Source organism: Plecotus auritus (assembly GCF_963455305.1).
Source record: "Plecotus auritus genome assembly, chromosome: 4".
In the NCBI taxonomy this organism is placed as follows: domain Eukaryota; kingdom Metazoa; phylum Chordata; class Mammalia; order Chiroptera; family Vespertilionidae; genus Plecotus; species Plecotus auritus.
In genome coordinates, this window is record NC_137775.1 from 134427995 (window position 1) to 134490790 (window position 62796).

The 62796-nt window shown below is 42.9% G+C and overlaps 1 pseudogene across 1 annotated transcript; it reads right to left on the reverse strand.

Moving 5' to 3' along the window:
* Positions 1 to 42374: 42374 nt before the first annotated feature.
* On the reverse strand, positions 42375 to 42615 carry LOC308247044 (dolichyl-diphosphooligosaccharide--protein glycosyltransferase subunit TMEM258-like; annotated as a pseudogene). Its single transcript has one exon. The product of its transcript is annotated as a dolichyl-diphosphooligosaccharide--protein glycosyltransferase subunit TMEM258-like (transcript).
* Positions 42616 to 62796: the final 20181 nt, after the last annotated feature.

A 62796-nucleotide genomic window follows, 5' to 3' on the forward strand; every position in this document is an offset into this window, starting at 1 on the left:
CCTCAGCCCAGCCTGCACCCTCTTGCAGTCTAGGAGCCCTTGGGGGATGTCCAACTGATGGCTTAGGCCCGCTGCTTAGGGGGAGCAGGCTTAAGCCTGCAGTCGGACATCCTTAGTGTTGCTGTGAAGGCGGGAGAGGCTCCCGCCACCGCCGCTGTGCCTGCCAGCCATGAGCCCGGCTTCTGGCTGAGCGGCACTCCCCCTGTGGGAGCACACTGACCACCAGGAGGCAGCTCCTGCGTTGAGCAGGATTGGACTGAAACCGGCTCTCCAACATCCCCTGAGGGGTCCCGGGTTGTGAGAGGGTGCAGGCCAGGCCAAGGGACTCCACCGGTGCACAATTGAGGGACGTGGGAGGTTGGCCAGCCAGCAAGGGATCACGGGAGGGCTCCAGGGTGTGTCCGGCCCATCTCGCTCAGTCCCGATTGGCTGGACCCCAGCAGCAAGCTAACCTACCGATCAGAGCGTCTGCCCCTGGTGATCAGTGCATGTCATAGTGACTGATCAACCAGTCTACTGTCTGCCCCCTGGTAGTCAGTGCACATCATAGAGAGCGGTTGAGCGGCCTTAACATATCATTAGCATATTATGCTTTGATTGGTTGAATGGATGACCGGGCACTTAGCATATTAGGCTTTTATTATACAGGATGGAGTATTTCTGTATCAAGATGGAGAATTTCTATTCAACTTCCCCTATACACCAAAGGGAAAATTAATAGACAGAGGAGAATATGTGAATATATTGGGGATGTCTAAGGAAAGAAAGAGTTAAGCAGTAGGTCTGCAGTCTCTTCTCTCCTGTGACAGAGGAAAAGAGAGTAGGGCAGAAGTAAGGCAGATGACTAGGCCTAATCTCCTAGTTACAATGTTAATGAATACCTCCTAGGTCGCTGGAAAGGGACTGGAACCAAGGTGGGTCTGCCCTAGCACACTCAGACATGTGTGGGTTCTTGACTTCATGCAGGAAAGATTTCAAGACACAGTCCAGGTGATTTTGAGAATATGTTTATTAAAGCTGAGGAAGTGAAACAAAGGAAGGGCTTAGGATAGAAGAGGCAAGGTCATAGCAACAGGTGTGAGCCTGGGCTGAGCTGCTTTGGCCCTTTGGAAACATGAGGAAGGATCGAGCCTAGGTAAAGCTGCCTTGGCCCTCTACGTAGAAACAAAATCACCGAGGCAGGAGAAGTATGCCAGCTGGGCTGTGTGGACTCAGGAAACAAGTTACAGAAGCAAAAGGAGGGGCCCTTGGAGACAGGTTGAGAGGGTTAGCCTGGAATGAGCTGCCTCTGCCCACTTCTCCTTGGTTGCTTATCATGTTGGAACCCTTAGAGCTAAAGAGAAAGAAATAAAGATACATGCCTGAAGAACGAAGGGTGGAAAGATTCCTGCATGCTCAAGAGAGAGAGAGCACTTGGTCCTTTGTCTTAAAGGTTTTTATCTGTTTTCTGAAGGTGGTAATATTAGGGGAGGTCTCTATCAGAATATTCATCAGCTTTCCAGGTGTGTCCTTTGATATGCTAATGTATCAAGATGAGCATTGAGAGGGATCAGAGTTATTCTCTGGTCAATTTCACCTTCAAAGAATGTCACTAGGCAGGGACCAGATGGAGGATGGTCTGCCCCCAACACAGTCTGGAATGTGTAAACTATTTGCTCCTACGTGTATTTCCTTGGGGAAGATAAGATCTTGAGATTTACTAGCTTTTTGTAAATTGCTCCTGCTCTTGCCTAGTTGTCTGTTTCCCCATTCCACTTACCAAGGAATTCTCCTAGTTTCTTACTAACCTGCCTCATTGGCAAAGAGCTAAAGCTATTTGTTGCTCCAGGGAGTTCTTATCTATGGAATGCTTTTATCAGAATGAACCTGGTTGGTTAGGATTGCTTACAGTAAGCAAAGCAGGACTCTATGAGTTTATGGGAATGGCTCAAAGAATATATTATGTAATACAAGCACGTCAAACTCAAAGGCTAACATGGGCTAAATAAACAGGTTTAAGTTTATGTGGGCTGCACAAAAAACAAAAGCTTCAATTTTCATAGAAATGTAGGTTTATTTCGATAGAGACATACTGAATACAAAGGCCTGAAATAAATGAGTGATCGTTAACATAAAATAATAGAACATTTTAATAAAAATTAATATTTTTTCTTGAGCATTAACTTACCAGACACTGAATAACTGCACAAATTAATAAGCATAATGCAAAGAAACCTATTTTTCTTGTTCTCCGAAAGCAAAATATTTCCTGTTGCACACACCAAACAAGTCAGTCCAAGAATAATGACGTGGCAATTGGCTACAAAAATATTCGCTGCTAGTATTAGTGGAGAGAAATGGTGCGCCTGTGCATAAGGTGTGAAAGGGAAATGAATGCAACACTAATCAGTCATTAGTGAACATTGTAGTTAGTTATTAATAATTATGTATAACAGGATATTGTAAAAATTAAGTTATGAAATTTTTATTAAAATGTTTCTTACATACCGTTATATTGCTGGGCCGCAAAAATATTTGTTGTGGGCCGCATGCGGCCCGCAGGCAGCGAGTTTGACATGTTTGATGTAATGCATACAACCATGGAGATGTTTCATGAAAAAGCTTTCAAGAAAAATATATCTTTATTAATAAGTTTGCTTTCTATTTTATTTCATGACTAGCAAGAAAAAGATACTTTTTTTTTTTAAGTGATTTGATGTGAACCCCAAGAAGGAATTTATCTTTTGAGAAGGACTCCCCATGGTCAACAAAGGGCCCATATTTTATAAATATTACGAGTCTAGCAGTCATCTGCTGACAGGGGCTCCTCATGTACTCTGTATACCAGAAAGAAATTCAGACTGAACTCTTGACTGCGCATGCTATGCTATACTTGTTTAATATGTCAGTCAACTGTTAAAGATTGGGGTTACTGGCTGGGACCTCGGTTCTTTTGATCAACGCAAAAAGATTTTAAGGTCAACGAAAATAAAAGTAAAGCAAAATGGGGTTCATTGAAGATATATTTCAAACAAGGAGTGGGCCAGTTGAGAGAGAGAGACAATGGCCGGCTGCTTTAGCTCACTGGGAAGTCAGAGAAAAGGGGGCCTTGGAGACAGGTTCAGTGGCTTAGCTTGGGATGAGCTACAGCTGCCCATTTCTCCCCAGGTTGCAAGTCTCATGGGATCCATTAGAGGTTGAGGGAAACATGCCTGTGGGAGAAGGGAAGGGGAAAGGGAATGGCAAGGGTGTGTTCCTTGGAGGGAGGGAGGGACGGGGCGGGGAAGAGAGAGAGAGAGAGAGAATGGTACCATACTCTTGGGTTTGAAAGAAGGATTTTATGGGTGGAGTCTTTCATTTGCATTCAGGGATAATTGACAGAAACTGTCTTTCTTCTGGGCATACCTTTATCCATAATGTATACAGAAAAACCCACAGAAGGTGGGGACAAAACCAAAATGCAAATTTTATTTTAATTAAGGACCCTGGTAAGGTAGCATTGAGGTCATGTTTTCCTCTGAGCTGGTGCCAAGAGCCAGCTGCCTACTGATGGTCTGCTGGCGGTCTTCTGTGCTGCCCATAGAGAGGTAGTCTGAAGGCAATTTGGTCCAATCCTTGTTCAGGACCCCAGGGCAGGCTCCACCCCAGCTGCTCATGTCTAACTTCCTATATAACACAACCACTGCAGGGAAGTCCTGATTTCATCTTGTGATCAAAGGACAGAGACCTGCCTGGTCAAATCAGAACTGCCCCATAACAACCAACTAGAATGGGTAATACTGACTAACCAGAAATGTGCAATTTGGACTAATCAGAACCATACAAATTTGGATACCTCATTTACATAAAATGAACTTTCCTGGGAACCTGGATGGGAACTTTCTGCTTAAAATGGGGCCTCTCCCCTTGGTCTCCGTGTAATGTACTGTTGGTTTCCACTGAAGGCTGTATTTCCCTGCTTTCCAAACTATTTCACCTGAATAAAGTCTCTCATTTTTTGCACCTCTTTGGGAATTTTGATTTATATTAATATTGAAATAGCATTTTGTTTTGATTGTTACATGTTAATTATTTAAAAATTTAAACCAATTCTTACATAATATTTTGGATCAGTCCTCCCCCATGGAAACATTTAAAGCTCTAAAGTAGGAATCCATTCCAAAAAGAATGACAAAGCATCAGCCTTTGCAAATGTTAGTCTAATCTTGGAACCTTGAACCTGTTTACTGGTTTACAGGGTGGTAGGGAGAGAGAGAGCCCAAAATAATCCTACCATTCATTTGCTATGAGTAATGACCATCTGCAAGGGCCTGGGGAGGACCCAGCTCAGTCAGTTTGACTGCCTTGATTTGCATGATAAAGGAAGGCCACACAAAGTCAATACAATTCAGAGCAACTCTCCATGTGGCAAATAAAGATTTGCAAGCAACTGCCACAATGGTTTGTGTTTTAGGACTGCAACTCTTATAAAGAGCTAGAGCCCTGACTGGTTTGGCTCAGTGGATAGAACATCGGCCTGCGGACTGAAAGGTCCCAGGTTCGATTCCAGTCAAGGGCATGTACCTTGGTTGCAGGCTCATCCCCAGTAGCGGGTGTGCAGGAGGCAGCTGATCAATGTTTCTCTCTCATCAATGTTTCTCTCTCTCCCTCTCCCTTCCTCTCTGTAAACAATCAATAAAATATATTAAAAAAAAAGAACTAGAGGCTACGTGCATGAATTCATGCACAGGTGGGGTCCCTTGGGGTGGCCTGTAGAGATCAGGCTCCAGCTCACACCTCCAGCCTCTCAACCCTGCTGCCCCACCTGGCACCCTGCTTTGGCCTGGTGCTGCCCCCTCACCTGCTCCACCATCCAGCCGTGGTCCTGCTCTCATCGGGGCCCGTTGGGACCAGCAGCACTTCCACTGCCGCCTGCTGCCAGTGCCACGTCACAGATGCCTGCCATGTTCCATGCTGCTCCCTGGTGGTCAGCGCACATCATAGCAAGCGGTTGAACTCTTGGTCCAATGACCACCCTAGGAAACAATTTGCATATTAGGCTTTTATTATATGGGACTAGAGGCCCAGTGCATGAAATTCGTGCATGGGAGGGGGGGGTGTCCCTCAGCCCAGCCTGCACCCTCTCCAATCTGGGACCCCTCCAGGGATGTCCAACTGCCCGTTTAGGCCCGATCAGGCCTAAACAGGCAGTCAGACATCCCTCTCGCAATCCAGGACTGCTGGCTCCCAACTGCTTGCCTGTCTGCCTTCCTGATTGCCCCTAACCGCTTCTGCCTGCCAGCCTGATCACCCCCTAACCACTCCCCTGCCAGCCTGATTGATGCCTAACTGCTCCCCTGCCAGCCTGTTTGCCCCTAACTGCCCTCCCCTGCACCCTAGTCACCCCTAACTGCTCTCCCCTGCAGGCCTGGTCACCCCTAACTGCTCTCCCCTGCAGCCCTGAGTCCCCCCCAACTGCCCTCCCCTGCTGGCCTGATTGCCCACAAATGCCCTCCCTTGCAGGCCTGGTCCCTCCTAACTGACCGCCCCTGCTGGCCATCTTGTGGTGGCCATCTTGTGTCCACATGGGGGCAGGATCTTTGACCACATGGGGGCAGCCATCTTGTGTGTTGGAGTGATGGTCAATTTTCATATTACTCTTTTATTAGATAGGATAGAGGCCTGGTGCACGGGTGGGGGCCAGCTGGTTTGCCCTGAAGGGTGTCTCAGGTCAGGGTGGGGGTTCCCTTGGGGCATGGGGTGGCCTGGGCGAGGGGCCTGTGGTGGTTTGCAGGCCAGCCACGCCCCGCCCCCTCCCGGCAACCCAAGCGGAGGCCCTGGTATCTGAGGTTTATTTATCTTCGATAATTGAAACTTTGTAGCCTTAAGTGGAGGCCTGGACCCGCCAGGGTGTGTGGAAAGCTTGGCTTCCTCCCTTGCCAGGGAAACCCAAGCCTCCTGCTCGCTCCATGGCTGCAGCCATCTTGGTTGGGGTTAATTTGCATACTTGCTTCTGATTGGCTGGTGGGCGTGGCTTGTGGGTGTAGCAGAGTGATGGTTAATTTGCATATTACTCTTTTATTAGATAGGATTACCTCCATTTGGAGATTGCACTTCTCCAAAAGGATACTACTTACATAATAAACGTAAACTTCAAAAACTACATCTTTTGAGATGGGGTTAGAGGGTTTTTTTGTTTTTGTTTCATTTGTGTGTTTTTTTTATGGTTTTTTTTTTCCTCCATTATTGCATGGAGTAGAGGAGGGAAAAATATATAGAATGTTTTTTTCTTCTTTGGTTCTAATGTGCCAAAAGTTTATCATATTCTTCAGTTTATAGTTCATTATCACCATAGATCTATGGATGGCTTTCTTCTATTTAATTATAAAATTATTCTCTCCTTTAAGCTCAAACTCAACTCCCATATCCCTCCTATTTTCCATTCTAATGTGTTGAATTAATCTTCTAATTTTGTGAATGAATAATGATCAAAGCTCTCCACTTTTTGTGAATGACTAATAATCAAAACTCTCCACTTTTTTACATGTTATTTTCCTCTAAAAATTTCTGAGAATTTTAATAAATTAACGATCTTGTGCTATTTGGATAAGATAAACTATCTATAGAAAATTTGGTCAAAATAACAATAAGCATTTCTGAGATACCTGTAAGTAAGTAGGGGTCAGAAAGTTCTACTTATGCTAAGAAAAAGCTGGCTTTTTGTTGAGCCTGCCAACAGAATGACCAATCAGACAAGAGCAAACACAAGCATATTATTCACTCATTCATTCAACAACTATTTATTGAGTGTTTGTTTTGTCTAACTGAGATAAGACCCAAGGGCCTAGAGGCCTGGCAACCAATCATAAATAATGGTTGTAGTTTATGCTCTGCCACTTATTAGCCTGATGAATTTGTGCAGATGACCTGAATTTTGTATTTCTTAAGTCTCTTAATTTGTAAAGGTAGAAATAGACTGCATCCTGTAACCTTTTGTTGTAGAAGACCGAAGAAACCCAAGATAGAAAAGAAAAAAAAGGAAGGCCAAATATTAAAGGCATGTCATTTGGGCATCTTTGCCAGAAAGCTACAGCTTTACACTCCCCAGGGAGCCACTGATCCATTCCCCCAAATCACTGGGGCAAGGGACTGGACAAGAGAGAGACAGAGATGTAGGCCCAGTAAAGTTGTGGGGACAAGTAAAGTTGCTTTCTGTCAGTTACACCTGAGAACAGAAGTCATTGGCAAGAGTGGGTGTGGCCACTGCAAGAGTGGGAAGATTTTGGATTCTTAATTTACTGAACAAAAAAAGAATTTTCTCTCTTGGCCTCTCTTAGTTGTCTTGGGATTCTTGTTGCAGGGGGCACACTCTTTTGGCTCCCCTGCATTCACCTGCATAGCCATGTGGACCCCACACACAATGGACTAATAGACTGCCACTAGACTGATGTTGAACTGGACCCCGCTGCAACATGGAACAGAAATTCTGGACACTGGTTTTGATTTTAGCTCTACTGAAACCCCAATTACACTTCTGCTGTTGCAGAAGACCAAAGAAAACCAAGAACGCTTCTAAGAAAAAGAAGGGACACTGTTTAATACACCGGCAGACTCAGGGAACAGCTTTCCATATCTGAGTGAAGGAACACGCATGGGGCTTTCCTTTATATCTCCCTCCCTGTGGTCTTTGTCCCGCAAATATGGATTATGCTTCCGGTCCTTTTCATGGGCCTTGCAAGAAGGCCCCCAGGTGTTGGGGGTCTCCAGGCCATATCTGATGGTCTGGCCTGGCACCAGCGTTAATAACCCTCCCTCTGGGGCAGTGCACTGTTCACAGTAACAGGTTCTGCAAGACCAGTATCTGGGAAGGAGATAGGGACTTAATTATAGGTTATCAAGAATGTACACTGAGCTTGCTGGCATGGATTCAGATCACTATCCCCCAAATATCAGGGTTACATTGGAATTAGCCCTTTTTAGCCTTCTCACTTCCAGGACTGGATTAAGGGAAATGGGACTTTGGAAACCCAGAGATGTAATTCAACACAAATAAAAATCACTCATCCTCCCATGAGAGTCTCAGGAAATTCTTTTTCTCAAGATATCATAAGGACTCCACCTCAAGCATCCAGTGGGGAAGATAATACCCCAAAGTCCCCCATTATAGTAACTAGCTAGTTAGTTATTAATATTAATAATAGAAAGAACGTGAAGGGGAGGCCTGACATTATAAATATGGCCATCTGGGCAGCTTCCTTAGGAAGTTGCAACTTTACACTCCCCATAGAACCACTGGTCTATTCCCTGCAAATCACTGGAGGAAGGGGTCTATCAAAGGGAAGATAGGCGCATGTGTAGTGAAGTCAGGCGCATGTGTAGTGAAGTCAGGGTGATGTAGGGAAGGTGCTTGGCTGTCGGTCTAGCCTGGGGAACAAGGATCATTGGCTAAAAGGGTAGATCCACTATAAACTCCTGAAATCCAGAAGGATTCATTGGTTAAGCTCCCAGTTATAATCCCCAAGATGAAGAATTCACTCTCTTACTCTCTTGTGCTCCTGTTTCTTGATTGCTCCAAGACCAGCACTAGCTCACCATGTGGCCCTAGAAGCCACTTAGCCCATGGCCAAGCGGGCACCACAAGATTTCTGGACTGGAACATGCGGTGTTCCCCTGGGCAGGATGGCTTCTGGATTCTTTGTCCACTGGAGTCCAAGAATGAATCCATTGCAGAAGACCAGAGAAAAACCAAGCAATACTTTAGAGAAAAGGAGGTACACTGTTGCCCCGGCCCGCGGGGCAGCAACGAGGGCACACAGGAACCACCTAAGAGAATGAGACAAACAAGGAATGCGAAGAACGGAGGCAAGACAAGGTTCCTGATCAAGCCTCGTTTTTTTATTCGAGTGTTGCGGTATATAAGCACTCAAGAGGGGAGGGATAGGATAAGGAGTTGCCATGGGATGATTGGTTGGGGACTGGGTATCTGTCCTAGCTGATCGGTTATTCTGATATGGGGGGTTCTTCTGGCCCTTGGGCGCGCGGGCTTTCCTTGCTCAATCAGGAAGTAGGGCTGACCAGGGAGTAAGACCAAATTCTTCTTTTATGGCCCCCGGCACACTGTTATTACGCCGGTGGGCTCAGTGGGATAACTTCCCAAGTCTGAGCAAAGTAACATGCAGGGAACTTCTCTTTTATATCTTTCTGGTGTCTTTGTCCCTCAAATATGGATTATGCTTCTGGTCCTTTTCTCGGGCTTTGCAAAAAGGCCCCAGGTATTGGGGGTCTCCAGGCCATATCTAATGGTCTGGCCTGGTGCCAGCACAAATAACCCTACCTCTGAAGCTGTGCACTGTTCATAGTTTATGGCCTCTGTGAAATGTGAGCATTTAGGTAACAGGTTCTACAAGACCAGTTTCTGGGAAAGAGGCAGTGACTTAATTATAGGTTATCAAGAATGTACAGTGGGCTTGCTGGCACAGATTCAGATTGCTAGCCCCCCAAATATCAGGGTTACATTGGAATTAGCCTTTTTAGCCTTCTCGAATCCACACATGGAAGATGGTATAGCAGAGGTGGACATTTATTGAAGAACAAGTACAGACTCCCACATGGGGAAGGGGAAAGAATCTCACAGCACAGACTCCCACATGGGGAGGGGGAAAGAGTCCCTCTGAGTTCCTGTTTCCACAGTTTATAAAGGCTGCAGTTCTTGGTGCCTTGATATCCCCTCTGACTGGCCACTATCCCCCTTTTGATTTGGTCACTATAGCAACTCCTGAGCTCAAAGGTCAAACCTCACATGGGACTTGTGAGGCCCTTCTCCCTCATTGTTCTCCTATTCCCTCTGGGCTTTCTTCCTCCTTTATTTTGTAAATATAGACCTTTTGCTACTCCCAGTTCCCTTAGGGCAGTGGTCGGCAAACTGCAGCTCGGGAGCCACAAGGGCTCGAGAGCCTCAGTTTGCCGCTCTGTTAACTAATGAGTTTGCCAACCACTGCCTTAGGGAAATGTAACTGCTGCCTCTCCCAACTTCCCAGTCTTATGGAAATGTAACTGCTGCCTCCCCCAACTTTCTTGTCTTATGGAAATGTAACTTTTCCCAGCTCTGTAGCCCTGTGTGTTTTCCATGGGGCCCCTTCATTTCTAAAATTTTTCTAAATATGCCTATTTCCCCCTAAAAATTCCTCTTTCACAATCGACTGCAGCTGGGAGCACAAATAAGCTAGCTAGATGCTGGACTGGACTGTGTTTCAACAGGGAGCAGAAACTATGGGCAGTGGCTTTAATTCTGACTCCCCTGAAGACAAAATGGGCCTTTTCCCATGGCAAGCATAGGAAGATGAGACCTTGAAAAGGGACTCCCTTAATGTTACATCACTGATAAAGCATTCCATAATACCTCATCCTTCTGTGGGGGCCTCAGAAAACTCTTATTCCTGTGGCAACTCTCAAGAGCACCACTTCCACCAGTATCAGGTGGGGGTACCCCACCAATAACACCAAGATGGTGTCTAAAAGGCCATCTTATCAAACCAAAAGGCCATGATAACAAACCTCGATTTACTACCAGATCTAATTGCAGTTTCAACCTCTCCCAAAAACATCTTAAACAACCAGTCTGGAATTTACTGGTCAAGCACCAGTAAGGTGATCTGTCACATGGGCCCTCTCCCATAGAATGAAGAGGCAATATGCATAATAAAAACCTTTTCCTCCAGAAAAGTAGGTCCCATCCCAAAAATAATCCTCTCTTTTTCATGTGCTAATAGCTCCTTTTCCCCCACCATTCTTTCTATCAAAACCTCCCATTTTGTACAACCCCTCAGAGAACACTTCAAGTTGCTAAAGAGGGTGCTGCCAAATTCATGAATAACTTACTAAAGCCAATTAGGTACTCAAATATACTTAGTTGAATTTTGTTTTTTAACAGGTAGCAGAGTGTGCCACCCCAGCATACTTTGAGCTGATTATTTTGAAAAGAAGCTGACTCCAGAGTCATTCTAACAATAAGAGTAAAAGTTACCCTTTGTAAGGCAAATTTATGTTTATAAAGGAAATCTTCATTTCTAAGTGCCTCCTCTCAGTACCAGGAAGAGAAGGTTGACTCTAAATTACTGGAGACTCTTATCAATGGGAAAAAAAATCTGCATAACAAACTTGATCCTTCTTCACTGTGCTTTTCCTCCTAACCCCCCATAACTGTCCTCCTGCCCCTGCCCCCAACATCTTTCTTTTGTTTTAGCTGATTATGATATTTAAGGTGGTGAGTTGGGGCCATCTTGGACAACTCAATTAACCTGGATATCAAGCATGTATACCTGGGATTACGTGTTAATAAACTTTTTTTCCCTCTCTTTTTTTTTTTTTAAATTTAAAAAAAAATTTTTTTTAATATAGTTTATTGATATTTTTACAGAGAGGAAAGGAGAGGGATAGAAAGCTAGAAACATCGATGAGAGAGAAACATCGATCAGCTGCCTCCTGCACACCTCCCACTGGGGATGTGCCCGCAACCAAGGTACATGCCCTTGACGGGAATCGAACCCGGGACTCCTCAGTCCGCAGGCTGACGCTCTATCCACTGAGCCAAACCGGTTTCAGCTCCCTCTCTTTTAATCTGTCTTTTATTATGGAGGGGGGAAGATCTCAGACAAGAACAATGAATGGTAGAGAGGAAATTATTATTTTTATCTACACAAGTATCACTACTATTGTTTCATTGATGTTGCCAAAAGACATAAAGAGTTAGAGCAGGAGTCAGGTAAGCCAGCTGAGAAAGAGAAAGAGCCGGGAACAACTTTAGCCATTGCTATGCTGTAAGACCCCCAGAGGGAGACCCTTACTCTATCCCACGGATCGACGGCAACCCCAATCATCCACAGGAGGCGTCACTTGATGCAAACAGCAAGAGGCTTTATTCCAGCGCGCTGGGTCTCAACTCGTAACTCACGCCGGAGCAGAGGAGTCGAACCCCTAGCAGAAAGTCTTACAAGTATATATAGGCAAAAACCATACATCGGGGGTTACACATGTGAAGGGGGAAGAGAGGACAAAGCCGCCAGGAAATTCCAACAGGGCTCGTTAATAACATGTTTAATGACAGGGCCTAAGTTTTCAGTCAACAGTCCCATCCGGTAATCTCACGTCCTGCTTTTCTTATCTGTCAGAGCACTATTTGCTCTGTCTGCTCTTAGCTCGGGGCTGTTTCCTGGGACAGGTTTAAGGGTCTTGTTCCCATCACTGGCGGAGGGGGGAAGACCTTGGAGAGTTAAGATAAAACGGACAGCTGTAAAAAAAAAAAACTTTACTCTTTCAGTTAGGGTTTGCTTTCTTCCTGAAGCTCCATTTTCTATTGTTGCTTTTTAATCTCTGGAGTTAAGAAGTTCAGGGTTTGCCCAGATAAGATAAAGTAAACAAAATTCTTTACCTTTCAATGCTAGCCAGCTGTGGCCATGCTTAGGAAAACTGCTAATAAAACACTTATAAAGAACTAAAGAACTGGAAGGATGGTCACAATCTTGGCCTTGCCATTGATAGAAAAATTATGATTGAACAAGAGGGCAATGAACCACAGACAATCCAAAATCATCTCTCAGCCCCAACTTCAAGATATTCCTTTCCCAGATTTGGGGAAAGGAAACAATACCTGATGAGTAATATCTGTTCCCCCAGATCTAGGGTCATGAAGTCTTGTTACTCTGGTTAGTGTAAACAAACATCCACAGGACCAGGAGGAAGTTTTGGAGTGGGGGTGGGATATAGACCAAGTCCCCTGTAGAAAAAAACAATTAAAATTTCTCTAAAGTAAGGAGAAAAAACTTATTAGTTTCTTAAGCATTTACTCCCTGTTAGAAAAAACATTCCAAACAAAAATGAGAATAGAAAACATTATTGCACTGATTTTGTAAGACCCCCAAAGGGACCCTTACTCTATCTCACGGATCGGCGGCAACCCCAATCATCCACAGGAGGCGTCACTTGATGCAAACAGCAAGAGGCTTTATTCCAGCGCGCTGGGGCTCAACTCCTGACTCACGCGAGCGAGGAGTCGAACCTCGAGCAGACAGTCTTACAAGTATATTTAGGCAAAAACCATACATCGGGGGGTTACACATGTGAGGGGGAAGAGAGGACAAAGCCGCCAGGAAATTCCAACAGGGCTCGTTAATAACATGTTTAATGACAGGGCCTAAGTTTTCAGTCAACAGTCCCATCCTGTAATCTCCTGTCCTGCTTTTCTTATCTGTCAGAGCACTATTTGCTTTATCTGCTCTTAACTCAGTGCTGTTTTCCCGGGACAGGTCCAAGGGTCTTGTTCCCACCACCGGCGAAGGGGGAAGACCTTGGAGTTTTAAGATAAAACGGACAGCTGTAAGAAAACTTTACTCTTTCAGTTAGGGTTTGCTTTTTTTCCTGAAGCTCCATTTTCCATTGTTGCTTTTTAATCTCTGGAGTTAAGAAGTTCAGGATTTGCCCCGATAAGATAAAGTAAACAAAATTCTTTACCTTTCAATTTATTTCCAAATGGTCAGCAGACCAAACATTTTCTCCCACATTTTAAAAAAAGTAAAAATGTAAAAGAAAAAGGCCTATTGCAACTTTGAAAACATTAAACTGAGTGAAATAAGCCAGACAGCAAAGGAAACATATTATATGATTATACTTAAGTGCAATATATCTAGAATAGTTACATTTATAGAGATAGAAAGTAGATTAGAGGTTATCCAAGGCTGGGGGAATAGGGAATAGGGAGTTATTGGTTAATGGGTACAGAGTTCCTGTTTGGGGTGATGTAAAAGTTTTAGAAATAGAGAGTGGTGATTGTTGAACAACATTGTTAATGTAATTAATTGTACACTTAACCCCAGCTGGTGTTGCTCAATGGTTGAGTGTCAACTCATGAACTAGGAGGTCGCGGTTTGATACCTGGTCAGGGTTTTAACCTGAAAACATTGAAACCTGTAAAGAATTTTTGTGAGTTTATTTGAGCCAAACTGTTGACAAATGCCGGGAAGCAGAATCTCAACGGATTGAGATAATGCTCCAGAGAATGGCAGGTTTTCATCTACTTTTATACATTGCAATCAAAGGAAGGGACATAGGTGGGTTACATGAAATCCACTTGTGATTAGAGAGGTGGGACACATACTTAGGTGGGTACAGGATAGTCAACAGTCAACAATTAACATGATAATAACAATGAAGGACCCCAAGGGGGCCAGAAAAAGGGAAGTTACAAGTTACCCAGACTTTTCAAGTATATGCTATCATAGATGCAAAAAGACAGATAGGCTCAGTTAAGGTAAAGGTTGACTTTGTCAGTGAAGATACTGGCCTAGGACATAACTACTAACCATAACTGCTTTTAGTTAAAGTTTAATATCAGACCATCCTTTGTGGTTTCTTTAGGTCTCTGAGTCTGCAAGACTGCCATGCAGGCCCTCCCTGAGCTTGTCAGGTTAGCATGTGGCCCCTTTTGTCCACAAGGCATATATCAGGATTGTGGGCTCCATCCCCTGTGGGGAGCATGCAGGAAGCAATGTTCCTTCATTGATGTGTCTATCTCTATTCTTTCCCCTTCCTGTTTCTATAAAAACTCAATAAAAACATATTTTTAAGAAAATTATACACTTAAAATGGTTAAAGACAAATTGTGTTGATGGGGAATATAAGACATTTTTTGGGGGGACTAGCAATCTGAATCTGTGCCAGTAACCTTGATGCACATTCTTGATAACCTATAATTAAGTCACTGCCCCTTTCTTAACAATCTGATCTAGCAAGACCTGTTTTCCTAATTACTCCCAATTTACAAAGGGGCCATAAACAAAGAATGTAACAGCTTAGCTGGAGAGGAGGTCACTAGCACTGTTATGCCCAGATTTCGTGATCCCCAAAGTCCACCAGGGAGCCGAGTCAGATGCAAAAGCAAAGAGCCTTTAATTGAGCTAGCTCGAGCTCAGTCACACACACACACACACACACACACACACACACACACACACACAAACACACACAAACACACACACCCCGGCGCAGCGGCGAGGTGGAGAGAGAGAGCCCCAGACCCCAAATGTGCTGATTTATAGGGGGCCTGGGAGAGGTAGGAGGGGTGAGGTAGTGTGGCCTCCGCTGATTGGTCAGGGTCAGGTTGCACATGGTGGCAGGGCGCGGCTTACTTTCCTCTTGCATTTCTTTTTTTTTTTTTTTTTTTTTTTTTTTAAATATATTTTATTGATATTCTACAGAGAGGAAGGGAGAGGGATAGAGAACCAGAAACATCGATCAGCTGCCTCCTGCACACCCCCCACCGGGGATGTGCCCGCAACCAATGTACATGCCCCTGACCGGAATCGAACCCAGGACCCCCCAGTCCGCAGGCCGACGCTCTATCCACTGAGCCAAACCGGTTTTGGCTCCTCTTGCATTTCTATTGGCTAATTCAAAAGTGTGGGTTGGGCTCTTGGAGAGGTTCTAGGGCGGGAACCTAACTCCATGAGGTGGAGGACATGGAACAAAAGGAACATGGAGTTGGTCTCTCCCCGCCCTTTCAGCACCACCCAGACCAGGCATTTAGATACAATCTAATTCCCCCATTCTAACTGACTCAGGAGGGGCTGTGGAAGCCCACCACAAAAGCCTGGTAGTTAGGAAACAGATAGAAAACAAAGAAACCAAAGGGTATAAAGGGAAAAGCTTCCTCCATATCCACTCACTCAGGATCTGGCGAACTGATCCCCTGAGTTATTGTACTACTACATCTGAAATAAAATGGGTTTATCCTGGATCTCCAAATAATCCCTGTGTATTTTTCGGTCACCTGGTAAATTCTGTAACAGTGTTATATATACAGATATATGGCAAATATACAATATGTAATATTTTATGTATATTTGCCATATATCTGTAAATATAACACAATATATTTGTTATATATTATATATGTGTATATGTGTTGCAGAAGACCAAAGAAAACCAAGGACGCTTCTGAGAAAAAAAAAGGAGGGACACTGTTTAATACGCCAGCAGACTCAGGGAACAGCCTTCCAAATCTGAGTGAAGGAACACGCATGGGGCTTTCCTTTATATCTCCCTCCCAGTGATCTTTGTCCCACAAACATGGGTTATGCTTCCGGTCCTTTTCACGCCCCTTGCAAGAAGGCCCCCAGGTGTTGGGGATCTCCAGGCCATATCTGATGGTCTGGCCTGGCGCTAGCGTTAATAACCCTTCCTCTGGGGCAGTGCACTGTTCACAGTAACAGGTTCTGCAAGACCAGTATCTGGGAAGGAGAGAGGGACTTAATTATAGGTTATCATGAATGTACACTGAGCTTGCTGGCTTGGATTCAGATCACAAGCGCCGAATATCAGGGTTATATTGGAATTAGCCCTTTTTAGCCTTCTCATTTCCCCCTCCCTCCAACCCCCTTGTCCCACAAGCTTCTCTTAGCCTTGTGGTACAATGACTATGGGATGTTATGGTGAACATGGCCAATGACTGCTCTTAACTGCTTCCAGCTGGAAAGGGGCGATGACAAAGGGGTTAGCATCCAGTGAGGGGTTTGTAGGGAATTCTGAAGTTTAAAGGCATTCCTGTCCAGTTTGCAGGCAGGCAGAGGCAAGCAGCGATTCCACACACATAGAATGTTCCTGCAGGGGAGCACCAGGTGGTGTTTTCAGCCTTGAGAAGTTGCATAGTTCATCTGGGAGGCAACCTGTGTTGGATGTTGGCCCTGTGTACTGCTGAAATAAATAGGAGCAACATTAATTAGCTGCACATTGGCCGTGACAGGTCCTATCATTTTTTCCATCCAATACAATTTCCCCCACCACGTGCATTTGGTAGTGGAGTCATAACATGCTGCAGGCTGATAAGTATAGCTAACAAACATCTGGCTTGATGGGGCTTTCCCATAGGCTACCTGGTCTAGCATATTTGGGTAGCAAGCTTCTAAGCAAGGACACGTGGCAGTGGTCCCTATGGGAGGCAAGTATGTGCTAGCTAATATTATTAGTGGGAGCATGTTATTCCCTCTGTTTCTGTTCAGTGGGGTCCACAACAGTGAACCGCTAAGACAAAGAGCAGTATTATGGCTATTTCTGCAAGGCAGATGTAGCCAAGGATGGCATGATAAGCTGTAGTCCAGCAATCCATGATGAGGCCTTTGTTTCGTTGCTGTGTGGGAAGCAGTAATTTTATGGTGCTTCTGTGTTCCAGCAAGAACAGATGAGTTCTCCTCCTGGTGCTAGTCTCCGATTCTGGCGGCACTCTTTAGGAGGAGATAAGAGAGATTAGTGTTAGGGAGAATTCAGCAGGGCGTTTCTGAATTCCTTGGAGCAGGTTGATCGCCAGATCCGCTATCTTCTTGAGAGTGAACCTCGGGGTGTTTCAGGTCAGAGGACACCTTCCACTCAGGCTGGGCATCACTCAGCTGGTGGGCTGCCTTCACCCGGGAGTGGTGGATCCAGGTATTCAGTCCTGCAACCTTGACAGCTGTGGGGGTGGTTAATATGACTGGATAGGGTCCCTTCCAGATAGGCGTGAAGGGCTCCCTTTTCCAGTCCCTTACCCAAACCTGGTCTCCAGGTTTATAAGGATGTACGGCTATTCCTGGAGAGATGGGTAGTCAGTCAGTAACCCATTGTGGACCTCAAAGACAGTTTTTCCAAGTCCTTGTAGTTGTTTCTGGATTTCTAAGTTCCCTAATTCCCCCAAATCTCCACTTGGCCGAATTAAGGGAGAGGGTCTACCATATAGAATTTCAAAGGGAGAGAAACCTACCCTGGCCCTTGGGGCACAGCGTACCCGCAGGAGTACAAGAGGCAAGATATCTGTCCAGGGTAAGGTTGTCTCTTGGCATAGCTTAGCCATAGTCTGCGTTAGAGTCCAGTTCATGGGCTCCACTTTCCCTGAACTCTGAGGCCTGTAGGCTGTATGTAGGTTCCATTTAATTCCTAAAGCCTTAGCTACCTGTTCTACTATTTCTGCTACAAAGGCTGGGCCATTATTGGACCCTATGGTCAGAGGCATTCCATACCGTGGAATTATATCCTTCAGCAATGCCTTAGTGACTTCTCTCGCCTTTTCCATGCGAGTGGGATAGGCCTCGACCCAGCCTGAAAAGGTGCAAACAAAGACTAGCAGGTATTTATTCCCTCTGCTAGGCCCTATTTCTGTAAAATCTACTTCTAAGTCCTCAAAAGGAGCTTGCCCACAGCACTGAACTCCTATCAGTCCCACAGGACCCTGTTTGGCATTGTTCTGAGCACAGAGGAGGCAACGCTGAGAGACTGAGGCACACAAGGAGGGAAGATGGGCAATTAGGTAGTATCTGCCTAACAAAGCTTCTAGGGCAGTCTTCCCTAACTGAGTCAGTTCATGCTGCTGGAGGACTACCTTATGGGCTAACTGTTCTGGGACATAGACCCTATGATCTGGGAGTATCCACCAGCTTTCCTTTGTTCTCTTGCCCCCTTCTTGCTGGGCCCTTTCCTCTTCCTGAGGAGTGTACTTTGGAGGTTCAGGTTATTTGGGGGCCAACATGATCCATGAAGGTGTCACTTGTTCTTTAGCAGCCAGCTTGGCTGCGGCATCAGCATGCTGGTTTCCTTCTGACACTGAGTCTTTCCCTTTCTGGTGACCTTTGCAATGGATGACGGCTATTTCCTTGGGCTCCCAGACTGTTTCTAGTAACTTTAAAATCTCATTCTGATTTTTGATTCCTTTTCCTCCAGCCATCAAGAGCCCCCTTTCCTTATATATGGCCCCATGGATATGCAGGGTAGCAAAGGCATAGCACGAGTCAGTGTAGATGTTGGCACGCTTATCCTTACTGAGTTCTAAGGCTCTGGCGAGGGCCCAAAGTTCTGCCCTCTGTGCTGACCATCCTTCAGGCAGGGCCTGTGCCTCAATTGTCTCAAAGTTTGATACCACTGCATACCCGGCTCGTCTTTTTCCTTCATCTAAGAAGCTGCTGCCATCTGTGAACGATACCAAGTCCGGGTTTGGCAGGGGCCTATTCGTTAGATCTGGCCGGCTGGAATAAACCTCCTCTAGGACTTCCAGGCAATCATGCTCAGGGGCCCCCTCAGCAATGGGTAGAAAGGTGGCAGGATTAAGAGTTCTCACTGCTTCTAATCATACCCACGGGTTCTCACTTAATAGGCCTTGATATTGAGTCATTTGAGCATGAGTCAGCCAGTGCTGCCCCCTTGCTTCCATCAGGGTGACAACAGCATGAGGTACTTTTACATTTAAGTTTTGTCCTAAGGTAAGCTTATCAGCTTCCTTGACTAACAATGCAGTGGCTGCAAGGGCCCTGAGACATGGGGGCCACCCGGAGGCTACTGGGTCAATTTGCTTGGAGAGATAGGCTACTGGTCTTTGCTCGGGTCCAAACTCCTGGGTTAGAACTCCTAGGGCTACCCCACTGTTCTCCTGAACAAAAAGATTAAAGACTCGTGTCACATCTGGTAGCCCTAGTGCTGGGGCCTCAGTGAGCTTTGCCTTTATGCTGATGAAGGCTTTCTTCTGTTCAGGACCCCAGTTGATGGGTGCTTTCTCTTCTCCTTTTAAAGCTTCATAGAGAGGCTTAGCCAGGTCTGAAAACCCTGGGATCCAAATTCGACAGAACCCTGCTGCTCCCAGGAATTCCCGAATCTGCTGCCGGGTGCTAGGGACTGGGATGGCACATACTGCCTGCTTTCTTTCAGTCCCTAGCCTTCGTTTCCCTTGGGTGATCCAAAAGCCTAGATACTTGACTTCTTTCTGACAAATCTGTGCTTTTTTCTTAGACACCCAATAACCTGTTTCAGTTAACAGTCTCAGAAGGGTTCGTGTTCCCTCCCAGCACTGAGCTTGTGTGGAGCTAGCCAGTAGGAGGTCATCTACATATTGGAGTAGAACACACCCCAAGTCCTGTCCTGGGAACTTAGACAGATCAGATGCTAGTGCTCCACTAAAAAGAGTAGGGGAGTTCTTGAACCCTTGTGGCAGTCTGGTCCAGGTGAACTGCTCCTTGGCCCCTGTAGTTGGGTTTTCCTATTCAAAAGGGAAGAGAGGCTGGCTGGAAGGAGCTAATCTAAGGCAGAAAAAGGCATCTTTCAGATCTAGGCATATAAACCGTTATGCCTCTGATGGGATGAGACCCAGAAGAGTGTAGGGGTTTGGCAGTGCTGAATGCAGGGTTATAACAGCCTCGTTAATAGCCCATAGATCCTGGACAGGGCGGGAGTCATTAGTCCCAGGCTTTTTGACAGGCAAGAGTGGCGTGTTCCATGGAGACCTGCATCGTTTAACAAGTTCCCACTGAAGCAGCCGGTCTAACTGGACCTGGATTCCTAGGCGTGCTTCTCTCAGAATTGGATATTGACAGATTTTAATAGGCTGTGCCCCAGGCTTTAAGTCAATCAGCACCAGGGCATGGTCCTTATCCAGGTCTGGAGGATTTCCTTCATCCCAGACCAGTGGGAATTCTTCCTCTAATTCAGGTTCTAATGGTGAGGCCTTTGGGAGGTATAAACTCTCCATTCTTCCTCCCTTCGCACTGCAGCGACAGGATCATTGGGGAGGTCTCCTCACTTAGGTGAAGCTGTGCTGAGCCATTTGGAGCAAAAGTGATTTCTGCACCCATTTTGGCTAAAAGGTCTCTACCCATTAGAGGCACTGGACAGTCTGGCAAGTACAGGAATTCATGAATTACTTGATGACCACCAAGTTGGCATCGGCGAGGGCAGCAGAATGGTCTATGAGTCTGATCCCCAGTAGCTCCAATAATGGTGACCTCCTTTCCTGAGAGAGGCGCTATTATTTTCTGTGTGATTACTGAGTGCTCCGCTCCCGTATCAACCATAAAGTCCACAGTCTGGCCCCCAATTTTCATTCTGACCATGGGCTTGTGGGGGCCCAGCTGAAAAGAGCCCGGTCTGTCCTAGTCAGAATCAGCCATTGCTAGCCCAATGAGATCTGCTTGGAGGGGCTCTGGTTGATAGCAACTGGGTGGAAAAGGGGGTCCAGTTTTCTTGCTTTGTCGTTTGGGACATTCACTCTTCCAGTGTCCTGTCTCCTTACAATAGGCACACTGGTCTCGTCTCAGGGTCTCTCTTCCTTTTCCCCCTGATCTGTATTCTTTTTTTTTTTTTTTAAATATATTTTATTGATATTTCACAGAGAGGAAGGGAGAGGGATAGAGAGCTAGAAACATCGATGAGAGAGAAACATCGATCAGCTGCCTCCTGCACACCTCCCACTGAGGATGTGCCCGCAACCAAGGTACATGCCCTTGACCGGAATCGAACCCAGGACCCTTCAGTCCGCAGGCCGACGCTCTATCCACTGAGCCAAACCGGTTTCGGCCTGATCTGTATTCTTGCTTCCCTTCCTGATCTGTCTGGGAGCCTGAGCCTCTAAAAGCTTCTGCTATTATATTGGCCCTTCTTTGTATTTTCTTTTCTTCCTCCCTCCTTGCCACACTGTCTTGGTTGATGAAAACCTTGTTGGCTATCTCCAGCAGTTCGGTGGCATTTTTTCCTGGAAACCCTTCCAGCTTCTGCAATTTTCTCCTAATATCAGGCTGGGCTTGGCCTACAAAAGCGGCATTTACCATGGTGTGATTTTCCAGGGCCTCAGGGTTAAAGGGAGTGTAGATTCGGTATGCCTCACATAGTCTCTCATAGAAAGCTGCTGGACTTTCATCAGGCTTCTGGAAAACCTCAGAGATTTTAGCCGTATTGGTGGGCTTCTTGGCTCCAGCCCTGACCCCCTGGAGGAAGGCCAGCCGATATCTTTCTAACCTGGTCCTTCCGTCTTCTGAGTTCGGGGACCAATTAGGTTCCTCATCTGGGACGGCCTCCCTTGCCCATCTGTCTGTATCTAATATTCCTGCCGGGTCCTGGGTCTGGAGCCACTTCTGAGCTTCTGATACTACTCTCATGCGCTCCTCAGTGTTAAAGAATGTGAAAAGGAGCTGCTTGCAGTCCACCCAGGTGGGCTTCTGGGTCTGGAAAATCGTTTCTAGGAGGTCTACCATGGCCTGAGGTTTTTCAGAATAAGCTGGGGTGTGATGTTTCCAATTCAGGATGTCACTTGTGGTAAAGGGCTGATAATAATAGACTGGCCCTGGACGGCTTGGCTCAGTGGATGGAGCGTCGGCCTGTTGGCTGGAGTGTCCCGGGTTCAGTTCCCGCCAAGGGCACATGCCTGGGTTTCAGGCTCGATCCCCAGTGGGGGGCGTGCAGGAGGCAGCCGATCAATGATTCTCTCTCATCTTTGATGTTTCTCTCTGTCCTTCTTCCTTTCTCTCTGAAATCAATAAAAAGAAATATATTTAAAATAATAATAATAATAATAAAAGACTGGCCTTCCCTCCTGCAAGGTCCCATCTTCACCAAGCACTTGGGCACCCCGAATCTCCCTGAGAGGCATCTGATGTGCCAGTTGTGGCTTGGGCCCTTGATCGGCTGAATGCAAGCGCCGCTCAACTGGCTCTGGAGAGCCCGGTTGAGGAGAGACAGAGGGGGGCGGTGTTTCTAGACTTTCCAGACCTTCCAGACCAGCAGGGGGAGCACTTGGTGCTGCCTGTGGCACATATGGAGGTGGTAAAACTGGCAGGACTTCCTCAGGGGGTCCTGGCAGAACAGGGGGTTGGGTTCCCTTCTGAGGGACCTGTTTCTTTTCTCCTGCCTGCTTCTCTTCTGCTTTCTCCTCTCCTGCCTGCTTTTCCTTAGTCTGCACCTGCCCTGCCTGCCTCTTCACTCCTGCTATTAAAACTTTACTCTGTCCCTTGTTACACATGTAGAACCGGACCCAAGGTGACAAGGTTTGAGCAATTTCTAACCAGCTGTCTATGTAGGGAAACTGATCTGAGTGTCCAGGATCTTTTGTGACTACATTCCAGACTGCCCTGACCAGTCCTTCATCTAAGAAGCCTTCCGAGGGCCAGACGACCCTGAAGGCTGGCCATTCTAAATCACAGAATTTCCTCAGTGTTTTGGGGTTCATTTTAATAGCATAGTCTCCATTGAAACCCTTTTCAAAAATTTTTAACATGCAATTGAAAACAGTGGGTTTACTTTGTCTCAACCCCACGATGATCAGTGGTGAGAGACAGACAAGGGAGGGAGTGACCTGTTTTCACAGAACCTCACTCAGATGCCCGCCTGGCCACATCCCTTGGGAGCTTAGATTTGTCTTAGCTAAGGTGCACCTGTATAGACCTCAGGCCTGGTCACCTCCATGTGGGGGTGAGTCACCGTTATGCCATATGACAAATCGTGGAACCACAGGTTGGGGCCCACTCGGACTCCATAACCAAGGTCGTGGAGCCACACAAAGGATAAGAGAAGGCAGGCCTCTCCCTCCACACTCACACACTTTCACCAGACATTCACTCAGAGTTTAAAAAAACAGTTCACCCGATTCCTGATTCCTGACCAATTTAACTAATGAAGTCCTATAACTTCTGGGGAGGTGATCAAGCTCCCCCTTCCACTCACTGGAGTGGGCCTGACTGACTAGGGCCCCTACATTACTGATTCTGTCTACAGGTCCAGAAGTGTCCGTCCACTTTCTCCAGATGCCGGCCGGGTCCTAGGCCGAGGTCCAGGAGCACCAGGAGTCCCCCGGTTCAATTCTGCTAAAATCAGCAGGGCGCGCCTTCCGGAGGCCTATCCCGTGCCCCTGGGCCCCAAGCCCTGTCCCCTCACTGGAGGCCAAAAAAGCCAAGCGCGGTTGGTTTCACGGTCAGGGAACCAGCTGTTGCAGAAGACCAAAGAAAACCAAGGACGCTTCTGAGAAAAAAAAGGAGGGACACTGTTTAATACGCCAGCGGACTCAGGGAACAGCCTTCCATATCTGAGTGAAGGAACACACATGGGGCTTTCCTTTATATCTCCCTCCCTGTGGTCTTTGTCCCACAAACATGGATTATGCTTCAGGTCCTTTTCGCAGGCCTTGCAAGAAGGCCCCCAGGTGTTGGGGATCTCCAGGCCATATCTGATGGTCCTGCCTGGCACTAGCATTAATAACCCTCCCTCTGGGGCAGTGCACTGTTCACAGTAACAGGTTCTGCAAGACCAGTATCTGGGAAGGAGATAGGGACTTAATTATAGGTTGTCATGAATGTACACTGAGCTTGCTGGCTTGGATTCAGATCACTAGCCCCGAATATCAGGGTTATATTGGAATTAGCCCTTTTTAGCCTTCTCATATGTAATTATATATTATACTATAGGCCCGGTGCACGAAATTCATGCACTGGGAGGGTGTGTCCCTCAGCCCAACCTGCACCCTCTTCAATCTGGGACCCCTCGGGGGACATCCCTCTCACAATCCGGGACTGCTGGCTCACAACTGCCTGCCTGCCTGATTGCCCTTAACCACTTCTGCCTGCCAGCCTGATCGACGCATAACTGCTCCCCTGCCAGCCTGATCGTCTCCAACTGCCCTCCCCTGCATATTATATCCCTCTTTATTATATAGGGTTTTTTCTTTAACATATTGGACAGCCCTAACCGGTTTGGCTCAGTGGATGGAGCGTTGGCCTGCGGACTCAAGGGTCCCAGGTTCAATTCCGGTCAAGGGCATGTACCTTGGTTGTGGGTACATACCCAGTGGCGAGTGTGCAGGAGTCAGCTGATCGATGTTTCTCTTTCATCAATGTTTCCAGCTCTCTATCCCTCTCCCTTCCTCTCTGTAAAAAAATCAATAAAATGTTTAAAAAAAAACACATATTGGACAGTGTACCTGCCGTGGTCTTGACAAACCAGTAAACATGTAAACCCAAACTAAAAGTGTCATAAAATAAACTCCTTAAACAGGAATTTCCTGAGACATTGGAAAGGTGATATCATGTGGTTGTTTCTTCCTTTTTCCCTTCTCTTTCTTTTTCTTGATGTTTCATCTTTTGTCCTTTCTTTTCTCCTTTTATTCCTTTTCTGTCCTCTCTTTCTCTTAACTTTTCTGTTAGTAGAATCGTCAGTACTTGAATCTGTCTTGCTTCCAGAAGACGATGAAGAGGGAAACACACCGTCATCTGAAGAAAAAGATGATCTATGTTGGGATCGGTGGTGTTTCTGGTTTTGCTCTTTTCCCGGTTTGTTTGTCATTTCTGCCGGCTCTGGCATCTTCAGGACTTGTGCGTGGGCACTTCTTATTCATGTCTACAAAACCGCCCTGCCTTGGTGAAAACTATAGGGGAAAGACCTTCCTGGGTGGGCTCAAGTCCTGCCCGAGGTGCTGAGGAACCAGGGTGGGGAGCACCCACCACCGCCGCTACAGAGCCCAACCTCCGGACCGCGGGGTACTCTCCAGTAATGTAACTGCAATGTCGCCGTTTGCCTTCAGAAATTAGTTGTAAGTTAAATCCGATGTGAAACCGTACCTCAGACATTTCCTTTGTGGTTTGTAAAGATTTTAAACAAAACCCATTTACCTCCCTAACCCGGTCAGAAGTTTCTACCAAATGGGAGAGGTTTGCTGGGCAGCATCACCCAGATACCCCCCCCACACCCCCTTCTCCAATCACTCGGCTGGGGGGAAGGAAAGTTCCAAGGCAGACTCCCCTAGGCTGCCAGTGGGGCAGGATCACTTGCCCAGGCCGTGGGCGCTTCTGAGGCTGAGACCCTGAGGTTATAGGTGTGTGTGTGTGTGGGGGGGGGGGGGGGGGGGCGTGGATCACTCCATGGGGCTGCGCAATGTTCCAAGGCTGAGACCCTGAGGCTGCTGCTGGCAGGGGATCACTCCATGGGGGCGCGGGCGCTCTTGAGACCCTAACGCTGCAGGTGTGTGTGGGATCTCTCTGTGGGGATGCGCAAGGATCGCTCCATGGGGGCACAGGTGCTTTTGAGACTGAGACCCTAAGGCTGCAGGTGTGTGTGGGGGGGATCACTCTGTGGGGGTCTGAGCGCTTCCGAGGCTGAGAACCTGAGGCCTCCGCTGGGAGGGGGATCGCTCCATGGGGGCCCAGGTGCTTTTGAGACTGAGACCCTAAGGCTGCAGGTGTGTGTGTGTGGCGGGGGTTGGAATCACTCTGTGGGGATGCACAAGGTTCCTAGGCGGAGACCCTGAGGCTGCCGCTGGGAGGGGATCGCTCTGTGGGGGCACAGGCACTTCTAAGGCTGAGACTCTGAGGCTGCAGATGTGTATGTGTTGGAGATCACTCTGTGGGGATGCACAGTGTTCCGAGGCTGAGACCCCAAGGCTGCTGCTGGGAGGGGATCACTCTATGGGGGTGTGGGTACTTCTGAGGCTGAGACCCTGAGGCTGCAGGCGTGTGTATGGAGGATCACTCCATGGGGAGTGAAATTGTTTTCGTTTTTTATAAAGGGTCAAGAGGGCCTCTGGGCAGCATTCCACCAGGCTGCTCACGCTGCCCGGGACTGGGGGACTCCGGGGGGGCTGAGAGGACTGGGTGCCGCTATCTTGTGGCTATGGGCACCATCATTTTGTTGTGGAGTGACAGTTAATTTGCATATCACTCTTTTATTAGATAGGATATGTGTGTGTATATATATATATATATATATATATATATATATATATATAATTAAAAGTAAGGGAGAGGCTCATTGTACTGATTTATCTCAAAGGTAGTAGATAAAATAGAAGATCATAAGAGTCTTCGGAATCCAAGAATTATAGCTAAGGGTGATACCCTAAAGGGTACTGGTATCAAGCTGACACAGCCTGAAGAACTACCTTTCTCTAGAGACATTTCTGTCTGAAGGACCAGCAGGAAACTATGAAAGTCTTGAGGAGGAGAACCTTGTCCTAGGAACATTTATCTTCTTGTTAACGGTATAGAATCTAGCATTCAGTTGACACCTAAATGTCTCTTGGATGCATTATCTAAAATCAAAGCTCTTTCGCCCTGGCTGGTTTGCCTCAGTGGATAGAGCATTGGCCTGTGGACTGCAGAGTCCCGGGTTTGATTCCCGGTCGGGACACATGCCTGGGTTGTGGGCTTAATCCCCAGTAGGGGGTGTGCAGGAGGCAGTCGACTGATGATTCTTTTTCATCATTGATGTTTCTCTCTCTCCCTTCCTCTCTGACATCAATAAAAATAAATAAATAAATCCTATATAATGAAAGGCTAATATGCAAATAGACCGAACAATGAAACAACCGGTTGCACTGACCACCAGGGGGTGCATGTGGAACATGGCAGGCGACAGCAGCAGGCGGCAGAGTGCGGAACATGGCGGGCATTGGCCGCGGCCGGATGGTGGAGCAGGTGACCGGGGGCACCAGACCAAGGTGGGGCGCTGGTCGCTGTCATCAGGGCGAGCCTCTGGTGGTTACTGAAAATTCTTTGCTCCCATGTGCCACGGTCCTGCCCAGCGCTCACACCTGCTGCTGGCGCCGGCCCTGCTCGCACCTGCTACTGGTGCCGGAGCCACCACTTGCACCCACTCCCAGCGCCAGCCCCTATCGCTTGGCACAATCAGCAGGTGCAAGTGGCGGCTGCCAGCCTTGATTGCCCCTCAGGGTTTCTCCACCCCCCCCCCTGCTCCTGAGGGGAGATCAGGGCCAGCAGCCACCTCTCACACCCACTGCTGGCGCTGGCCCCACTCACACCTGTAGTACATGGGAGTGGTGGCAGCAGAAGCAGGACTACTGGCAAACGGCACTGGAAGCTATGGTGGGAGAGGCCAGGCAGGGGCATGGAGGATGGGCCAAGACCCATCCTGTGCCCACCGCAGCCTCGTGGCCCACAGTTCCTTTCAAGGTGCATGAATTCGTGCACTGGGCCCCCAGTAAGTAAGTAAGTAAATAAAGTCAAAGCTCTCAAATGCATTCATTTAAAAATATTTATTATTGCCAGGCCCTGAGCTAGATACTGGGATGTCAAGACAAACAAGACACCCTGACTGCCTTCCAAACTTACTGCATGCCTCCTACTGGGGATTGAGTCCACAGGGAGAGGGCTGGGCTATTAGACAGGTGGACTGAGGCAGATGCAGAGGGTCTCAGAGGCTAAGAAAGGAGAGTAGCTGGGTGGAGAAGAATGGGGTATTGGGTCTCTGTAGAGGCTTCAATGAGAAAGAACGCAGTATGAAGAAATAATGAAAGGTAAGAGCTCAATGTAGAGGGTGTGAACTGAAGAAGATATATATTTTTTCTACTTAAAAATGTGTTTTTTTTTATTGATGAGAGAGAGAGAGAGAAACATCAATTGGTTGCCTCCTATGCATGCCCCAACTGGGGATCCACCCCACCACCTTCTGGTGTATGGGACAACATTCCAACCAAATGTGCCACACTGGCCAGGGTGAGATCTATATTTTATATCTATATCCGTAACTGTATCTATATATTTGTATCCATATCTATCTATACCTATATCTATCTCCAAAGGTCAATGAAAAGGTATTAAAGAAATTCCATTCAAGGAGTTGAATGAGTAGACTGTACTCTGAGAAAGTTCTCTATAATTACTAAAATGCTAGTAAAATGTACCAAAATGTAATCCATGAGCTCTCACTCAACTTTTACTTTGAAAAAAAATACTGTCTAATGTGTTTGAATTTTTTACAATAAGCATATAAAATTTTTACAATCAGAACAATCAGTAAAGCTCTTTTCACTAAGAAGAAATAAGAAAAAGAAAAAGAAGAGGAGGAGGCAGAGGAAGAAGAGAAAGATGGGAAACGTCACTCTGGTTGCAGTGTGAAGACATTCATTCAGGAAGCCTTTTATTTATTTATTTATTTTTTAAAGGTAAATTCTTATTTTTTTTTTTAATATACTTTTATTAATTTCAAAGAGGAAGGGAGAGGGAGAGTTAGAAACTCTCCAATCAATGATGAGAGAGAATCATTGATTGGCTGCCTCCTGCACGCCCCCTACTGGGGATTGAGCCCACAACCTTGGCATGTGCCCTTGATCAGAATCAAACCTGGGACCACTCAATCCACTGAGCCAAACTGGCTACTGCCAGGAAGCCTTTTAAAACCTCTGAGTGTCTTATGCTCCTGGTCAAAACCCTCCAATGGCTTCCCAATATAATTGTATTGAAATCCAAGGCCTTGGACAGCCTACATATCAGGGGAGCTTGACCCTATCTTTCAGACCTCCTTACCCACCACTCTCTCTTTACTTCGTCAAACTCCAAATCTTTGCCTGGTTCACTTCTTCACTGCATTCAGGTCTCTGATCAAATGTCAAGATCTCTGAGGTTTTTTGAACCACGATTCCCTGTTACTCTATCCTTCTCAACCTGATTGTTTTTACTTCATAACACTTGTCACACAATGTTGTGGCAAAATGCATGGGAGAACAATCAGCCAGCACTCTGAGGGAGGAAAGTTTAACCTTTATTTCGCAGATCTGCTAGTCCAGAAATTCTGGATCCAAAGCCTGAACTGCACTCGTGGGGAGGCTCTGGCCTATATATCTCCTCCTGTGGTGGGCCCCTGAGGGTCCCCAGAGCTCCGCCCAAGTCACTCTTGGCGGGGCCTTGGGGGCATGCTCTGCAGCTCTGCCCAAGTCAGTCAGAGTGGGGAAGTAAGGCTACAGTTTTAACCAGATACTGTACTGAACTAGGTTGCAAGTCCCCCCATTTTCCTTTTCAACACTATTTGATATTATATGAACTATTGGTTCATTGTCCTTCTCTCCTCAGAAAGGACTTTATTTTTTTCACTGCTCTGCCTCTCAGTGGCACAGAAAATGTGGTTAGTAAATATTTGTCAAGTGAATAAAAGAGATGCTAGCCATGGATGACATGGGTTTTTACCTTTGGTGTCTAGGTGTGGATATGTTGTCCTTCTTAGGCTTTAAAGGAGGATTAGGTCAGAAGAAGCAGGAAATTAGTGAATTCTGGTTTAAGCACATTGAGTTTGATGGATTTGAAAGGTTTGGGGGGAATAAAAGAGCCCTGCCTACAAAGAGCCTACTATACTATTAAAGAACAAAATTCAACTTTGTAAATGTTAAAGTCTGATTGGCTTTGTTCAGTGATTCATGAATTGAGCAGCACCCAATATAGCAGATAGAAAGAAGTTCTGAAGAATTGTACCAGGTGAGAGATTTTTTATAGACCAAGGTGAACAGGAACAAGGAAGTTACATTGGGTATTGCTGATTGGTTAAGCCAGCTTCTTTCCCTTATATGGAACAAAGGGAAGTATAAAAGCTGGGTCAGGTAGCTTGTGCTGAGCAGTAATAGGGTTCCTGGTGATTTGGGTTGATTTATTGAGCAGGGTGATCTGTTTCCCCAGGTTCTTGTCCTGATGGATTCGAAGAATGAAGCCATGGCCAAAAGGTGATAGGTGAAAAGTACAGAAACTTTATTACAAGCAGCCCCAGCCAGTTTGGCTCAGTGGATAGAGCATCAGCCTGCGGACCAAAGGGTCCCAGGTTCGATTCTGGTCAAGGGCATGTACCTTGGTTGCAGGCTCCTCCCCAGCCCTGATCAGGGCTCCTGCAGGAGGCAACCAATCGATGTGTTTCTCTCACATCGATGTTCCTCTCTGTCTTTCCCTCTCTCTTCCATTCTCTCTAAAAACCAATGGGAAAATATCCTCAGGTGAGGATTAACAAAAACAAATAAATAAAGGTGATTAAATGTTTAAAAAAAAAAAAAAAGAAACTTTATTACAAGCAGACATTACCTCTAAAACCTAATTCTAAACTCTAAGCCTAAGACTCTGTCCTTCCTGGATGGACAGAGGGGCCCTTGAGAAGGGTGACCACTGCTTTCTTTGTCTTGAGGCATACAATAGGCTGAAGTTCTTTCTCTAAACCTGACCCCTTCTTATTGGTCATTTTGCTACATACAATTAATTTGCAAAGCTCAAAGCCTACATGGTGTCCCTCATTTTTTCTTCCCCTTATCTTGTTGGTTGGAGTCACTTTTTTTGGAGTCACTTTTGATTTATCTTATAGCTCTCCCAGTTGTGCTGGCAGGAAAGCCTTATCTTATGGCTCTCCCAGCAAGTCAGGTCAAGGCTACTTTTGGCCTAATTTATGGTCACTTTAATTGCTCAGGCCAGAGATACCCCTGTCTGTCCTCGGTTTATGGCTGTCTTAATTGCACAGGCCAGATATATATCTATTTGCCTGTGGCATTTCTTTATGTTCTGTACAAGTAAGATAAACACCCTGGTGCCTTCAGGTCTCCATTATGTATTCCTTCCCATGGACCATTTTCATTCCTAAAACTTTCTAAGCCTGCCTAATTAAGCTAGTTAGCTAACCCTTTCACTGGCATTGGGGATCTTGAGTTTCCCAACAAAGAAATGGAGAAGAAACCACAGAGAAATCTCCAGACAGATTTTATTGAGTTTATGCTTGAGCACAAAGGAGACAGCACAGAGGAAAGGAAGGTCCTCTAAACTGGTTTGGGGGCTGGCTCTGCTTGGCTAGTTTTATAAATTGGGGACAAAGTGGGTGGGCTTTTTGAAAAAGGCAAGCTTTTGAAAAAGGCAGGTATGTGGAATTTTCTATTTCAGGGTTGGCTGACTTCCTTTTCCAGCTACATTCACACCTGGACTGTGGGGGCAAGATGGTGGACTGAGTGTTACTTCCGCCCTAAGAAAGTTGTATAATGATCAAACCTTGATCCATTGCACTTGCAGGGTTGGTGGTTTCAACATTGGCAGTTAGGAGGGAGATAAAAACAGCTACCTCTGCATTTTGAGGAAGGAGTGGAAGAGTGGTGACATTTTTGCCCATTTCCTTCTGAATGCCTGGTCTTAATTTGGCTTCCTGACTCAAGCAGATTAGCAAGAAGCTAAGAAAATTCGTTGGCAAGTACAACAGGGAAACAGACAGGCAGTTAAACAGCAGTTTGCAGCCTCTAGTAAACCTAGATGCCAAGCAGTTTGCAACAATTTGTAAATCCTGTCTTTCCTAAGCTAAGGACACTTAAGAGTAAATGGTTTGCACTTCTCTTCCCCAACCAGAGGGTAAATACCTTAAATCACCCCACTGGGGGGGTGGGGGGGGGGAGGAAGAGATAGCAGAAATCCAATTAGAGCCTTTTGTCAACCACACCTCCAAAATTAATTCAGAAATCTCTCAGGCGGTATAGAGGAGACAATCACCAGCACATCCATTTATCTCCTAAGGAGATAAAAGACATTTTCATTGTGGTTTTTTTCTATTTAACTGTATAAAATTGTGTGAATTTTATAGTCTTTGTAGTCACTTTCATGTTAGCTTACATGTGTGCAAATCAGATCAGGCTTACTCAGTAATCAATTGTTTTCCTTTCTTCTATATTGATACTGTTAAAGTAATCAGATTGGGCCCAAGAAACAGTCCCATATCAGTGAAGCAAAATTTAATTACCAGGTGTACCGGTTAATAATGCAGATTTTTTTTCAATAGATGGAGTTACACATATGTTGATATAAATTCAATTTGTTATTGTATTGTTATATTGACAACAAGCTTCTAAACTTCATATGTCAAATTTGCTGAAGGTGTTAACATCATAGATAATTTTACACTTAAAAATGTCAAATTTTGTGCCAAAAAAAAGTCCATTTGCAGGAAGTTTTAATTCATTACTTTATTTTGAAGGAAAGTGCTGCTGAATACTTTGGTGAACATGCTCCATCTCAAGATACTTGTGAAGGCTGGTTTAAACGCTTTAAAAGTGATGATTTCGATGTGAAAGACAAAGAACATCCAGGTCAACCAAAAAAGTTTGAAGACCAGCCCTAGCCAGTTTGGCTCAGTGGATAGAGCGTCAGCCTGAAGACTCAAGGGTCCCAGGTTTGATTCTGGTCAAGGGCATGTACCTTGGTTGTGGGCACATCCCCAGTAGGGGTGTGCAGGAGGCGGCTGATTGATGTTTCTCTCTCATCAATGTTTCTGGCTCTCTCTCCCCTCCCTTCCTCTCTGTAAAAAATCAATAAAATATATATATATTTTTTAAAGTGTGAAGACCAACAATTACAAGCATTATTAGATGAAGATGCATGTCAAACTCAAAAACAACTTGCAGAAAGATTAAACGTTGCTCAGCAAACAATTTCCAATTGTTTACAAGCAAGGGGAAAGATTTTAAAGGAAGGAAAATGGGTGCCACAGCAACTGAACGAAAGACAAATGGAAAACTGAAAAGTCATCAGTAAAATGTTGCTTCAACGGCAGGAAAGAAAGTCTTTTTTGCATTGAATTGTGACTGGTGATGAAAAGTGGATTTATTTTGAGAGTCCCAAATGCACAAAATCATGGTATGGTCCAGGTTAACCATCAACATTGACTGCAAGGCCAGATCGCTTCGGAAAGAAGACAATGCTCTGTGTTTGGTGGGATCAGGAAGGTGTGGTGTAGTATGAGCTTCTAAAACCAGGTGAAACGGTTAATGCTGATCGCTACCGACAACAAATAATCAATTTGAACCATGCTTTGATCGTGAAACGACCAGAATGTTCCAGAAGACACAGCAAAGTAATTTTGCTTCATGATGACGCATCATCACACACTTCAAAACCAGTTAAAGACAAGTTAAAAGATCTTGCCTAGAAAGTATTAATCCATCCACCGTATTCACCAGACCTTGCTCCTTCAGATTAGCTCTTGTTCGGATTGATGGCACTTGCACTTTCTGAGCAGCACTTCAAAACGTACAAAGAAGTGGAAAATTGGGTCTCTGAATGGTTTGCCTCAAAACAAGAAAAGTTCTATTGGGACAGTATCCACGAATTACCTGAAATATGTGGGAAATGTGTAGCAAGTGATGGACATTATTTTGAATAAAGCACTTTTGATGTTTCTCTTGAAATTATCATGTTTTCTTTGATTACAAAATCCGCATTATTAACCTGTACACCTGGTAAATTTCTATGCTCAGCTCTCCTGAAAAGAAAGACCTAAGTCAACCTATTGAGGTGATGTTACAGAAGACCGGAGAAAAACCAAGCAACACCCAGAGAAATGGAGTTACACCATTTATTACACTGGCGGGCCCAGAGAAAGATTTCAAATTCTGAGCAAAGCAACAAGCAGGAGTTTTCTTTTATTCAAGAGCCCTATGTGTGCTTATCTCGCTGGAAGCCTGTGGCCTTGAGCACATCATAGTTCTATTCAGTTAAAAGAATACATCTGGCATGAGAGTATGGGAGTATCAGTCCCTAGCTTACAGGGTCAGACAGCTAAGTTTATCTTCCCTGTTATTCAAGCAAGCTAAAAAGTAAAGTTAATTTACAAAATAAGAGACCTTCTAAAAATAGTAGAGTTGACTCATAGAACAAGGGACTATCTAAAAAGCAGAGAATTTCAAATAGCCGTTTTATAAAATAGAGGTTACTATGCTTTAGGCTAACAACAGTTATACAGTTTGGTTCTACTTCTCTGGGAAGGCTCTAAATGTTGGGAAAGTTCAACTTAAAGTGTTATAGGAAGGATTAGCCTTTTAGCCTTCTCAACAGCACAGGGACTTGGACCCAGAAATAGAAAATACCAGGTAGCCGAGTTACCAGAAAGGGGACCTGGCCCTTAGCGGGTCTGCCTAGGGCTGGCTGGTGGTGTATGGGTTGACTTGGTGCAGGAAAATTTTCCAAATAATCTGTTGAAGATGTTTGTTGGCCTGCAGTGAGGTGAGTAATCCTCCCCTCCCTGACTTGATGTGGAGAAAGAGATCCGAAAGGCTATCTGTGTTGGAAGTTTGCATGACAGAACTTAGAGCTGTAGTCTGGTTTGTCTTCAGAAGAGGGTCTGTGCTTCTACAATAATGCTCCTAACTTATTGCTCTTGGTCACTGATTGGAATGTGAATTCAAATATAAATGCAGTGGAGGAAAGTACACATTGAACTTGGCATGTTTCCAGCAGTGAATGGACATCATTGTGTGTTATGTGTGAGGATCCAAACTGTATGTTAGGCATTTTTAAGAAAAAGTGTTGAATAAATTTGAAATATAATAAAAATATAAAATAAAAATTTCTCTTATAATCATGCTACCTTTATATGACTAGATTCTTTTAGTTTTAGTTTTAGTTTTGTTTTTTTTTTTCTTTACATTCATTTACAAGTTTGGAAAGGTAGCTTTTGAAAGGGGAAAATGCATAAGATTTTAATTCAGAAAAATCTGGATTTAAATACTGTTCTCTCACTCGCTTATTAAATTAACCTTAGTTCTTTGAATCTCTCATCTGTTGTTTGGAGACCATAATGTTTTTGTTTGTTTGTTATTTTATGAAACTAGTGTAATCTTAATTCCAAAATAGTAAGGACAAAGCAATAAATAAAAGGAATAGGCTCATTTTACCTAAGATCTAGATACAAAAATCCTAAATAAAATATGAGTTAACTAGCAGGTATATATTCTAAAAAATAACTTTTGATGAAGTAGGGTTTATCCCAGGAATTCCAAATTGGCTCAACATCAGAAATCACCTATTTAATAAAGGACAAGAGTCATACAATGATCTCAATTAATGAAGAGAAAGCATTTGATAAAGTTCATCACCTGTTTACAATTAAATATTAACAGCAAACTAAATATAGGAGAGACATTCTTAACTTGCTAAAGGTTATATAGCAGAAACTTAAAACAGTCATTACACATGGAGACCATAATGTTAATTTGGAAAAAATTTTGTAAGGATTAAAGATAAGGCAAGGTGCTTAGAATAGATATGGAAAAGAAACACTCAATAAAATGCAATTATTGCCATTATAAATGAATATAGTGAAAAGGAAAATGGGGGGGAGGGGGCTTGCAACCTAGTTCAGTATCTGGTTAAACTGTAGCCTTACTTCCCCACTCTGACTGACTTGGGCGGAGCTGCAGAGCATGCCCGAAAGGACCCACCAAGAGTGACTTGGGTGGAGCTTCGGGGGCCCTCAGGACCCGCCACAGGAGGAGATATATAGGCCAGAGCCTCCCCACGAGTGCAGTTCAGGCTTTGGATCCAGAATTTCTGGACTAGCAGATCTGCGAAATAAAGGTTAAACTTTCCTCCCTCAGAGTGCTGGCTGATTGTTCTCCCATGCATTCTGCCACAATAGTTTTTGCACAGTTGAAATATATTGTAGGTTAAATTTTGAGTTCTAATTTTCTCATTTATTTAAACTTGTTTCAAAATGTTTTCTATGTGTTCTACAATAATCATACCTTTCATTTCAGTAACTATAAAATATTCCAATACATTGATATTTTAAGATTTATAAGTATTTCACTATTCCCTAAAACTTAGGGTATTTATAGTTTAATACTTTTTCATATTTTTGCAGTTTCAAATTATGTGCTATATACATATATTTCTTTCTTCTTGTTTCTTTTAAATTATTTTTCTGAGATAAAATTCCAGTTATGGAATCACCAAAGTGGGTCAGAGTACATAGCTATATTAGTGGCTCTTGATTTGTAATCCCTACTGGGATATAGGGCACTGTCGAAATTATTTGTTATTCCTGGGAGATACTTCTGTTGGCCAGGCATGGCCTGGGCTCAGTTGTTCTTTAGCAGGAATAGCTGCCAAGGACAGAAAGCACCACATGGTTTCAGTCTGTGTTTGAGGACAGTTTGGCCTTCAAGTGTTGACCTTCAAGGTATCAGAATCTACCACTGGGTTGGAACATGAATTAAATAGATTCAAACACATCTTTGTGGTGAGGGCTCTCGAGAATGCCTTAAATGTCCCTGTGGAGCTATATTGTGGTGACAGAGAAGGGGAGGTAAGATATAGGATTGGAGATGCAAGCAGGAACCAGATCATGGTTATTCAATATGTACTATTAATCAAACTGTGTCCCCCTGCCACACACAAAATAATTCATATGTTGAAGCCTTAACCTTCAGTGTGACTGTATTTGGAGATAGGGTCATAAAAAGAAAAATGATGTTTAATGAAGTCATAAGAGTGAAGCCCTAAACCAATAGGACTGGTGGTCCTACATCTTTACTGTTGACTTTAGATTCATGTAACTAGCTTCTAGCTTCTCTTTCTAACCAGTATTCCCTGGTGTCTAGTGCTTGGGAACTGACACCGAGATTTCTAACTTGTTGCCTGTACTTTGTGTCTGCCTTCTGCAGCCTCCTCTAGGCCTCTCAATTGTATCTAGCTAACAGAGTTAAAGCAGGATCCCGAATAGACCATGCTCTTTCTTACCCCACTCCCTTACCACAAGCTCTCCTTTTGCCTGAAATACCTTCTTTCTTACTAAGTCAAGCCACGCTGACTGTTTAATTCCATTTATCTCCCACAGGAAGTCTTTTTTTTTAGACTCCCTGGTAACATTTGGCACTCCTTCCTCTGTGTTCCTATAAGCATAAGGTATTGCTCATGTGGATATTTTCACGTGGTCATTTACCTACTCTTAACACATCCCGCTATGACTTAAGAGTTCCCGTGAGAAAAGGACTATGGGCTGCTTGTCTCTCAATCCCAGAGCCTACCGGGGTACCTGGAACAGAGAGGGTACTAAAGGAGAGATTATTGAAATGAATGAATGAATCTTAACTACTGATGCAGACCATTATGTAATCTAAGCAGTTAGCAAAGTGGAGTCTATTTAAACAGAAAATGGGTAACAATCACAAGGACCAGCCAAAACAGCTGTTCAAAAATTGTGAGTAGGGTCATCTGAGCTATTTTCAGCCAGGTGGTGGCATCAACCGATATCTGCTGAAATGTTGGCCAGAGGGTTTACAGAATAATCAGCACTGAGCAGTCATTAGATAACTGAGAAACCCACTTGGGTAAATTGATTAACAGCCTCCACTTTTCCTTTCACCTAGAAGCACGTGGAATGACAATGCCTGGCTTCCCAGCAGTCCTATGGGAAGCATCCTCAAAATTTTCAGAAGCCATCTTTTTTCTACCTGTTAAGGATAGAGAAAAAATTTTCCCCTTTGGAAAAAAAATTGTGGTGTAAATGGACACAAAATATAAATGTATAAATTATCAACAATAGTTAGAAAGCAAAGCCCCATATAACTACACCTCAAGTCAAGAAAGACAACATTGCCAGTGCCCCCCAACCTTCCAAGGGACCTTTCCTGTTCACATCACCCTCTCAACCCCTCCTCAGAGGTAATCCCTGTCATGACTTATGGCAATCATTTCCTTACTTTATTTATCATTTTACCACCTATGCACCTGCATTAGTTTCCTATGGCTGCTGGAACAAATTACCACAACCCTGGGGGCCTGGAACAATACAAAGGTATTATCTTAGGGTACTGTAAATTACAAGTTAAAGACAAATCTTCCTGGGCTAAAATCAAGGTGTCGACAGGGTTGTGTTTATTTATGGAGGCCAATCCATTTCCCGGCTTTTTTCCAGCTTCTAGAGGCTCCCAAATTCCTTGGCTATGGCTCCTTTCCTCTGTCTTCAAAAAGAGCAATGTAGCATCCCTCTGACCCTCCTTCCATTGTCCCATATCCTTATCTGACTCTAAATGCTTGCTTCAAAGAACCCTGGTGGTTACTTTGAGTCCACTTGGATAATCCAGGATAAGCTCCCCCATCTCAAGGTCTTTGACCTCAATAACATCTGCGAAATTCCTTTTGCCATATAAAGTAACATATTCACAAATTCTAGGATTAGAGTATGGACGTCTTTAGAGGGCCATTATTGTACCTACCACAGTAGCCATACCAAAAATCCATGGCTTATTGTTAACTGTTTTTATAAATTCTTTATAATCCTCTGTATTTCACTTTTTTGGCTCAGCATTATGTATATAAGATTCACCCACATTCCCTATGGCTATAATTCATTTTCATTGTATAAATACTCAGTTGACAGACTTTGGGGCTGTGTCCAGTTTAGGGGCTATTATGAATTATACGATTATGAACATTGTCATCCACGAATACTCATACACATGTGCACACATTTCTCTACGGTATATATGCAAGAGTGAAATTGATGGGTCAAAAGTTATGCACATCTTCAACTTGACTGGGTAGTGCAAAATTGTTTTCCAAAGTGCTTATTCCAAATTTACACTCCCATCAATAATGTATGAAAGTTCCCATCACTCCACAATCTCATCCAACATGTTAGTGGAAGATTTTCAATTTTTATCAATCTAGTGGGTATACAGTAGTATCACCTTATAGTTTTAATTTGTATTTTTCTGATTAATAATGAGATAGCATATTTTTATATGTTCACTGGTCATTTACATTTCTTCTTCATAAAGAAACTGTCCAAATATTTAACCCATTTTTTAATTGGGTTGTTTTTTGCCTTAATAATTTGCAGAAGGCCATTATATCTTTTACATACAATTTCTTTGTTAGTTATATTTTCAAATATTTTATCTAATCCTATGTCTATTTTTTTACTATTTTATAGTGTTTTTATTAACAGAGGTCTTCATTTTAATGTAGCTTAATTTATCAATTTTAACATTTATGGTTAGTGTTTCCTGTTTAAAAAAAACTTTCCAAATGCTGAGCTCATAAAGATTTACTTTTATATTACCTTCTAAAAGCTTTCCATTTTGCTTGTCATATTTGGGTCGATAATTCATCTACAATTAAATTTTGGTATGGTGCCATGTGGGAGTTCAATTTTATTTTATTTTTTATGGATATTCAATTGATTCAGTACTATTTATTAAATTGAACAGTTGCAATGCGAACTTTCTCATAAATCAAGTGTTTATATATGCAGGAATCTGTTTATGGGCTTTCTAGTCTATTGTTAACAAACTAGGGTTCATTTGCCTGCAGGCACCAAAACCCAATATGAAGTGAACAGAAGTTTGCAGCAAAGAAAGTAAGGGTTTATTTAGGGAATTTGCCCGAAGCCCAAAGACGCAGGTGAGCTAGTGCTCTATAACCTGGCTCCCCATGCTCTCCAGCAGATAGATTATATAAGGAGAAAATCATTAATCATGGTTGCTAAGGAATATGGGGTTATGGGCTCTGCTGATTGGTCCAGACTAAGGCAGGGAGTAGTTGATCATTGCATTGGGTCCTGATGTCAGGCAAGGCATTGTGCTGTCTAGTTTTGTAAGGATGTGGCTGGTAGGGTTGTTTCACCTTCGTAGGTCTGGGGCTGAAACATAACTGAGGTCGAGATGTTATCTGTCGTTTGGACAAAACTATGTTTTCATGGTCGACAGACCTGAGGCTTTATTTTTAAGACAGTTTTGTGCTGACCAGACCTGATGGCCTCAGGCCTTAATGATAAAGGAGTGGACATGAAATATATGCAGGTGTGGAAGGATCTGGTTGAAAATAGACAAATGTGTCACAGTAGTATTAGACTAGACAAGGCTAGTGTGAATTAAGGAGAATATTATATGAAAGAAATAAAATTCCTGTGTGCTGACACTATGTCATTACTTAAGTTCTCTACCTTTGCAATAGTACCACTATCATAATGAATATAGTTTTATGGTAAGCAATGATATCTAGTGATAGAATAAGACTTTCCATTTTTTTCTTCTTTCAAATAGATTTAACTATTCTTAGCCCTTCCATGTTTAGATAAAACTTAGAATCAAATTGTCAATATATACATACATTGCATTAAATCTATAGATCAATTGGAAAAAAATAGATGTTTTTACAATATTAAGTATTTTATGTCATAAACATAACACATCTCATCATTCAAATAGGTTTTTTAATGTCCCTCAATAAAGTTTTACAATTGCCCCAATGGAATTTTTTGCACATCTTTTGTTAGATTTACTAGTATTCCTAGGCTCATGATATCTTTTTTTTTTTTTTAAGAATGTATTTTTATTGATTTCAAAAAGGAAGGGAGAAGGAGAGAGAGAAAGAAACATCAATGATGAAAGGGAATCATTGATCATCTTCCTCCTGCATGCCCCCTACTGGGGATCAATCAAGTCTGCAACCTGGGCATGTGCCCAAACCAGAAATTGAACTGTGACCTCTCAGTTCATAGATCAGCACCCAACCACCGAACCACACCAGCCAGGCTCACGATATCTTTTGATACTTTTATATTAAAAGCATCTTTTTTCAAATTTTGTTTTCTGATTTTTGGTATTATATAGAAATACAACTAATTTTGGTTATTGATTTTTGTATTTACCAATATTGATAAGCCTTGTTATTTATCCTAATATTTTTCTGTAAATTTTAAACTTTTCATACACACAAATAGATTATCTCCAAATAACAATAATACTCTACCTTCTTCTCCTATCCTTATGCCTTTGACTTCTTTTCATTGCCCATTGCACTGGCTAGAATGGCTAGTATTTAATAAAAGAACTGATAGTATGTTTTTTGGTTTTGTCTTGATTTCAAATGGAAAACTTTCTTTCTTTTTTTTTTTTTAAATACATTTTATTGATTTTTTTACAGATAGAAAGGGAGAGGGATAGAAAGCTAGAAACATCGATGAGAGAGAAACATCGATCAGCTGCCTCCTGCACACCTCCCACTGGGGATGTGCCCACAACCAAGGTACATGCCCTTGACCGGAATTGAACCCGGGACCCCTCAGGCCGACGCTCTATCCACTGAGCCAAACCGGTTTCGGCTCAAATGGAAAACTTTCAATATTTAATTATTAAACATGATTTTGTATATCTATATGTATCAATATAGGTATAGATGTAGATTTAGATATATAGATATAGACCTAGATATAGATATAGAAAGATATATACTTTTTTTTTTTTTTTTTTTTTTTCAGAATAAAGTAGGTCTAGTTTGGTAAAAACAGTAGCATGAAACAACCACAATTTTTCCCCTTTACTACTACAACAACTTCAACAGTGACTTCACTTTCTCTGGGTCTCCAAACAACTGCCGTGGTTTCAACTACTGCAGGATGACACCAGTCCATATGTTACCCAGTGAAAGTTCATACTGCTCAACAGCCAGTAAGTTGAATGATAAGTGAAGATGGTGGACTAGCATCCTAAAGAACCATCTTGAAAAAGTACAGAATTTAGGCTTCTTTTATGTCAGGGGAAACAGGAGAGTTTGGAGGTCAAGAGGAGATTGATGGCTGCAGACATCTGGATGCCAGCAAGGGTCTGAGGAGGAGGATGAAACTTTGTTGCTTTTGATCAATAAACTCCAATTGCCATGATCCCAGTCACAATGTTCCTATAAATCTTTTGATAAACAGTCATTATTTTTGTACATACTTTCCTTATCTCCTTGGGGAGGTAGCTTTGAGCAGAGGGGGTTGTTTCAGAATTCCTGGACTATAGGTTAGATTCATTTAATAATGAACATATCTATATAGGACTAAGCAGAAATTGCTAACTGACATATATAGAAACTGGAAAGGCTTGAACAAGATGGAGCCAGAAAGACTGATGACTTTATCCTATTACACATAGAATAAAAGGAAAATTATACACCAGATAGCAAGACAGATTCCCTCCCCGCCCCACACACACACATCTGCCTTTATTGTGAGCAGTAGATGAGATACTTCCAGAAATAGTAAAACAAATTACAAAGGCAGAGTTTTGGTGAAGCTGTCTGGTTGGAACCCTTGGGAGCTCATATATAGATGCTGATCCAGAGCAGCAAGAAGGTGGACCCTAAAGCCTGTGAAGAGCAAGGCCCCCAAGGAGATGAGGAGCTCTTTGTAGATGTCCTGAGTGTACTTAGTGGATGTGACCTCATAAACAAAGAACCAGCTGGTAAAGAACATGCCAATGGGAAACAGTACCACGCTCATACGGGGGCAGACAGACAAGTTCACTGGGCTGGTATATCTGCTCATAACCTTTAGCATCATTTTGTTGGGCACAGGGTAATCCCCCACTTTGCCACCCAGCAAGACAGATTTTATTCAAACTACTTCAGTAGGGGAAAGAGACCTTGGTATAGAGCTGAGCTCAACTCACAATACAGCAAAGACAGCTGGGGATTTATAGCCAATAAGCAGAATGAAGGGGTCGGTGAATGGAAAAATACTAAGAAGAACTGGATTAGTCATCAAGGGTAGGGGGAATTCTTGCTAAACTGGCCTAACAAGATTTTTACTAAAGGCAGGCCCAGGAATTAGATATCAAAGGTGAGGAAGGAGGAACTTGATCAGATATCCACGGCACAAAATTTTCACTGAACTGACTAAGCAGGATTCTTGTTAAAAGAGGGTTCAGCCAGTCGGACATGAAAGGACAAGGTCTAGCCCTTGTTGAGTAGAGGGCTCAAGGAGCCTGACTGAAGTTCTTAACTGGGCTCAAATAATATCACCTTTGTTCCTTCAGCCTTGGAAGCATGTTTGCTTCATGCTGTTGCTAATCTCTGAGTTGCCTCACCAACCTTTGGTTTCTCAACATTTTTGTCACTTATGTAATCAATTTCCTTCTACTTTGTTGTTGTTATACTTTTTAATAAAGTATGACATAGATATAGAAAAGTATAACCCTAAGTGATGAATCCTAAGCTTGATGAATTTTCACAAAGTGAAAACACACCCATGAAATCATCATCTAGATTCTAGATCAAGAATTACAAACTGAGCAACATCCCAGAAACCACTTGCTTGTCCTCTTGCAGTCAAAACTCTACCAAGATTATCCTTCTGAGGTCGTAAATTAGCTTTGCATATTTTGTATTTTTATGTACTTTTTTATGTCTTTCTTCTTGGCCCAACATTATACATGTAAGATTTATTATCATTGTCATGTCCTTTTGTAGTTTATTCATTCTAGTTGCTGTACAGTGTAGCACTGTGTGGATATACTATTTATCCATTCTATGGGTCATGAATATTTGAGCAGTTTTCATATTTGGGCTTAAAGAGGGCTGCTATGAACATTCTTGTATGTTGCATTTGGTGAACACATATGCATTTCTCTTGTATATAGAAAGAGACAGAGATAGAGATAGAGATGTAGAGATAGATGATAGAGATAGATAGATAGATAGATAGATAGATAGATAGATAGATAGATAGACAGACAGATAGATAGGCAGGCGTGCAAATGCTGAATCACAGATGTGGTTATGTGCAGTCTAGTATATATTACCACTTTTACCAAAGTGGTTGTAGCAATTTACAACCCCATCAAAAGTAAAGAGAGTTCCAATTGCTTCCCATCTTCACCAATACTTTTTCATTGTAAACATTCTTGTGGGTATTAGTACCATTGCATTATGATTTAAATTTTCATTTCTCTCATAAATAATGAGTTGACCACCTATTTATATTACATGATTTCAAATGCTTATCTCATTTCAGTTTTAAATATACATTAAGGTTCCTTTTTCTGGTTTGATTGATATACCTAAAATGAGGAATAATAAATGTAATGTTTTTTTTCTTCTCCCATCCATTCTCTACTTTCTTAGTATAATTTTATAATTTTAGTATAATTTATAAATTTAGTATAATTTTATAATTTTACTCTGGCCAGTGTGGCTCAGTTGATTGGAGCATCATCCTGTACTCCAAAGGGTCCCATGTTTAATTCCCTGTCAGGGCACATACCTAGGTTGTGGGTTCGATCCAATCCCCTGTGAGGGTGCATATGGGAGGCAACGAATCAATGTTCCTCTCTCTCACCCTTCCTCTCTCTCTCTTAAATCAATAAAAACATACCTTCAGGTGAGGATTTTTAAAAAAGTTTATAAAATGTTTATAATTCAAATTTTTTATTTGTCGCCTTAAATTCTATGCATTGACTCCTAGGGAATATAGATAAGTTAATCTATATTCTGCCTCAGAAATTGTATTCCCTTCCCCCTCCTAATTTTTGGTAGTTATATTGTTTTTAGATTGAATATTATTTAATTATTATCTATAACTCTAGTCCTCATATTCTCACTTTCAGTTCTAGAGTTGAATATATTCAATGTTCCTTGCCAGTCTATTTGTAATCATTTCCTCAATTATATTTTGAGTGATTATAATTTATCCTCTGGAAATTTTCTCAAGATAATTTGACAGGCATAACATTTCTCAATTATTGCATGTTAAAACACCTTCTGCTTTTAAGTTTAAAAGATAACATGATTGCATTTTTAAAAAATATATTTTTATTGATTTCAGAGAGGAAGGGAGAGGGAGAGAGATAGAAACATCAATGATCACAGAGAATCATTGATCGGCTGCCTCCTGCATGCCCCACACTGGGGATTAAGCCCTAGCAATATGAGCATGTGCCCCTACCGGGAATCAAACTGGGAATTCCTAGCTCATAGGTGAACACTCAACCACTGCGCCACACCAGCTGGGCAACATGATTGCATTTAAAATCTTTGGTTTACATGCATTCTTTCTATGTTATCTTGAAAATGCCACCCAAGCCCAGCCAGAATGGCTCAGTGGTTGAGCATCGATCTATGAACCAGGAGGTCACGGTTCAATTCCTAGTTAGAGCACTTGCCTCAGTTGTGGGCTCAATCCCCGGTGTGGGGCATGGAGGCGACAGCTGATCAATGAGTCCCTCTGATTATTGATTTTTCTATCTCTCACTCCCTCTCCCTTCTTCTTTGAAATCAATAAATATATATATATATATATTTTTGCCCTAACTGGTTTGGCTTAGTGGATAGAGCATCCGCCTGCGAACTGAAAGGTCCCAGGTTCGATTCCAGTCGAGGGCATGTACCTTGGTTGTGGGCACATCCCCAGTAGGAGGTGTACAGGAGGCAGCTGATCGATGTTTCTCTCTATCACTGTCCCTTCCTCTCTGTAAAAAATCAATAAAATATATATATTTAAAAATAAATAAATAAATAAAAATAAAAATATTTTTTTTTAAAAAAAGAAAATTTAACCTAATAATTTTTTGTGTTGAATACTGACAACCACAAATCACTTTCCCCTGGGCCCTCAGAGACACACTGTTCCCTAAAAATATGGTGGCTATGTGAACGCTGCTATCTAATCAACCTGGTTTCAAGAAGGCTTCTACCACCAGCCCTATTCATCCCAATTTCTTCACTCAAGGCTGAGAATGAAGGATGCAGTTATTTGTAGTTCAGATTGAGTCTCCCACCATTAGGATAATATTTTTGCTGGAACATTCTGAGATCTGCCACTACTGGGATCTTTTGAAATTCATTCTGCTTCTCCTCATGACTATCTTGCCTGAGGCTTCTGCCAAACTCAGTTGATTTGGAAGACTTTACATGTATTTTGGAGTATGCAAATTAAATATGTCTTATAGTTTCAATGAAAATGGAATACTCAGAGTTTCTTTTATTCTCCTATTGCTTTTGTATTATATTCAGGTGTAAAAGAGCAAATCATGGGTTTTCATGTTCACACCGAAAAACCCAGAATTAGATTTTGAAGAAAACTGAAGGTAAAGTCTCAAAATCAAAGCAAGAGAAAAAGAGAGAGAGAAAAAAAAAAAAAAATATATATATATATATAATTTCTCTTTTTCTATTGCTTTGAATATATATATATGTGTATATATATATATATATATATATATATATATATATTTCTCTTTTTCTCTTGCTTTGATTTTATATATATATACTAATTTTAGAGACAGAGGAGGGAAAAGGAGAGAGGAACATTGATTGGTTGCCTTCTGTACATGCCCCAACCGGGGACTTGCAACCCAGGTATGTACCCTAACCAGGAATCGAACTGGCCACCTTATGGTGCATGGGACAATGCTCAACCAACTGAGCCATTCCAGCAGGACAAAAAAGAGAATCTTAAGCTCCATCTTTCTGAAACCTAACAATATGTTCTATGGAAAGATGAGATTAATATTTCTAATAAAAAATTAATATGTTTTTGGTGTCCTTCAAGGTAGCTTTTGTGAAAAGATTATTACAGGGATCACTTTTGCTTTCAAATCCAGTACTTACTTTATTAAAGTTATAAATTCAAAAGTGAGTTTTTTCTTAGACAAATTAAATTTATAAATTTTATTAGACTAATTTTAAATGTATAAATTTCAACAATTACTTTTTTGATTCTTTAAGCACTTAATATTCTAATCATTTTAACTGTCTTTGTGCATTCAAAATATTCCATTTTATTTTTAAGTATTTCAATTGTCTACTGAAAACAAGCTCTCCCAAACACTTCTATAATTTATAAACCCAATATTATAAATTGTTACATATTTGGAATGTGAATCCTAATTATATTAAATATACTAAGGAATTGCTCAATTACACATTTTAAATTGTAATCTCAAGGCTGCTATGCCAAATTGCTCTCTAAAATGCCAAGTAAGTTATTAAAGCACTGTGTATGTTACCTACTAAAGTGTTTTTGTAACAGAGAATAAAGAATATATAATCTTTTACTAACCAAAATAAATGTACTAACAAGCATGTTGAAATATAACAGAAAAAAAATTTTTTTGCTAATAACCTCTACTTTAGACTCTATTTTAGTAAGTTGCAGGAACCAGCAGTTCCAGTTTCTGTCTGATTAGGAGCTGATCGACCGCAATAATTCAGCTTTCGCAGATAAATTCAATACAGTGATGCCAAGATCTTTATTAAAACCAGCTAGAACACTGCCTGCACATCTCTAGGTCCCCTCTTTTTCTTTATAAAAGTCACTGGCTTGACAAAAGATGTTAAGATCATTTTTGGACAGGAGTCTGCCATCTTCTCAATTTGCCAGGACCTGAATAAACCTCTTTCCTTTTAACCAGCACCTCTCTCATGAGTATTGGCTTTCATCATGGCAGGCAGCCCAACCTGTGTTTGTAACAGCTTGTTTGCCTGTGTGCATCAAAGCCCAATAAAACATAAACGGGAATTTGCAGCAAAGAAAGTAGAGGTTTATTTAAACAATTGGCACTAAGCCTGGAGATACAGGAGAGTTTGTGGTCTAAGACCTGGCTCCCCAATGACCTGTAGGAGACAGATTGTATAGGGGGAAAATCATTAGTAATGGTGACTAAGGGAGTGGAGATCACGTGCTCTACTGATTGTTTGGGACTAGGGTAGATAGTAGTTGATCATTGGATCAGGTCCTGATGTCAGCCATGGCATCATTCTGTCTGATTTCATGAGGGTGTGGTCAGTAGGGTAAGTCTGCTTTCATGGGCCTAGAGCTGAATCACAAGTGAGGTTAAAATATTATCTTTAGTTTGATGGAATCTCTGTTCCCTTAATCAATAGACCTAAGGCCTTTTCTTAAGACAGTTTGATGATGAGCAGAACCTGATGGCCTACGGGCTTAATGACTAAGGGAGTGGATGTTCAGTTAGTGCAAAGGTGGAGAGAGCTGGTTAAAAGAAGGCAAGTGAGTCATGGTGCTATTAGACTGGACAAAGCTAGGATGAATTAAGGAGAAAATTATATTAAACAAATGAAGTTCCTGTGTGATTATACATATCTATAATAATAAAAGCATAATATGCTAATTAGACCAGACAGCTGAACGACCTTCCGGATGTCCTTCTGGATGAAGCTGTGGCAGCGAGGGCCAAAGCAAAGGTGGTTAAGGGTGATCAGGCAGGCAGAGGAGCAGTTAGGGGCAATGAGGCAGGCAGGTGAGTGGTTAGGGGCGATGAGGCAGGCAGGCAAGTGGTTAGGGGTGATCAGGCAGGCAGGTGAGTGGTTAGGGGCAATCAGGCAGGCAGGGTGGTTAGGGGTGATCAGGCAGGCAAGTGAGTGGTTAGGGGCAATCAGGCAGACAAGCAGAATGGTTAGGGGTGATCAGGCAGGCAGGCAGGCAGGCAAGCAGTTAGGAGCCACCAGTCCCAAATTGCAAGAGGGATGTCCAGCTGCCAGTCAGACATCCCCCAAGGGGTCCCGGATTGAGAGAGGGTGCAGGCTGGGCTGAGGGATCCTCTGTGCACAAATTTCGTGCACCGGGCCTCTAGTGTATATATAATTTTCAAACTTAAAATGATCAATTGTATCAGTTCAATTTAATTCATCCTCACTGTATTTAATTCTGAATCTTTTTTAAAAAAATTAGGAACAAACTATTTTTAAAAAATTATTATTTTTTTAATCCTCACATGAGGATATTTTTCCATTGGTTTTCAGAGTGGAAGGGAAGGAAGATGGTGGAGGGGGGGGCGGGGAAGAGAGAGAGAAACACATGCCCTGGGGATCCAGTCTGCAACTGAGATACATACCCATGACTGGAAATTGAACCTATGACCCTTTGGACTGCAAGCCAAGTGAACCCAGCCAGGGATAATTCTAAATCTTCATTGGTTATGCACTAAGGAGATACACTTGGTGTTATGTTGTAACTGGCTGAGACTGTATATATCAACCAGATATTTAATAGAAACATGAGATGACACAACTAGGGAAATTTAGTTATGGGACCAGATTTTAAGTTATATTAAGAAGTTATTAATTTTTAGGTATAAGTGTTTTTGTGGTTAAGTAGCAAATGTCCTCTTTTTGAGATACCTAGGGGTATCTCAAATACTTACTCACCCCTAAGTATAATGAAATACTTAGGGGTGAGTAAGTATTATGCCTCTTACTATAAAATACTTTTTAAAATTAAGAAATATGGCAAGAAATGAACAATTATTTAATCTGTAATGAACATATGAATGTTTATTATAGATGATAATATATTTTTAAGTGTCTATCACTCATATATTTTGCAGAACTAAACCATCTTAGAAAACCAAAAAATTCTTTATTTTTATTTATTTTTTTTAAATAAATCTTTATTGTTCAGATTATTTCAGGTGTTCCTCTTTTTTTCCCCCATAGCTCCCCTCCACCTGATTCCCCACCCCACCCCATGCCCTTACCCCCCGCCACTGTCTTTATCCATAGGTGTAAGATTTTTGTCGAATCTCTTCCCGCACCCCTCACACCCCCTTCCCCCTGAGAATTGTCAGTCCACTCCCTTTCTATGTCCCTGATTCTATTATATTCACCAGTCCATTCTGTTCTTCAGATTTTTTATTCACTTGATTTTTAGATTCACTTGTTGGTAGATATGTATTTGATGTCATTTTGTTGTTCATAATTTTTATCTTTACCTTTTTCTTCTGCCTCTTCTTAAAGAACACCCTTCAGCATTTCATGTAATCCTGGTTTGGTGGTGATGAACTCCTTTAGCTTTTTCTTGTCTGTGAAGCTCTTTATCTGACCTTCAACTCTGAATGATAGCTTTGCTGGGTAGAGTAATCTTGGTTGTAGGTTCTTGCTGTTCATCACTTTGAATATTTCTTGCCACTCCCTTCTGGCCTGCATAGTTTCTGTTGAGAAATCAGCTGACAGTCGTATGGGTGCTCCCTTGTAGGTAACTAACCGTTTTTCTCTTGCTGCTTTTAATATTCTCTCTTTGTCTTTTGCTCTTGGCATTTTAATTATGATGTGTCTTGGTGTGGTCCTCTTTGGATTCCTCTTGTTTGGGGTTCTGTGTGCTTCCTGGACTTGTAAGTCTATTTCTTTCACCAGGTGGGGAAAGTTTTCTGTCATTATTTCTTCTAATAGGTTTTCAATATTTTGCTCTCTCTGTTCTTCTGGCACCCCAAAATCCAAATGTTGGTACGCTTAAAGTTGTCCCAGAGGCTTCTTACACTATCTTCATATTTTTGGATTCTTTTTTCTTTTTGTTTTTCTGGTTGGGTGTTTTTTGTTTCCTCATATTTCAGATCTTTGGTTTGATTCTTGGGGTACGTTGATCTACAGTTGAGTTTCTGTATATTCTTTATTTCAGACAGTGTATGCTTAATTTCTGACTGGTCCTTTTCCATTTTTTTGGCATTCTCATTAAGATCCTTAAAGGTCTCACTAAGTTAGTTCCTCAGCAGTTTTTAGAAGATTCTTGAGTAACCTTATAAATGTGGTTCTGAACTCTATGTCATCCAGTAGTTTGCTTTCCTCCACTTCTCTCATTCGTGACATGTTTCTTTGTCTCCGCATTTTGGCTGCTTCCCTGTGTTGATGGAGTGGCTTTGTGTGGTAGGTGACCTATAGGGGCCAGTAGCTCAGCCTCCCCAATCACCTGAGGTGGACGCCTTTGGTACACCCCTTTGTGGGCTGAGTGCAAAGTCTTGGTGTAGTTAAGCCTTGATTGCTGTTGGTACACTGGGAGGAATTGACCTCCAGGCCAATTGGCTGTGAGGACCCGCTGTGTCTATAATGGAAGAACTGCTGCGCTGGAGACACGCTTAGGGTGCAGGACTTGTTTCAGTGGGGCTTTGCTGCTCACTGAGTCTGCCTTTTGAATGTGTCACTTATGGATGTGAGGAGTTGAAATCTGGTGTCTCACGCTGACCACTAGGTACACTGGCTTCTGGATCTTCAATGGGGTGCAGGTCAGCTATTGTCTGAGGCTACCCAGCAGGCGCTACAGCGAGAACTACAGTTTTCTCCTCTTTGCTTGGGGTTTGGACGTTTTGGAGCTGTCTGACCCGGGCTGCAAGTTTGCTAGGTTAAGCTGCGATAAGGCAGGCCATTCATATGCTAAAGCTGCTGCTTGGAGCTTGGGTGGGTTTGTAGGTTGTGCAGGGCGGGGTCTCAGGGCGCCACTAGGCTAGGGCGTGGCAAACAGCGATGGCTGCCAGTTAGCCGGCTCTGCATCTCCGACCGCGTCCCGCTTCCCGTGCCCCAGCGCAGTTAACAATTATTCCTGCTCGCAGCCCTGCAAGCAAGCCTCCCTCACTTTCTGACCCCACGGCAGGCAGTCCAGCTTCTCCCCGTAGGAGTTTGGGTCCCCCACGTCTCCCCAGAAACTGGAGTTCGGAGTAATCGGGAGCTTGTCTCCCTTCGGGTTGAAAAAAGCAGCGCTCCCAGTCGCCTACCGCCAGCCCGATTCGCGCGCCTGGTACCTCAACTTTTCAGCACTTGTGCACCCCTCAATGCTGTTCGCTCTTTCCTTCTAGTTGTAGAACTTCCACTCAGCCAGCTTCCCCGTGGTTCTGGGTGATAGACGTTTTGTCTTTTAGTTGTAGTTTTGAAATTGTTGTGCGAGGCAGCAGTTTAGGTGTTTACCTACGCCGCCATCTTGGATGCAAAAAATTCTTTAATTTGGCCTAAATTTACTAACAGCTTAGGTGGAAAAAACCCTAAAATGCACATTTTAAAATATTATAGACATTTTACTCCTAGTTTCCTTTCCTTTTAACTCACCAAAGCAAGGAATCTGTAAGTTAGTAACAGATGTGTAAGTTACTAGTCACTGATAGCTCTTTTTTTTAAAATATGTCTTTATTGATTTTTCAGCGAGGAGAAGGGATGAGAGAGAGATAGAAACATCTATAATGAGAGAGAATCATGGATTGGCTGCCTCCTGCAAGCCCCCTATTGGGATCAAGCCACAACCCGGGCATGTGCCCTTGATTGGAAATCAAACCCAAGACCCTTCAGTCTGCAGGCCGACGCTCTATCCACTGAGCCAAACCAGCCCGGGCACTGATAACTCTTAAAAAGATTTTTTAAATATATACTTACTAATAACTGAGTAAAATAATGCCTTTATAAGTAGATAACAAATCTTTTTGCTAATCAAGTGATTTACAATTATTTGCTTAATAAAATTGGGGGATTTAATTGAGTTGCCAGCTGATAATTCATCAAAAACAATTTTTAACAAAGATAACTATCAAAAATAACTCATAAAGCATCCAAAAAATTGATTGGCATTGCTATAACAAAACTCCTTCCATTTTCATTTACATACTTATGTAATTATGTTTTTTTTAATGCCTATTTTTATAAAGATGAAAAATAGGACTAGGACTGATGCTGGAACCCTCACTCATTTTAGCAATAAGTAGAAGTTTAGACACAGATAAATGAAGTAATTGAGGAAGGAGCATCATTCATCTTATTAAGAGATGCCTTCCCAACTTTTTATATTTGATAATTATTCATCAAAATTTAAAATATTTATGCTGCTTTGATTAATTGTGAATTTATAGTTGCTATACTGATAACCTAATAAGAGAATTTTTAATAGTAAGAACCAAACTCAGAAATTTTTGAAAATAACATTTATATATGTATACATATATATACAAATGTTCCTCAACTTACACTGGTGCTATATCTGATAAACCCATAAGTTGAAATATCATAAGTCAAAGAGGCACCTACATTTTTTGAATATCAATTCACTCATTTCTAAGTCTTTACTCCTTTTATTTTTCAACTGCATGGAGAAAAAATATATTGTTAGAAGAAAGCAAGAACTAGACATGTTTGTCTTTCTTAATTCAGGGGAAGTTTTTTATTTTTCCATGTTTATCAGTAAGGCCTGGTTTCTGATGCTTTGTTTCAAGTAACTTTAGAGAGAAGTTTTCCCAATAACTCCTACCAGTAAGATATTGACAGGCCACTCCTAACTATTTCATATTAGGACGAATATATATACACACACATACACATCTATAATAATAAAAGAGTAATATGCTAATTAGACTGGACGTTTGCTGGACGTCCTTCCTGATGAAGCCGGGGCCAGAGAGAAGCCAGCCCAGGTCCCGGGTGCCTGCGGGCGGCCGGAGGAGGGAAGTCCGGGTCCCTGGTGCTGGAAGGAGGCCAGTGCCGGCAGCCCTGGTCCTGGGTACCAGAGGGAAGCTGGTGCTGGCAGCTGGGGGAAGGAAGGCCTACTCTTGCATGAATTTTCGTGCATCGGGCCTCTAGTATATATATAAACATGGAAAAGGGCAGGTTACAAAAATAGTTATATGCAATATAAACCCAATTATGTAAACAGAAAATTGCAGAGAAATAAATGACTGAAAAAAATATAGAGCCAAATGTTACTGTTCATATTTGTAGATGGAGTAAAGAATATTATAGTAGAGAATTATTTGAAGAAAAAGACCTCAAATTTCTTACCCTCAATATTCCATATTGACTGCCTCTCTTGGTCAGAATATTGCACAGAAACTATTTATAAATTAGGTCTGTTGTGTGTAAAAAATCAGAGTAGAAAACTGTGTCAGTCAAAACATAGAGATTACAGACAGTGGAAATTTAGCTTTTCACTGCATTGAAATGATTAGAGAAAAATGTGCTTGCCAAAGAAATTTAAGCCTGAGTCTAGAAAGTGAGGAAAGAGAAAACTCACTGTAGCACCAAGGTAAAACTGTCAGATACTGGACTGGCGGAACGACTGGTCACTATGATGCGCACTGACCACCGGAGGACAGACGTGCAATGCAGGTTGGGGCAGTTCATGCATTGAGCGTCTGCTCCCCGAGAGGGGGGTGACCGGCAGTGGCGATTGGGGGGGCAGGGATGGCCAGTGGGTGGTGCCAGGCCACCAGCCAAGGCGGGTGCCAGTGGGGGCCCCCCCAACCGCCCCACCCGCCCATCACCACACAGATGGCCCTGACTACCAGCCAGGCCTAGAGATCTTACTCTATATATTGGGAACAATCTCTTAGATTTAAAAATTAAAACCTGGCAAAGCTACTCTAACACTGAAAAAACAGGATGATGCAGCGATGACATGCTTGGACTCTGGCTTGCACATTTTGTGGTCAGCCCTGATTCTGACACTTATAACTGTGTAACAAAGCCAATTACTTACTTCTCTCTTCTTCAGTTTTTTCACCCATAAGATGGGGAAATGGTACTATTGCCTCAGAAGGATCATGTTATGTACTACTTTTTATAATCAGGGCACAAAAATGTAGCTGCCCATACAATAGCAAGATGCTTTTCACCTGTATGAAAAGTATGGTCACTGGTGCATGCAGCATCCCTGATTTCGAGAGGGATGTTCAACTGCCGGTTTAGGCCCAACATCCCCCAAGGGGTCCCGGATTGCAAGAGGACACAGGCCAGGCTGAGGGACCTGCCCCTTCCTCCCCACCCCACCCCCACCCCTTGCACAAATTTCATGCACCGGGCCTCTAGTATACATATATAAATATATACATACATATATATGCATAACCCATGGACATGGACAATTAGGTGGTGAAAGCCTGAGGTGGGGGGCAGGTGCAGGCTGGAGGGCATTAATGGGGGAAAAAGGGGACATGTAATAGTTTCAACAATAAAGATAAAAAATAATCCTATATAATAAAAGGGTAATATGCAAATTGTCCCCTCAACCCAGTGTTCGACCAGGGGGTGGGACTAGCCTGCCAACTGCCCAGGGCCCCTCCCCCTGGCCGGAAAAAAAAGAAAAGTCAGATACTGGGAGTCTAGGGTATGGCACAGACAGATGGAGATGGGGAAAGATAGGACTTCCATCCTATATGAGGATCCTACAGCTGCACCCGATACTCTAGGCCAGTGGTCGGCAAACCGCGGCTCGCAAGCCACATGCGGCTCGCGAGCCGAGGTTTGCCACTCTGTTGACTAATGAGTTTGCCGACCACTGTCATATACTACCCTTTACCTCTTTGCACACAATATGCCACAATTGCCTAATCCTCATAGCTTCCAACTACACGGTAACATTTAGTCTAGTCCAGTGGTCAGCAAACTCATTAGTCAACAGAGCAGCAAACCGCGGCTTGCAAGCCGCAGTTTGCCGACCACTGCTCTAGGCTTTTGTCCATCACATCATACATAAATTAAATCCAATTAAGGAGATTTTAAAAAGCACAAGCCTGCAACTGGCTATGTGTCCTGATGGGGAACTGAACTGGCAATTTTTTGGAGAATGGGAAGATGCCCAACCAACTGAGTCATACCGGTCAAGGCTAATGTTATTAATTTTTATTACTACCAATTTTTATTACTTAATTTTTTAAATGTGAAAAACAATAAAATCTCAGAAGGCTGGAGTCCCTGGGTTTGAGTGTAGAACTAACAATGAAGGTGGTTTTGGCAATCATAGTTGCACAGAGCATGAATTGGGTAAGAAAGGTTGCAAAAGCACAGGTTTCTAACTGTTTATAAAGACTATAAGGCCTATTTCTCTCAGCTTTATAGACTTGGACAAATGTCTACAATTTTGTAAGCTCCCACAAATAAGGGAGATAATCTAAAGTTTCAATAGAAAATAAAATATTTCTATTTATGGATATAAAAGACTATAGCATATTAAATCTGAATGCTTAGGAGTAGATAATTGTGGCAAATTGTATTTCTCCAAAATGGTCACATTATCTCCCATTCCTGGGGCTCATCTACAATGTGACCTTGACACTCTTCCCATCATGAACTAGCATTTGCTTTTCTGCTTTTTCTTCCCCTTTCTGGGCTGATTTGCACTTGGAACATTTGTCATACTCTACATGTAATTCAGTGGAAGGGATGCAGCCTGACTTTCAAGGCTAGATTAGAAAAGACGTTGTGGCTTTTGCTCTGCTCATTGGAATACTTGACCTTGAAGTCTGCAGCTGCCCTGATAGCAGTCCAAATGCATTGAGGACCAGCCCAGTCCATGCAGAGAGACGGAACAGTGAGACTCTAAGACAGCAGGAATTAGGAGATTTGCTGGGCTAGCTCCCACCTGCTCCAGACCCTGCTGTTCCAGCTCCAGTCACTGACTGAGGGCAACCTATGAGGGACCCCAAGCCAGACTCACCCAGCTGAGCCCTCCTGTCTTCTCACTGGCCCTATCCTTATTGATGATTGCATTACAAAGGAATGTCTCCCAAGTCCTTGGGAAAGACACTCTTGGGTTGCAGAGGAACAAGTGCAATTCAGAGGGACAGAGAAAAGATTTTCAATTGCAACTTTTCTAAAGCAAATGTGCAAAGCAGAGGAAGGACAGGTGCCAATGATCAGGTTTTAGCTGGAAGAAACAGTCAATTCTTTTGGCAGCCTTGAATTTTTCCTGGCTGAATTTAAGGGGTTATCCCAAGGACAGGAGGAGGCCTTAGGCTGCTGGAAGCCTTGCAGAGCTGGGTCAAGTCTCTTAGTTGGAGTGTGGGAGGGTCACAGAGTTATTTGTGCCTTGAATTTTGCAGTTCTCACTTGTTACACAGCAATGGATCATCAGAACGAATTTTCTTATTCAATCATGAAGTGCAGCCGTAATAAAAAACTAAAACACACAGCATTTGGCTTTCAGACTGGGCAGCAGGAGGAAGCGGGGAGGTCCCTGAGGAGACGATTGGTGAATGATGCAAGAGCCTGGAGGAAGCCGTCAGTGAGGGCTTACCCATGAAGTGAGGAAATGCTATTGAAAGCTGGAGGAGGAGCAGAAAATTGAACACACTCTTGCCTGCAACAATGTGGAAAATAGAAAATGTATCTAATATACTTTATGATCTAGCTAAGGAGATGTCCAGGCAGAATATTGAAAATGCCACTTACCTTCTATTGGCTGCCTATAAGATACAGCTAGAAAGAGGTCAGCTTAAAAGGGAACTGTTCAGTTTTTAAGGATGCTGAGAAGAAATAAAAGGATCCAGGTGGGAAAAAAAAGATCCAGGACTTGCTACATTCAAAAATAAAATTACTTCTTATTTCCAGATTTTCCAGCCAGCACAAGATCCTTAATATATATGGCGCATATGCTTCAATTGCTTCTTTCTATAATAATATCTTTGTGATACAACTTTTATCAACAGAAAAAGAAAATAATTTGATCTTTCTCCAACATAATTAATCAAAATTATTTAAATATTCATGGTTTTGACTAGGTATTAATGAGAATTAAATTATCCACCTATAATTTTATACATTGAATATTTGGAATAATTTCCAGAGATTAGCTTCTGGCTCCATGCACTTCAAATCTTGCTTGTCCTCAACTACCCATGTATTTCCAGAGTTGTTCCCCATTGTGCACATTCATATTACCCCCTCATAAGCCACTGGCTCCTGCACCTGTGGAAGAAAGGAGACCAGGTGAGGTGCACAGTGGGCAGAATTCCTGAAATTCATTTCTACATCAGGGTACTGATTAATAACCATGGAACAGACTACAAAACATGTAAATATATCCCATTAAACGCAACATAAATGTAGTCCCAGCTCATTTTCCTTTTGGCCAGATTCCAAAAATGCCCACAGCCACTCCAATGCTACTACTGTGAAAACAAGTGTGAAAGAATGTGGGGGGCTAGCAGCCTGACTCTGTACCTAGTTAATCAGTATCCTGATGCACATTCTTGTTAGCCTATAATCAAGTCACTGCCCCTTCCTTAATTATCTGGTCTTGCAAGACCTATTTACCTAAATGCTCCCAATTTACAAGGGCCATAAACCAAGGATGTAACAGCTTAGCTAGAGCGAGGTCACTGGCGCCATCCAGGTTAGGCATTTTGATACAATCTCAATTCCCCATTCTGACTCAGGTGGGGCTGTGAAAGCCCACCACAAAAGCCCGGTAGTTAGGAAACAAAGAAACTCAGGAATATATATAAGGAGAAATCTCATTGTGTAAGTTGTTCAGGCTTTGGATCTTTGAATCCCCTGAACCAGCAAGGCTGCTTTGAATAAAGGTTCTCTTTCCTGGTACCTCAGAGTGTTCAGCTGTCCCTTCTTCCACGCCAATTCCACAACAGAGGTTGGAATGGAAAGGGACAGTGCACTTAACATGTGTTTTTTACAAAAACATATGATCTTCCTAGGACTCCTCACAGGAATATGACACATTGTTGTACTGTACCCTGAATCTCACAAAGGATGCCTCAATCAAGAAGTCGAATTATAGAGTCATTTATTAAAGGCCGGTGGCTTATGAGGGGGCAATCAGCACTTCAAATCTCGCAGCCCCGAAATGCCCGCCACATCTGGCTTATATGCAGAATATCACAAAGGTATCAATTACATCTTTGGGTTTGGAATGAGGAACCTGGTTTGCACAAAGCAGTTACAGAAGCAAAATTGAGCAAGTTAGTTATCTATAAAGATTAAGTATCGTTTTGGGTCTATGGATCACTGAATCAACAGAAACACATTACCTGGAGCCCCTGAGGCAATTTAGAATAATTGTGCTGTCCTGGTCTTGGGACCACTGAGTCAACCGGAACACATTATCTGTAGCTACTGAGGCAATTTAGGGTAATTGTGCTGTCCTGGTTCCCAGGTACAGAAGATTGTGCTTCAATAACCAATAAGATCACAATCAATGGGATATTCAAACCACCATCCATGGAGTATTCAATCGATTGGGATAGCATACATAAGTTCAGAAAATCAAAATAACTTTTCTATTGTTTTAGCAAGCAAATAAGTACAGAACCCAAAACAGCAGGGTTAAAGTTAAAACTGCAGTTTCCACCTGAGATGATTGCTACCATACTTCAACATGACAATATAAAATGAAGTTAAACTTTCAAACTTCCACAAATGAAAGTAGAGTTCAATTGAAACTTATATACCCTCCACATAGCTTGAAAGTAAGATGCAGACACGATGACAGGTCACACCTTAAATACAAGTCCTCCAAACAAAACAGCATCCAAGGCAAGAATTAGAGGGCTGGTAACATTTTGGTAGGTGCAAAATGCAGATGAAGGAAAGGAAGCTAGCCACTAGTGTAATGCCATGCACCACAATGCTGCCCAATGCCTCAAAACAAGCCACAAAAAAGACAGAAGATTGCTTGGCAGCTCTTGTTCACAGGTCATGGAAGACCAAAAGGTTTGCAGGGAGAAACTGCATATCAGAGTTGTCCATAGTGGTAAACGGAAGGAGGATGTATCTGCCTTCCTTCCTCCCTCTCCTTGTTTCCCATGAGTTAGTGCAGTGGTCGGCAAACTGCGGCTCGCGAGCCACATGCGGCTCTTTGGCCCCTTGAGTGTGGCTCTTCCACAACATACCACGCCCTGGGCGAATCTATTTTGAAGAAGTGGCGTTAGAAGAAGTTTAAGTTTAAAAAACTGGACTCTCAAAAGAAATTTCAATCATTGTACTGTTGATATTTGGCTCTGTTGACTAATGAGTTTGCCGACCACTGGGTTAGTGTTTATACCCAACAGGTTGATAATATTGGTGAGAAGGAGCTGGAAGAAATCAAAGCTGACTTTAAAAGGAGTGTTAAGGACAGAAAAAAAGACCTTTTTCTTTACTCTGGCCTTCTACAATTTGAGAAGCACCAGGTAATTAAACCCCAAGATCTTTAGCTACTCTGTTCAAACTGCAAGACAAGATAGGCTACTCTCAAGGCTACATTCCCCCTCCTCCCTGCTGTTTTCAGAACTCAGGGATAATTCACACCAAGGAGTCTCTAGTTAGTACAAAGTTCCCTCCCCTCCTCCCCTTCAAACAAGCAATTCTTTTTTAATTCTTCACAATTTTTGCTTGAAGCATGTTTTACAGGCTTGGAAAAAATACTGTTAAAACACCTCCCTAGGACATCTGCCTGACTATCTCCTGGAAAGCAAACAAACTATAACTTTTCAAGACAACCCCCCTGCTGTCTGCTAACTTCAGCCCCAAATCCTCCTCCCTTCCTTGTCACGTAGCAGCCATTACTCTTTAAAAGCCGCTTTTTTGTTTCTTACCCTATATTGATTAGCAATACACTGGCCCTTTCCTCTTGTGAAAAGTAAAATAAACTTTCTCTCTGCATCTCTTCTGTCAGTTGTGAATTCTTTCACAGCCACATCACCAGCCAAACCCTAACAAGGTGCAACTTCAAGAAGATGCCCTAGATGCACCTCTTCCTCCCCTCTAAACAAAACCATAAAAACAGGCAATGCTAAAAGGACTCTGAAAGATGGGGAAAAGAAGGCACATTGGCTAGGGACTTGAGGACTAGCCAATAAGGCAGTGAGTTCCCTGGGTTTTCTTTTTTTGTCTTCCGTATATCTCAAACTAAAGTGCTGGAGAGACTGTGACCACTAACAGGCATAGAGCAAAAAGAAGCCCCAAGAAAACATGCTCTCTCTGGCCCAAGGACCAGGAATGGGCAGCTCAGCAGACACCCAGCCAGGAGGATTGCCCATCACCTTAATCCAGCTGGCACCATGAGGGCTGTCAGGCGGGACTGAAGGACAAAGCTGGTATCTCCCTTTCTTCCTTTTCCAATAGAAGGCAACTTGGCCTGGCATTTCCCGGCCTCTTTTCTCCTGAAGGAAACCGAAATACGCCTCATTGACATAAAAATTATTTTGAGCTGAAGGCAATTAAGAAACAGCAAAGGCAGAAAAACCTCCCCCTTATCTGCGGGAAGGCAAGATTTAAATTCTCCTGTTACTGAAGACAGACTCTTATCAGACTGGAGATGGCACCAAAGGAATCCGCAACAAACCTCACCCCATGAGGTCCCTCCCATATATTCATCTTCCCAGCTGTGGCCCTTGGAAGCCTGGAACTGATTTCCACTCTCCTTTCATTTCTCTACAACTTTGTTGTTTTTGTTGCGAATGCTACCTAAGCTGGAATTCTAAGCTGCCATTTTGAGTTAGTTTTGGCTTAGGTTTCTCATGTGATGTGGGCTGCATGAGTTCAAAAGCCTGTTTTTCTCTTGTTATTCTGCTTTTTGTTAGAGTCTCAACTAAAAACCTAAGATGAATAGAGGCAAAGCGTTGCCTCCTCTACACCCCTGGCTCATGGTGACTCCGGTAGGCTCTCTGCCCTGAAGCAACAATGGAGATCAGGTGGGAACACCACCAACACCTGGAAGTGCAGAGCGTGAAAGTGAGTCCTGCCATTCATCGCCCCCCACCAGAAGCAAGGTAGGCCCAGAGAAGTGCCTCTCACCTGTGCGTGGGAGCAGCAGGAATTGAGCAGAACCCCCACCAGCATCAGGCAACCCAGGGACTGCTCTCTCCATTAGGGGCCTGCTGGTATCTCCTCCTAGCAACACTGGGACCAGAGAAGGGTATTTGGTCCCAGCAGGAGGCAGCAGTGAGAGCTGCAGGAGTCCCAGCAGCCCCAGGTGAACTAAGGAGACCAGAATAGCACTACAAGTGTTCTGAAAACTAGATTGTCATTAGAACCACAGCCCACAAAAATAAGCCAAAAGCCCAGCCAGTGTTGCTCAGTGGCTGAGCGTCAACCCATGAACCAGAAGGTCATGGTTCGATTCCCAGGCAGGGCACATGCCTGGGTTTCGAGCTTAATCCCCAGTAAGGATTGTGCAATAGGCAGCCAATCAGTGATTCTCTCTCGTTATCGATGTTTCTATCTCTCTCCTCCCTTCCTCAATTAAAAAATACATTAAAAAAATAAAAAATAAAAATAAAAAAATATATATATATATAAAAAATTTAAAAAAAAAATAAAAAAATAAAAATAAAAAAATAAAAAAAATACATTAAATGACACCAATTTCTTTTTTAAAAATGGAAACTATAAAACTGAAAAATATAATAACTGAAATAAAAACTTACTGGATGGGCTCAATAGAGTAGAAATGACAGAGGATAGAATCAGAAAGTTGAATTCTGACCAATAGATTTTACTTAATCTGAACAGCAGAGAGAAAAAAGACTGAGGGAGGAAAAAACAGAAAAAAACAGAGCCTTATAGACTTGTGAGACAAATACTACTGTATCCTCAGTAGAAGAGAAAGAATGAGGACCTGAAAAAAAATATTCAAAGAAATAATGGCTGAAAACTTTCCAAATTTAGCAAAAAACATACAGGGTGGGGCAAAAGTAGGGTTACAGTTATTCGTATGGAAAATAATACAATTAATAAATAACAACGCAAGATAAACTGTGTTTTCCATACTCAAAACTGTAAACCTATTTTTGCCCAATCCTGTATACTCATGTACATGACCACTGAATGATGAAGGGTGGCGGCAGCTCAAGTAAATGAAGAGAGGATAAATAACCCAATATGCAGTTGGGGACACTGTCTGTGCTGGAATAACAAAGTTTAATCTCTCTCTCTCTCTTTCACACCATCACACTACAAATAAAAATTAATTCCGGCCAGATTAAAATGGTAAACATAAAAATACACAATAAAACTATAAAAATGAAAAATTTCAGCCATAGCCGGTTTGGTTCAGCAAATAGAGCATCGGCCTCTGGACTGAAGGGTACCGGGTTCGATTCCGGTCAAGGATACATGCCCAGGTTTCAGGCTCAATCCACAGTAGGGGGCGTGCAGGAGACAGCCAATCAATGATTCTTTCTCATCATTGATGTTTCTCTCTCCCTTTCCCTTCCTCTTTGAAATCAATAAAAATGTATTTTTTTTAATTCAGGCAAATGTTTAGTATAAT